This window comes from Lycium ferocissimum, chromosome 6 (assembly GCF_029784015.1).
Source record: "Lycium ferocissimum isolate CSIRO_LF1 chromosome 6, AGI_CSIRO_Lferr_CH_V1, whole genome shotgun sequence".
In the NCBI taxonomy this organism is placed as follows: Eukaryota; Viridiplantae; Streptophyta; class Magnoliopsida; order Solanales; family Solanaceae; genus Lycium; species Lycium ferocissimum.
The window spans coordinates 74087618-74152725 of NC_081347.1; the positions used below are offsets into that span (position 1 = coordinate 74087618).

Below are 65108 nucleotides of genomic sequence, written 5' to 3' on the forward strand. Positions count from 1 at the left end.
CCAATTATTTGAAATGTGGGCTTTTGATCCCTTTGCTTGTGAATATTCACAAATTTACCATAGTTATCAGTTGTTCCACCACTTAATTACCCATGTGTTATGTAATATGCATTATGTTAAGCTTGTACTGTTACTCCATATTTGACAACAGTATATTTCTAAAAATAGTTCAAATACAACATACTTCTTACATAAAGGACAAAAAAACAAACATTTCGATAGGTTAAATATGCTTCGTCAAATATCACAAGAACCCAAATCAAATTATACCTATAATCTAGGCACCATAAATTCTATTATCCCAAGAATAAACCAACCTGAGCAGCCTTGCAAAGGTTGTAATTCTATCTAAATATGGGCAAAAGCGTGTAAGTATTTTCTCCCAGTAGACATAAGGCGTAACTCTTAAGGAATGAAAATAGGGAAATCTTCAAAATATACAGCCCGACATAAATTATTCCGCCACATAGCCCAATATACAACATTTATACATAATGTATCAAGTATAATAGTGTATAAAAGATGTTTATACACAAATATGGGCTAAATCGGGTAACAAACTCAAAGTATGTGCTACGCGGCATAAATAATTTCAAAGTACGCGCTATGCGGCATAAATAATTTCAAAAATAGACATAGAGCGAAATTTTCCCATAAACAACGAACCTGAGCAGCCATATTTTCAGTTTATACAACATTATACCTGGGAAAGCATTATACATAATGTATCAACCTTGTATAACCGCATATAACAGTGTATAAAATGTGTTTACACACAAACATAAGTTAAATCAGGTAACAAAAAGTATATATTTTCAAAAATAGACATAAGAGTGTAATTTTTCCAACAAACCTGAGCAGCTTTGTAAGCTGAAAGAGTATTCTCAGCAGCTTCTTTCCTTTCAGCACCAGTTTTAAACTCAGCTAAATACCTAAAATAATCTCCCTTCATTTTCAAATAAAACACCTTCGAATCACCATTACCAGCCATACCAATCAATTTCGAATCAAGTAACTTAAGTATACCATTACAGATCGAAGTTAATTCAGTTTCGATCTGAGATCTGTACGTCTTAATTGACGCCACGTGTTCTTCGTTACCACGACTTTCCTCTTTCTGTTCGATTGATGAGATTATACGCCAAGATGCACGTCTTGCTCCGATCACGTTTTTGTAGGCGACGGAGAGAAGGTTGCGTTCTTCGACGGTGAGTTCGTCGTCGGTGGTGCTGCACGCGCCGACGACTTTCTCCATGAATTCTACCATTTCTTCGTAGCGTTCGGCTTGCTCGGCCAGTTTCGCCATGTAAACGTTTTCTTCGCGTGGGGACGCCATTGATGGTTAGAGAGAGAAAGTGAGAGAGTTTTAGAGAGAGAAAGTGAGAGAGTGTTGAATGAGCGGTTTTGGGGAGATTCGATTCTGAAATTTTTGGTTTTAGAGTAGTGTAAATTGGGAGATTTGGGCTTTGTGGGCCGGGCTGATAGTTAGGTTGGCCCCTTTTTATGGACTGGGGTGTTTGCTGCTCTCTTTGGTGTGCCTCATTTGGGCTTTGTGGGCAGGACTGATAGTTAGGTTGGCCCATTTTTATGGACTGGGGTGTTTGCTGTTTGCAGAATTGGCCTTCGCTGGGGGTGGTCTTTAATTTTATCCCTTAAAATGGTGGTCTTTAAATTTTGTCCTTGTGTCTGTGCCCATGCAAATTCTGCTTCATGACCAGATTTGCAAAAATTCTACCTTGCGATTTTTTTTTTTTTTTATTGAGCTGGGGTTTTAACCCATAAACTCGGAGTATTAGGTGAAGGACAAAACTTAAAGACCACCAATTTGAAGGACAAAAATTAAAGATCACCCCAAATGAAGGCCAATCCGCGCAAAAAATGGTATGCCTCATTTGGGCCTTTTAACTGGACTGGTAAAAAAAAAGAAAGGAAAATTACGCTCTATGTCTATTTATTTATTTTTAAAATATTTACGCCACCTAGCCAATACTTTTTTATATAGACACCTGATGTTCAGCATATTTGTGTATAAACACCTTTTACACACTTTATTCAAGATTGATAATGTTTTCCCCAGAGAGAAAGGTTTTTTTAGAGGAAGAAAGTTGTGAATGAGTAGACTTTGAGATTTTTATCCTTCCATTTTGGTTTTAGAGTCTTCAAATTGGGAGATTTGGGCTTTATGGGCAGGGCTGCTGGTTAGATTGGCCCATCTTTATGGACTGGGATGTTTGTTCTCTTGGGTTATTTGCAATACCGTTCGTATTTTGTGCTGGTCTTTTGTTTTAGGCTCTCAAAACTTCTTCTTTTTTTTTTTTGTTTTTTTGTGAAGTTTATATTATCACATCATGATAGTTCTCAAATTATGGCTCACGTCCTTATTGTCCTACTTTGTGCTAGTCTTTAATTTTTTTTCCCAAGGTAAATAACTTTTTGCGAGGCTTAAGTTTATATTTTCGCTTCATAGTATCCCAAAAGTTATGTTCCGCGCTTTTCAAGAATTTATGTCCCGCTAGGTAAAATTCGATTTTGAAGGTAAAAAATTAAGGACCAGGCGACCAGCCCATTTGCAGGGTTGGATGATTTCAATAATATACAATCCAACATAAAATATTATATTCATGTAGCCATATTAATTTACGTTTGCATGGAATTTTTTTTTTTGCAACAGTGTTTATACATGTTATATACAAACATAAGCTAAATCGGGTTGCAAGACTTGCAACAGTGTTTAATCTACCATTTCTTCAAGTGGGGAAGCCATTGATGGTTAGAGAGACAAAGAGTTTTAGAGAGAGAAAGTTGAGAATGTTGATTGAGCGGTTTTTGGGATTTTTGTCCTCCCATTTTGGTTTTAGAGTCTGCAAATTGAGGGATTTGGGCTTCATGGGCCGGGCTGATAGCTAGGTTGGCCCATATATATGGACGGGGGTGTTTATTGGGTCATTTGCACTTTTGACCCTATTTTGTGATGGTCTTTAATTTTTGTCCCTCAATGCAAATAACTTTTACACGGGGCATAAGTTTATATTTCCGCGACAAAATATCTCACAAGTTATGTCCCGTGTGCTTAAAAAACTTATGCTCATACTTTGTGTTAGTCTTTCATTTTTGTCTCTCAAGGTAAATAATTTGTTTGCGGGACATAAGTTTAAATTTTCGTATCATAATATCTCACAAGTTATGTCCCGCGCTCTCACTCCCTAAAGGATTTATGTCCCGTTATACATAAGTTCGGTTAAAAATTAAAGACCTGACCATTTGGAAGGTAAAAATTAAAGACCAGGCCTTTTGAAGGATAAAAGTGTAATTATATGGTTTGTTCTCTTTGTTGTGCCTTATTTGGGCCTTCTAATTGGACTGATAAAACTAGAACTAGTGAGCTTCACATCAAAGGTTACTACCCTATTCGCATTTTGAAGAAGGAATTATGGAGTTCTTGGTTGATAGGACTGGTATAAAGGATTTCAAATTTTTATTAACTTTGCCAACTTGTTTGAGACAGAGTCGTCGTTGTTGTTGTTGTTATTGTTGTTTACAGTGTATCGAAGCACTCGGTCGAGCTAAAGTAAATGCACCTAAAGAAAAGCTACTGGCGAGTGATTTTGCAAGACCCTAGACTAATGTCATATACATTACTAAAAAATGGGAAAAACAATAAATTTTTTAAATCTTTTTTTTTTTTTTAAGAAAACCTACGTACTTCCGTCGGTTATTTTTAGCGCAAAATTTTTTATTTTTTTTTCTAAAATAAAACGACGGGCTCTGTTGCTTTTTTAAATTTTTTTTATACAAAAATCAACGGACTCCATCGGTTTTTAGAGCGCAAAACTGCAGTTTAAGAGTATAAATTAAAACAATGGAAGTATTTGATCAAAGAATATGAGTGTCTAGTGGTAGGGTTGCTCAATGCCAGGGTACATGCCTGAGTTCAATCCTTGGTTGCTACATTTTATTAATTTATTTTGATTTTTTAAATTTTACATATCCGACTTTGGATAGTTTTTTAGTAGTGATATAACTTTCAGCTTATTGATTGGGCTACTTAAAATAAGCTTGGTCACGAACTTTTTGTTATAACGAGAGAGAAAACACATTATAAAGCTAAAATGCTAGATCCGTCTCAGAATTTTCACCTTCTTGGCTGGCTCAGGATTACGAGAGAATGATTCATTTGTTATAAAATAATAAAGTTACAAGAAGAATATTGCAGAGAATAGAGGAGATATCTGTTACACCTTGAGAATTTCCGTGTCGATTACGTCGTAAGCCAACTAATGTAAGTTCAGAGAGGCTATGATACCCCTATCAGGTTAAAGAAAGACTTTTGACAATCATTAAGCATGTACCCTAAAGGTTTCGAGGCTAAGATAATCGAAGGAAGTACTTTTCGTGAAAGTTTGTTGACTGGGCAGAGATACGGCCCAACATACGGACCGTTTGTCATGTTTGAGAGGCGTAAACCAACATCAGAGAGTTATGCAGAATTTTGGCCAACATATACGTACATACGGACCGTAAGTCAGACATACGGACCGTAAATATGACATACGAACCGTATGTCCACCGTAAGTCTTGTCGGTGGAAAAGGTTCCAAGTTACATATATTTGGCCCACTTCGTTTTTTTTTTTCATTTTTTCTTCACCAACAGACCCCAAACACTCCCAAAACCCTCTCCACACCTCTGAGCCTTCTCCACACTCCATTTACATAAATCCAAGGCAAATCAAAGATCAACATCATTAATCCAAGGAAATCAAGTGCAAGGAAGCTCTTTAGATTGCTAGAAGTCAAGAATTTCTTTAGAAGTGGAGCAGTGGTTTTCTCCAAGTGAAGCATTTCCATCTAAAACTCATTTCTACACAATCAAAGTGAGTTTTATGATCATTTCATGTTATTTAGAATATTGAAGGGTTGAAAGACTTGGATTATGGAAAAAGGTAGAAATGGGTTACAAATATAAGAATAGTGGTATTCTTGAATAAGTAGTTGACATGGATCATGATTCTTGAGGTATTATGAGTGAAATCTTGTTGTAAATGATACAAATGATGTTAAGGAGGTATCATATGAGAACAAATACGATGTTATGCCATAACTATGGTCATGAATCATTTTGGTAAGGAATTGTGGGAATTGAATAATGTCGAACTTGACAAAGTTATTGATTATGATATTATGAATGTTGTTATTGATGTTGGGAGTTGTTATAAGATATGGAGGAAGTTGTAGAAACAAAGGAGATGTTTGCCCAATTTTCGTTAGCTTTAGCTTAAGCCTATGTATGTTCTAATTATCTAATCTTAGTACGAATTCTCTCAAGGTAGAATCGTGAACCTTGGAGAAAAGCATTTAATTGATAAAGTTGGAGAGACGTAAAGGTATGTGAGGCTAGTCCCTTATTTTCTAAGGCATGATTCCTATGACATGACTTACTCTATTTTTCCATGACTTTCTTACATTCCGGAAACTATGAGCCTATGACTATTAAGAACTGATCATGAGATAAAGATAAGAGAGATACTATGAAAATGAAAACGATGACGATGAGTCTAAGTCTAGAGATTCCAAAGCTTGTGATATGATATCCTTACGAAGTTAATGATCTTTATACGCTTCTTTGATGTTATTCATTGTTGCTAGACCCACCTTACAATGTTAGTTCCTTCAAGATGAGATATGACGAATATGATCACTCCATAATGTGATCGGGGGGTTCTCGACCTTATGTCACCCCGATATAGTTATAGATTGTCTTTAAGCTCTAAAGTATGTTTTATGACAAATGTGTAATGATGATGAGTTATGGTGAGTTCATGATGATATGATTACACCGTGCCTAGATGGCCGGGCATGTCACCGCTAAGGCGGGCTGCATACGATTACACCGTGCCTAGACGGCGGGCATGTCATGGCCGGCGTGATTACATGTTTAGACCTGTGCGTCACCGCAAGACGGCCGCATACGATTACATCGAGCCTAGATGGTGGGCATGTCACCGCTAAGGCGGGCCGCATATGATTACACCGAGCCTGTAGGGCCGGTGCATGACACCACTAGCGGCGGCGTATGATGGTTACCCGAACGCGGTTAACGTGATGGTATATTTTATATGAATAACATGTGTTTTCCTTTAAAAGCTAAGTGTTATGCCTCCGCCTATGTCCATCATTTCTTTATTATGTTAGTATTATTCATGCCTTACGTACTCAATACACTTTTCATACTGACGTCCTTTTTCCTTTTGGACGCTGTGTTCATGCCCACAGGTAGACAGGGAGGTGGCTCAGATTTATAGGTGTTGATCAGGAGACTCACAGGAGCACTCCATTATTCTGGAGGTGCCGTTTTGATATATTATTTTGTGTACATATGTTTTGGGCATGACGGGGTCCTATCTCGTCTTTATGTCTAGTACTCTAGTAGAGGCTCGTAGATACGTACGTGTGGGTAGTAAATGTCCCATGATGACTACGTTGTATATTTGCATATTATTTTGATAGCCCGAGAGGCTCATATATATGAAATTAGATAGGTTAGTGGAAGTGATGATGATTTTCCCTATGACTAGAAGTGTGAGAATAATAAATGAATGCAGGATAAGTATGATGATTAGTAGAATGAGTGGTGCTCGGTATTTAGCTCCGGGTACTCGTCATGGCCCCCTAGCCGGGTCGTGACAATATCTTTATTTCTCTTGTTAGGGATGATTTTACAATGAAGAGAACCTCTCTATTTATAAGGAAAAAGTAGCTTGGTCTAAAAGTCACAAACTCTAAATTTTCTCCTAAAGATAGACATCCATAATAATAAGTAATATTTATAACACTCCCCCTTGGATGTCTATTTGATAGATAATGTGCCTCGTTAAAACCTTACGAGAAAAATCCCATTGGGAAAACCTTTCTAATAATACGCTATTTGGTTGCCTCATTAAAAACCTTACAAGGAAAAACCCAGTGGGACAAAAACCTTGAAAGGAAAAAAGAGTACAACGGTATTATCGCTCGAACAAATCTCTTGCACGTTAATATCACCATTCTTCTGGAGCTCGTGTGTGAAGAACAACTTTGGTGAAATATGCTTTGTCCTTTTATAAATCCACTCTTTAGTTGGGCTATGTATGATGCTGCATCTTCAGTCTTTGAATAGAGTTGTATTGTTGAAATCACTCCATGTGCATTCCCGACTTGTTTTATAAACAGATGCTGTCTTTATATGATTTGACTGTCACGTAGAACAACATCGTATGACTGTAACATAAAAATATGACACTTTAGGACCAAGAATTCTGCAAGTTTCTCATTTCAACTTCTTTCAGCAGAAAAGCTATTGCTTGTGAAAACTCTTCAAGAGTCCGAATAATATTCAAGTAATCAATTTACACTCATAAAGACATAAGGATAGTAGAGTCATATGTACCCTTAGTCAATGATACTCATTATGATAAAATCGCATGCACCTTGCTTGATTTAATCCATATAAGAATTATGAACAAATTTTTAGAACCTGTCTATGCTTCAGGCATTTAAAATTCTTCAAGAATTTTCATATAAATTTTGTCAAGTGACAATATCCATTAATATTTAAATGCGTGACATTTTTTGATTGTCTGGACTGCAGGTCCAATAAGCCTGAAGCTTACCAAAATGCGTCATTTCACTTGATAATAATGTCTATGTTAGCATGCTTTATAGACATAGCATTGAGATCCTCACAATCTTTTACAATATTGTGCTATGTTGTACCAAAGATATCATTGACAATATATCATTTGTATCGGTTCGCAATGTGACATAACTTATTGAGATCTCATCACTTTCATTATTTTAGGTACCTAAACCTCTCATGAGGTTTCATGAAGTGTTATTTCGTATGTTCTTCAAGAGCACATTACCTCCTTATTATGACCATTTTGATCGTTTTCTCCTCTCCCTTTTCAAGGATTATTTCATTTGGAACTAATTGATCTATCATGCTTCATGCATGTTGTATACTTTGTCCTTTAGGGACATTAATGTTAATAGGGGCATTTTGCAGCTAAAATATGAAATTAGTTTTGGATCAGCAAATGCTTCGAGCATTTAACTTGAATTATCTTTGAATGAGGATCATAGCATATTTATTAGCTGCTTATTCTCTCCCTCTTATGTTAGGAAAAACTAACATATATCCCATCTTATTTGGAGGAATCCATCTTTGTGCATCATGGTAGATTAATTAATCATATACCACACACAAAAAATTATTACATGGAAATATCTAGTTCATAACCCTGAACCAACTGTGCGGGGAGAATTTATCTTAATTTATTGATCTGAAGCATACAAGTGATGTTGTATAGAATAGATCATATCTCAGACCAACACATGAAGCTTTGTCCTCATAAGCAATGGTTTAGCTATGTAGTGGAGGCATGTAACGTCAACCAGCTTAGATATAAACCAACATTATCAAGATGGATTGTCTTGATTACATAATATGAAAAATTGTGCTCTTAACTCAATTATTCTGAACAAGTAATTTTATAAAGGTCAAACTGCACGTTGACAATAAAAGCACATGTGACTATCTCATTGATGCATCTATTTAAGATATCACATAACAGGTTAATGGGCCTATATTCACCTTTTATATTTTTTCAGAATTTAGGGAATTCAAGCCCAATATTAGCCAGTATAATCAGCTTACCATGAGAACAAGCAACAAAAATAAATTCTTGAAGAATCTTCTAATTCTTCAATATATGTCAAATACTCAATCGACACACATGATGGCCAAACCACTCATGCCGACTAATAAAATTATTTATACTAGTAAACTTCAAGTTTACCATGCCATGTGCCATTTGTTTTAGTAAACTTCTGGTTTACTATGACATGTTTTTCTTTTTGTACCAATAAACTTCTGGTTTACCGTGACATGTGATTTCATCATGCTTATATTTGTGTCGTACAATTTGGAGAATAAAGAGGGTAACCATTCACATACATATTTCTTACCACTATGATTTTGAAAATATTTAATCCTCCAATCATTTATAGCTTCAGTATGATAGCCATTTACTTTAGTAAACTTCGGATTTACTACAACTTGTGTTTCGATCATAACAACTTCGTATATTACAATCTACAACGAATTACATAACAGTATATAAGCTCTTGAGGAGCTTTTAATTTATTCTCCATAATCATATATTGTTTGGACACTACTAGTGTCATGATCTTCTAGATAAATAGTTATTCTGGAGCCCTTAATCATTCATTTTGTACTATCAAATATTGCTTAAATACTGCTGGTGTCATGGGATGAACAATAATTAAATGGACATGTAAAAATAATTGTAGAGTTCAAAGTTTGCTACTTCGGGAGCAGATTTATGAATTTACTACTTCGGGATTAAATCATAAAATATTTAGAATATTTTCTTTTTCAATTATTCTACCTCTGTTTGAGGTGAGGCGGGATATTTTCACAACCAAAAGCACGTCTGTATTTATAATCTTTATGAAATATTATCATATTCACTTCAGGGAATAGATATGTATTTGTAACATTTATCAAAAGTTCTTATTCTTCAAGAATGGAACACAATCATCTAAACATGCCTTAAGCATATCAAAGTATGATAGCTTAGAACCTCTTTTAAGATATTTCTACTTCAGGAGCAAATCAAGGCACACAAAAATATAGAGAATTTTTGTCTAACATGTCTTCCAGAGTAATCATAATAAACATGAGAAAATATTATCCCTTCTATTGATTAACAAAGACATGAAATATACTTACAACTTCTGGTGATTGTACACATATTATGAACTTTGTTGGAGTTCAAAAACAGTTATTATTAATGTTATCCACTCCATAATTTATCATTGAGATAGTCATATAATAGTGTTGAAAGCATATTAAAAGCATCAAAATATGACTACTACTTGAAACTAGGTTCGTCGAAAGTGGAGTATAAGTTATGGGAAGGATTTCATGGGTGTCGAATAATGAATAATTAGTAAGGTCTTGAGGATGAGTTATAATGTAACTTGATCGTTAAGGAAGTGTTACACCAAGTGTTGATAAGCATATTAAATCAAGAGTAAGGAAAAGGGCTCAATTTTTATTACATTACCTGTATACTCCATCTCTATCATAACATAACTTATAATTAGTAGCTACATACCTCATGAATGACTAAAAACATACCTAATCACATACAGTGAACCCTTTTTCTTCTTGATTTCCAGCCATGGATGGTACCGACTCCAATCCCAGAGATTTTCAAGTTCTTAGATGATGTTATATTAAATGGCCTCAAATTTATATCCGAGCGCTATATAAAGATGTTAGTATTAATGTGGAATAAACTCCAATAAAAAAACAGACTCGTGTTTATATACGTGTTATAAAATAATAAAGTTACAAGAAGAATGATTGATCGCTGTTATCTTCTTATCTTTATTTTATCTTCTTGTTCCCTTGTTATTTTATGAGATATCTGCCCGGTGCGACGGGGAGACGATTATATTCTACATACTCGGGCATGGCGGGGTCTGTCCCGTCTTCATGATTCCGTATTTCAAAGGTTACAGAGGCTCGTAGATACTCGTACGTGGGCGTATGTTACATGACTCTCGATGATTTACACCGTAAGCGATATTATATGTGTTCATGCGGAATGATAGTAGCACGATTATGGTCTCGTAGTCGGTGTCCGTCATGGCCCACTAGGTGGGTCGTGACATAAATCAAGAGTAAGGAAAAGGGCCCAAATTACATTACTTGTATACTCCATCTCTATTTATAGATTTCCAACGGATGGTACCGTCAGGCTTCCGAAGATGTTAGTATTAATGTGGAATAAACTCCAATAAAAAAACAGAGACTCGTGTTGATAACGTGTTATAAAATAATAAAGTTACAAGAAGAATATTGCAGATAATAGAGGAGATATCTTTATTTCTCTTGTTAGGGATGATTTTACAATGAAGAGAACCTCTCTATTTATAAAGAAAAAGTAACTTGGTCTCAAAGTCACAAACTCTAAATTTTCTCCTACAGATAGACATTCACAATAATAAATAATATTTATAACACATTGAACTTTATGCCAAATGTTTTCGCTTTTCAATAAGTGAAAGCTGTTTTCCATTCTGATCACTTGGAGCACCTTATGTTGTAAGCATTTCTAGACGGTGAAATCGTGATTTTGTCAGTTACATCCATCTTAATGTATCATTACTTATTAACTAATACGACTAAATAGATCTTTTAGTATTTAGTATTTAGATTTATCTTTTTGATTTTGCCGATTTCAGAGAACCAAGATTATTTTTTCGGAAACAGTACTAAGTCATGATTATATAGCTCAAATAATGAGAAATTTTTCAATTTTGAGATACTATTACTATCGCTTTCTTTCTACCGGGCCATACTATAACAAACATATAACAAAGTAAATGCATATAGAGTTAAACGAAGTGCTACCAAGTAGTAGTCTTCATTTTTTTCCTTGTGTTTCTCTTAATTTCTTGTTTTGGGAATGCACTAAAATCATACCACGTTGGTGGGAGCAATTTGTTTTTAGCTATTCCCAAATTGTAAAGCATGGAATGGGTGACAGGTGTTCACCATTCTCCAAAGTTTCAAAGTGTGATTGATGATTGATGATTGATGATTGATTGATGAACATGGTTAGGAAAATGACAATGTCTATGTCTTAATTAGATAAGGTTCCAATTACAAGAAAAGTGAGTGATTCATTCACAATGAATGAAGTTCAAGGGCTCAAAGTCAAAAGAACCAAACTTAGCAACAGGAGTAACTAATCAATTGTTCCTTCTCCATTTTGAAATGGAACTGCCAACACACATGAGCAATCATGCAGTATGAAACTTTCTCTTGCTTGTTATTTCTTTGATTGATTTTGTTATTTTTATTCCCTTTTGCTTATTTTTAAATTAAAAATATACCATACAGAATTTAGGACTCGTTTGGTTCAGAAGCATGCGGATTGAGATGACTAATGCAACTATGCAAGGGCTGGCATGGGCTGTAAGCCTGTAATGCAGGGATTATATATTTCTTATTGAAATGTTAATTTGTCGTATTACTATATATATATATATATATATATATATATATATATATATATATTATAAAATTTGAAATTGGTGTTTAGTTTTTACTATAGGACTGTAATTTTTGTCATTTTGGTTGTCAAAATTCATGTATTACTAATTTAGTATTTATAAGATCCAAATTGTAAAGCACTGAAATGTGTGACATGCGTTTACCATTCTACAAAGTTTCAAAGATTCATGTCTTTGCAAGACATAGACATTTGAAATGTGTGACATGTGTTTACCATTCTACAATGTTTTAAAGAATCATGTCTTTGCAAGACGTAGACATTCATGATAGATGACATAATTTAGGAGAGTGACAATGTCTCTGTCTTAGGGTGTGTTTGGTAACAAGGAAAGCATTTTCCGATTTTCTCATATTTGGTTGGTCAAATTTTTTGGAAAATGACTTTGCCTGATGAAAGTAGGGGAAACAAGTTACATAAGTAACATTCCACATTGATTGTCTCCTTCTCACCTTTCACCACCCCAACCCCATCCCCACATTCGTACCTCCCACCCCTATCTCACATAATGTTTGACGAACTATATACAATGCTCTTGGAACAATATTTTCTACTCACTTACCAAACACAAGGAAATAAGTAAGAAAATCACTTATTTTTCCACAATAAAATATTTTCCGTGAGAAAAGTTTCGTTTCGTACCCCGACCCCTAATGCGGATGCTTTTGCACTGTATCAAAACAATTAATATCCTTCATACCAATTTCCTTTCTCGGACCTGCTAATGCGGAATGCTTTGTGCACTGCGCTACAAAAAAAAAAAAAATCCTTCGTACCAAACACCCCCTAATTAGTTAAGGTTCCAACTACAAAGAAAACTGAGTCATTCATTCACAATGAATGAAGTTCAAAGGCTCAAAGTCGACAGATGGACGATAGTGAAGATCGTCCAAAAAAACCAAACTTAGCAATAAGAGCAACTAATTAATTTGTTTCTTCTCCATTTTGAATTGGAACTGCCAACAGACATGAGCAATCATGCAGTATGACACTTTCTCTTGCTTATTATTTGTTTGTTGATTTTGTCATCTTTTTCCTTTATGAACCAACAACAACAACAATGCAATCATTGACCTTGCTGACTTGTAAATTAAAAATATACAACCATATAATATAAGAAACAACAACAATGCAATCATTGACCTGCTGATTTGTAAATTAAAAATATACAACCATATAATATAAGTACCATATAAAATTTAGGAGTCGTTTGGTTCAAAAGCATGCAGGTTATGCGGAGATGAGAAATATGCAAGGGCGTGCATGGATTGAAATGTAGGGATTAATTCTTACTGAAAAGTTATTTGTCATAAAAAAAATTAGTGTATAATGTAAAATTTGAAATATGTGTTATTTTTTACTACTAGTAGTAGTGACCCGCGCGATGCGCGGACATATTAAATTATAATCTTGATCGTTTGAACATATTAGATCATATTAATTTAATAAAAATAAAATATTGTTTTTCAATGCGTTATACCCATGATAAAAACATTATAAAATTCAAGGAAATCAACCTTATAAATAAAATCACAGAATAACATTTCTATGAAACTCAAATATTATAATGATATAATTTATTATACAAACAACTCGAATATATAACATAATTAAAAAAAATAAGAATACATTATATTTAAGAGAATATATATTTAACAATCTCTCAAATTCAGTTATGAAAGACATATTAATTTGTTTTTCTAATTGAGTTTTTTGTAATGTTTCCTTATTCTTCTATTCCCTTCAATATTTTTACTTTTCTATAGAAGAAAATATCTTTTCTATCTTTATTAATGTAGAGATCCAGAGCAGAAAGTCAATATAGTTTTGTTAAAGTGATGCATATTACTGGAGAGTAGAAGAAGTTAAAGTTGAATCATTCAAATTATTTCTCTTCTCCAGTTAAACTATCTCCTCCCATATCTCCATTTTATATAGTCATGGAGTTTAAACAATTTAAGTTTTCTTTCTTTAACTTAAATAACAATTTTTTTTATGGTCCTTTATTGTTCAGTTAAGTATCACATCATGTTATGCTCCTTTTTGTTTTTCCTAACAGGTAACCATTTTTATAGTAGTGCAACCAAGAGTCATTTTTAATCGCTGATATTTCCATATGTGAAATTATCTTGTAAAAAAATATATTCAAATTTCAATAACTTGTTTCAACATATAAATATAATAAAAACTGGGATGTTGTGTGTGTTTTATTCTTTGTTTTTTGTTGTTATGTTGTTTTTTCTCAATATCAATAATGAGATAAAGAAATAAAGCAAATCTATCTCTTATGGATTTTTCTCTAAGAAAATAACGCACGCTGATCAAATTGTAATATTTCATTTTTGGCCAAAAATAAAAAAAAATAAAAACAGAAAAAGGAAGAGAAGAATCATATTAAAACTAAAGTAACAATTCAATCCAAAAAGAAAGTTTTTACTCGCACATTGGTCAAGCTTGTATATTAATCATCCTAATTCTCCAAAAGTCAAAGCACCTTCGAATGATATTGATGTTGAACAAGTGTTAAGAAGGTTCCATAAACTTTCGAGTGAAAAATAATAGAAAGAGTTGACTAGTTCCGCTAGTATAAATAGAAGAATTTCTTTACCAAACATAAAATTTGTTGCTTCCTGTGTAGTTGTTGTAGGCATTTTTCATTCCGTTCAATTTCATTCCTCTTAATCTTCCACATTTCATCCATGAGAAAACCATAGAAATCGTCAACCACAATAATCTTAGTCTCTATTTCTCTGAATCACCACTCCAAGCTTATTCCTCCAAACTTGTCGAAGAACTTTTCTATCCATTGAGTTGATTCATGGATCAAATTTGATTATTTCATTTTTTAATGTCATTATATTTCGTCCATTCTCCAAAAGTTAAATAAATCTTATAAATGAAAGAAGGCAAAAAATTATAAATTTTCGAGAAAAAAATAACGAAAAAAAATGATTACTTTATTATGGATGTTGGGAGTTGATGTGAAATATAGTATATAAACAAAGGAAAGAATTTATTTAAAGTATGTTTTCACGATTATATAGCTAAGGTAATGTAGGCTTACGATAGAATAAGCTAAACGACAAAGGTATTCATTTCCTTCTAAGGCATGAGTCCTATGGCATAATCTTCCATGAATGTTTTATCTCCAAGAAAGTTAAGAGTCCTCTCTCTTCCACAATGATCTCATGCTCTATCTATGGCCTATGCTATCTTACCAAACTTGATCGAAGAACTTTTCTTGCACACGCACCTTATCTTGTTCCGTTCACCATCTTCTAAGTCGAAATTGAATTAGACGTGTTGTTACAACATGAATCAACAATATATATAGTCATCCATCTTGTGATGTGTTTCACAAAATGGTCAAAAGAAAATAATGATGGTAAGTATATATGTTTCCACGAAAGACCTATGTACTCGAGGGAAACACAGAGAAGGATGCTTCCTCAATTGGTGACCTCGTATTTTAAGAAAAATATCACATTAAATAGCAATGCATCTAGAAGATCAAAGTTTCACAACTTAATACGATTATGAACTTATTTTCCTTTTGTAATGTTTGAGTTCGATCTTTTTCTTTTATGACTAAGATTAATTCATGTTTAAAAAACTCTCTTTGAGAAACTAATTGTTAATTTTTTTCTCAAAGGTAAAAGTAAAATTATGTAGTACGGAGTAGAACATTCTACAAAAAGGTTAATTTTTTTTTTAAATGATTACATAAAATAAAAAAAGGTAAAAAGAGAAAGATAAAGACTTGGGTTTGAACATATGTTTGTATGCTATTTGACGGGGTCTGTTTTCTTTTTCAAACAATTATGTAGAAACGTGAGATATTTCAAGATAACTATCATAATAGGTAGTAGTGAGCGATTCCTATACTCTCTCCATATTAGCTTAAATTCCTCTATTCGAGAGCTCGGTGTACAAAGAGTTTGAGGTCCCGAAATAATTTTCTTATATTCTCTCACATTATTTTTACCATTGTAATTTTTTTATAATTATATTTTTAAATTATCCAAAAAAAAATTATTCAAATTTCAATGCTTGTTTCAACATATAAATATAATAAAACTGGGATGTTGTGTGTGTTATTCTTTGTTTATTGTTGTTATCTTTTTCTCAATATCAATAATGAGATAAAGAAATAAAGCAAATCTATCTCTTATATATGATCAAATTGATATTTCATCTTTGCTCAAAAAAATAAAAAAAAATAAAAACTGAAAAAGGAAGAGTAATTTTAGACATTCAATGAAGTTTTTCTAAATTGGTCATGTATTGATGATACTGTATTTTTATTTTGAATTCTTTATCTCGTGAAGAATAATACAATAGATTTTCGTATAACTTATGCGTGATTTGATTATTATCATCTTTTTTTTTGGTCCATTCTCCAAAAGAAAAAAAGGAAGCAAAAAATAATATTTTATTACTACCAATTTCAAGTTTTATGTGGATGCTACCATCCATAGGTCACCTACGCGTTTAACACGTGTCATTGTTCTTAAATTATTTTTAAAATTTTAAGAAAAAGCTAAAAGGGGACCAAATCCAAAAGAGCGAGAGACAAGGTAGGACAGAAAAAGAGGTCAGTTTTCATCAATACCAAAATATCATGCATGATCAAAGTTTCTTTTCACTGGAACTTTCTCGATCTTTTTCTTTTATGACTAAGATTAATTCATGTTTAAAAAGTTGAGAAATAATTAGTTCAACCAAATAATGGTTTGTACAAAAACCTTTTTTTTTTTTAATTTAACAATTTATTTATATATTCAAACAATTATGTAGAAACGTGAGATATTTCAAGATAACTATCATAATATATCTATATTCTCTCCATATTAGCTTAAAATTCCTCTATTAATCAAGAGAAAGAGATATATTCTCTCCACATTATTTTTACCATTGTAATTTTTATATATATTTTTAAATTATAATTATTCTAGTGATGACACTTGTCATCCTATGGTTGTTTTGCCTCTCCTATAATATATAGATAGATGGGAGTGTAATTTTAGACATTATGATTGTCTAAATTCATGTATTGATGATACTTGTATTTTTATTTTGTATTCTATCTCGTGAAGAATAATACAATAAATTTTCGTATAACTTATGCGTGAATTGATTATATGAAAAAGAAAAATAGGAAGCAAATAATATTTTATTATTACCAATTTCAAGTTTTATGTGGATGCTACCATTTTTTTTAAACGTGTCATTATTCTTAAATAATTTTTAAAATTTTAATTTAAAAAAAATCCAAAAGAGCGAGTAACAAGGGAGTACAGAAAAAGAGGTCAGTTTTCATCAATACCAAAAATACATGCACTTGTCTTCCTTTTCAGCTTGGAAACAGTAGATTTCTCAAAATTAGTGGTGGAGACACTTTCAATAAATTAGTTCAACCAACAATGGTTTGTGGAAAAAATTAATTACACAATCTATTTATATATTAAAGGGCAAAGGTGCAAATATATCCCTCAACTTTAAAAAAAAAGTGTATATACTACAATTAAAAAAAATATACCATTTTGTTTGTGGCTTTTTTTTTTTAAAATCATATATTTACTCAAAAAAAATGTCACGTGGCTTTAAAAAAAGTCTACCCATTTTGTTTTAGTAAACATATTTTTTTAAAGCCTCATAGTTTTTTTTTTTTCTGGTGTGTCGGGTATGGTTCATTTAAAAAAATATCTCCGTGACTTTAAAAAATAAGTCTACCCATTTTTTTAAACGAATCAAATCCGACCCATCAGAAAAAAAATTACTATATGGCTTTAGAAAAGTATATCTACTCAAAAAAAAAAATGGGTAGACTTTTTTTTTTTTTTTTTTTTTAAAGTCATGTGACATTTTTTTAATTAAAAAAATAACCTAAATGATTTTTTTTAAAAACGCTCAGCGAAATGGGGTGAGATATTTGCACCTTGACAGGTATATTTACACCATTTTGTAACGGCAAGGATATATATACACCACTTTTGTAATGACGGGTATATCTGCTCTAAATTGCAAAGTTGAAGGGTAACCCTAATTGAAAAATAGAGCAAAGTACTAATTAATTCTGAGACTTTAGAACTCTTGCAAATACGAGCCCAATCATAATAGAGTTTATTTGCTTAAACAGTAATTTTGAAAATAGTTGAACAATGTCATTTTTTTTCTTTCGTATAAAAAAAGAGTTACTTATTTTTTTTTATATCCATTCAAAGGTCACTCAAATCGAAAAGTAGTACATCTGACCACTTTTTAATGACTTCGTATTGGGTCAGCTAGGAGGTTTTTAATTAAAATAGGTCGGGTTTAATATTTTCTATTTTTTTAACTAAAGAATCAGATGCCGCGTCATTACAATGTGACGAAGTATATCACTTTTTGATCTGAACGATTTTTGAGTGAAATGGTAAATAAGTGACTTTTTTAATATAAAAAAATGACTTTATTCACTTATTGACAAATTTAATTTATCGACCATTTAGGCAGTAACACATCAACACTGCTTATACAAAAGTTTAATGTATCTTAGGAGTTGTTTGTTAGCTATCTTAGAGGTAAGTTATACATATATTAAATTCTGGATAACTCATAAAAATAATATACAACTTTCTATTTGTTGAGTGACTCAGTGAGAAGAGAAAATGGGTCAATTATGAATGATTTGTTTAAACTTTTAACAAAAGGACAAATGTAGCATTTTCCTATGAATTTCTTTATACCTGCCTGTTTGCTTTTGTCTCTCCAATCGTTAACTTCATATTTGCAAAAATAATTGAGAATTTTGATGTTAATTTGCGTGACGGCAACGTCGTTTTCCCCTTGATGTGTTTGTCGTTTCAATGTGGTGGTCCAATAGTTTGGTCCAATAGTTTGAGAATTTTCATAAGAGGAAAAAAGAAAAGGAATACGAGAAACTAAAGGGTGTGCTTATTCAAAGAAAGAACATCAATTGACGAAAAATTCTTTACATGAAAGTTGAATACGATGTGTCCTTTTTCATTCATTTCATGGACACGTCATTCCTATGTGTAAATTTCACATTTAATAGGTGTAACATATAGGGTGTACTTCTTTTTGTTTTGTGCTCCGTAACTTTTTCTTAGTCAGGCTTGGGTGGAATAACAGATCGGTAAGCATTTGTGGGGAGAGGATTTACAACATGAATTCTGACAATGTAATTGGACTATCATGATCCGAACAAATCAACTTTTTTTTTTTTTGGAGATAAATATTTATCTGCTAGGCAAGAGAATAGCAAGAACCAAAATCTGTTTTGGTAGGAAACATCCTTCTATTACGATATTTCTAAATAAGTTCCTGGATAATAAGCTTAGACGTTTTTTTCTTATAAGATCGATATTAATGATAATGACGATATGGACGATACTTTGAGAACGTAAAATGTCTAATAAATCACTTTTAAGATAGAGTGATTAGTGGAAAATAATGCCGAATTTAAGGAATTGTCATCTTATAAAATCATACTTACAAAGAACTGTTAAATTCACATACATTGCACTTCAGGGCTGTTTAAATCAAAATTTCTAGAGGGAGAATCTGTGACTTTTCAGTTCTACGTACTTTTGCTTTTTTTTGCTTCTCTTTTTTTCTCCTCACTTTAAGAGCACTAGTAGTATTCTCATTTATCTTTTTACAACAAAAACCTTTAAAAGATGGTCTGTTTTAGAAAAAATACACTTATCACTAGCTTATTAATTGTGTACAGGTCTCCAAAGAGATGTATAATAACTAAGTTTTGATGTGCTCATACACTACAACAAAATATGTTTTTAGCGACAATTAATTTGCGGCAATAACTTAATTGCCGCTAATTATATTCTAGAATCAATTATTATCGTAATATCAAACTTTTTTAGCCCCTAATAATAAATGCGCTGCCCTTTATGATCTTGGATTAATGGCGATTAACCAATTCTTGATAAATATTTTGTGGAATAACTATCGCTAAAAGTTTAAAAATATATTCTTACGAAAGTTCTTATTTTGTTGTAGTTTCATTTTCACAATAATTTTTTCTTCAAATTCTATTGCTCTAGGCCTCTTTCTCTCATTCAGCCTATCAGGCTACTTATATTATTTCAATTTATTCATTAGCCTGTTGAGCCTAATCGATCCTCTCTTTACCTTAAAGAAAACTTTGGTCCACGTATAGATGTAAGGATTGAATTACACGTGCAGAAAAACATTAGAGAAAATACGTTTATCGGTCATCTATTGTGTAGAAAATTCCCAAAGAATTATACTCCTCCCAATAAAAAAATGTCACTTAATTTTTATTTTTTTGTTTAAAAAGAGTGTCTACTTACCAAATTAAGAAAAAATTAACCTTACTTTTTGCATTCACCCTTATTAAGTGTTAAATGGTCAAATCCCAGTACCTATTTAATTAGGGACAATTTAATCAAATTAACTATTTTTATGTAGGAATTAGTATTTTCTTAAGGGGTATGCCAATGACTATGTGGGCACTCTTTTATCCGGAAGGATTAATGTTCGAGTCCGCTTCTTGTAGTGAGGGAAGGAAGTAAAAGTCTTTTGAAATGGTGAAAATCTTCAAGCAAGGTATATATAAGTCATTAATTCTTGACAATTCCGAGTTAAAACTATTGGGTTAGTATGGACAAAATACTACTACCTCCATACTCTTCAGCTCTTGTCACGCATCCCAATGATCTGAAGTACATGAAAGAAAAAAATAATTACACTTAGGGATCGTTTGGTCGGTGAAATAAGGAATTATAATCTCGGAATAAATTGTTTCATATTTGATACGGAGTATAGTTTTAATTTGGGGATTAGTACTCCAAGATTGTTTATATTATAATTATAGTATTCTTTCTTTTTGGAACTTCCGGAGAAACTTGCTACCACACAAGAGATGTAAAGCGCACTAGGCGATAAGCTTTGACTGAGAAAGCTGCTGGTCAGAGGAATCGATCCCAGGTCTCCGATGTGAAAAATCACTCACCCAACTAGCTTAGTCAACCCTTACGGATTATAATATTATTTCTATTACCACATAATATTAAGATTAGGATTTTGGGATTATAAAACAACAAAATGCACATTTGTCCTTCTCTATAACTTTTCTCCCAAAGTTTTTATAATAGACAAGATTAAATTCGGGGAAGTTTATCCAACTTAAATCAAACACATATTTTATATTATGTCTCATATATCTTATGTTTAATCCTATAAACTAAAAATATACCAATAAAAGTATAACTACTAAATAATTTATTATTATCATCTTATAATAACTTGTTCCCCGGTCAAAGTCCCTTCATACTTTCTCTACTAAAATAATTGGGGTGGAGCTAGCTGATATAGGCTATGCGTCCACCAAACAGTATATGAGAGACCTGGTTATCTATCAGTTCCCTGAGACAATGTAGAAGTAAATAGACAAGATATTACCGTGGAAAACTCCTTGCTCAGGGGATTAAAAACCACGATCTACCTCGTAGGATTTCCAACTTCACTACACTGAGCAACTTCATATTATAACCTGTTGTAACCTAGGAATTAAACCTTTAATCCCTCACCCCTACAATAACCTTATTGTAAGCTACACGCTATGACTAACTCTAGTCACGCACTTAACTAAATTTGACGCTCTGGCCAACCACGGCCGATACACCTGACTCGGGGGACCATGGTACCACTCAATAGATTTAATAGGTAAGTCGCCTACAAACAACTACTAAGAATTTAAGCTACGGGCTACGGTGGCTTAGAGAAGAGTAGGTTTCCAAGTTAAAGGACATAAACAAAGCTCAAAACAAACCAAGAGACGCGACATCTTCGGGGCGGTGGATACGTGATTTCCTCGAGTTGTGTGCTCAACTTTGTTTTGAACACTTGGAGAATCTCGTGACGGCCGACCGCGCCTTTGTTGCATCTTGGCCCCTAGGTTTAAGTTTGGTATCATTAGAGTTCAGTGGAAACACCGAAGGTTTGAACGTTTTGCGAAAATCGGTTGATAGGCCTAGAGTGGGCGCCGATAACTCCTTAATCGGTTTGGAATTTGGGAAATTACCCCCAATGAATTTGTAGTATGTGGAAATACCTTTCTAACGATATAAAGACCAAGCCAATCAGAGATCGGAGCAAGGAGATATGATCGTCTCAATAGGCGCTAATAGTAAGGCACTTGAAATCCTATCGAATCGGAGATTGCCGATATGCCTGCCTTCCAGCCAACTTTCGTGAAAATCTGTTATGAATTTGGGAAAACTTCCTTGATAAAGGAAAGTTGATGGCCCTTTGAAATATCGCTTTCCAACGGTATATTATGGGTCTTTAACGGATCTGTGTGTAAGAAGTTATGTCCATTTTACCGAAAATCCGTGCAGAATCGACTCATGTCGCTATTTCAGGCGCGTGGCGGCGCGTGCGATAGTCCCGCATCGCGGGCCGATCGCGCAAGTCTGAGTATTGAGCTACAGAACATTGTGCGATGGTCCCGCATCACGGACCCATCGCGAATTGGGCATTTCGGGTCAAAAGGTCGGGTTTACGCGTTTTAAGTTATATTTAAGATTTGGGGTCTATTTCCCAAAGACCCCATTCACGAAAAAATTAACCTAAAGTCAAGAAGAACAAGTCCCAAGCCTCAAGAACCCTACAAGGTAAGTTTTATCATGATTCTAGGGTGAATTTAAGTCCTAATCCCTTTCTAACTTGAGTAAACTCTTCTAATCCATAGAGTTAGGATGGGAACATTTTGTTGGATGTGGAAACCCTAGAACCCGAATTGGAGGATGGACTTCAAAAAGATAATGTTTCTACTCTCTAATCATATAGTTGTGAATTGATGAGTTCTTGGGAGAATAGTAAATGGGTTTGATAAAGAGGATTATATAAACTATGCTAAAAGTTTTGATTGTTGACTTGAGATTGTTATAATGCCCGACTTGGAGAATGATGTTAATTACATCTAATCGAGATTGTGGAATCACCTAGAAGTAATAGAATGAGAATTGGGTGAAGAAACACCATTAATGGAGATTCGTGGAGCTTTATGCCCACTAAGTGTTTGATAAAATGCTTAGATGACCAAAGCATGAATATTATTCTTGTAATATAGAATCCCTTTGGCTTGTATTGATATAGATCAAAGTTGAAAGGGGCGACGAACATTGTATTTCGCTCAAAGTCTGGAATTAAGGTATGCGAGGCTAACTATCTACGTTTTGGAATGTTCATGATTCTCCTACGCCTCATTCTTCATACTTGTCGTTAATTTGACTGCGGGATACGAAATAGCCATAGTTTTATGATATGTTGTAGAATCGTTATCTTCTAGGGCTCTGCGTTCCTGTTGGATCAACTTGGTTGTCAATTTGCTATGAAGGATTTAATCTTTATGACTTATGTATTGTTACCACGTGAGTCTCGCGCAAGAAATTCCTCTCTCGAAACGTAAGTTTTCATTGATCAAAGATGTCTATTTCGTTGCGCAAGCCATTCTCTCATTGTTGACATATTAGGTCGGTCTCGGTGCCCTATTAATTAACCATAATTATACATATGTGATTTTGCCCGAGGTCACGAGACCATATTGTGTATACGTATACGGCCGAGGCCATATTGACCGCGGGACGATCATATGCTTGCGTCTAAGCGGATTGTACATGTTCGCTCTGGCACCTCGACGAGTTGCGTCCCCATCATCGATCATCGCCTTGTCTCCTACACCGATGATTGGGGTGGCGTCCAGGACACTCGTATTCTAACTCGGGGTATTGTGTATTTTGGGTGACAACTTGATTTCTTGGTCGTCAAAGCAACAACAACTCTTTCTCGGTCTAGTCTTTGACAGTATCGGGGTGTAGCTAATGTTGTCTCTCAAAGTCTTCCGATTGTCCTTTTATTAGAACTACATTGTCGGTTCGCAAAGCTATGTTGGTATATTGTGACAATGTGAGTACGACGGTAATCGACGACATCGGCCTATTTAGGAGTGCAAACGTATTGAGATGGACATTCATTTTGTGCATGAAAGGTTGCTTGGGGACAAGTTCGGTTCCGATTATCCCGAATCCCGATATCAGTTTTATATTTTCACTAAAGGTCTTCCTCGAGGTCCTTGAAGATTTTCGTGGCTTCGTTAAGTAAACCTCACGTCGGCCCAACGGGGTGTGATAGATATTAAATATTTTGTAATCTCTTATTTAGGTTAGAATATTTGGTTTAATATTTTGTACTTCTCATATTTTGATTGTAGATATTTTTGCATATGATATTTCGCTGAATGAGACTTTTAGTAAACTCGGAAAATGTTAGTTTTATTTTATAAATTAGTTTATGTTTTGATAACAAAGTTGAAAAACAAACTAAGAGACGTTGACATCTTAGTTTTTGGGATCGGTCCTTCGTGTTACTCAACTTTGTTTTGAACGGGCGAGAATTTCGTGACGGCTGCACTTTTAAAGTGATTCTAGGTTTTCCAAGTAATGCATAATAAGTTGTAACATGTTGTGTATATCTTTGGAGAGCTTGTGGGATGAGATAGAGACCACTCATTCTTAAAACACGGCGCGGCCACTTTGTACTAGTGCAAATGAAAGGCAACTTTACAAGCATCGTTGATCGTACGATGTACAGAGAGAACACATAGTTGACTAGGTCCCTCTGTGGTTCTCCAGCTGTTTGACAAATCATCAAAACATAGAATGTAACACAACTTATCACTAGCTCACCGGTTGCGGGTTCGATCGAACTCAGTAGCTGTGGTCCAAAACCTTATATTTGTATTAAAAAATCCATTGGACATATACAAATTATTAATTTAGAACCCAGTAACTTTAAAAAACTAAAATCCTAAATCCATAAATGTCAAATTCTGACTCCGCCTTTGAAAATAACAAGGATATATTGTCAAAAGTCAGGGGTCCTTAGATTTTACTGGTGGCCGGTGCGTTTGCAAGTCATCTTTAGGCACAGTACACTTATTTTCGAGAATTAAATATCTACCCAAAATTTGAAGATTTTATTGCATATAAATCTGCTAACTAAGATTTTTTAAGTAGCTATTTCTGGCCAGTAGCTTTAGGCACGGACAAACTAGTTGATCACACATACAAACTAACAAATATAACAAATGAAATTGCATGTAGACCCCACCAAGGTACCAAGTTGTAGTCTACTAGTCTTAATCTTTTTTTTTACAATTTTTCGCTTTTGACAACTAAATTATACAACCACGTTGAGGCATGCAACTTGTTTTAGCCGTGCTCTAGTTTCAAGCCATTGGATTGATGGTGCCCCCACTCATGGGCCTAATTAAATAAAACGAAAAGAATTCAATTGAATTTGTGCAAATAAAATATAAAATACACTTTTTTATATATGTATGAATGTGGCGGAGCCAGGATTTTTACTAAGGAGATTAAAAAATATAAAGAAGTAGACATATGAAGACGTTGCGGGGGTTCAACATCTAATATATATACATTAAAGATGATTTTAATCTTGGATATATAATGTAATTTTTCGCCGACCCCTTGCCCCTTATTGCCCCCGTATGTATCCAAAGAGTTTAATTATGTATATTGTCAAGGTACATAATTTTTTACACAAGACAATACCTACATATAAACCTCCTGAGCTTTCAATATCAAAGATTACCCGCTACAAAAAGTAATCTGGTGTGAAAATTTCTTACACTAAGCCTATATATATAACTTAAACTCATATATAAACTATTGAATCTGCATGATATACCAAAAACTTCTAGTGTAATGACAAAAACTTTCTATTTCACGTGGGGTATTCTTGCATTTTCCTTTAATTTCCTTATACTTTGAATTTTTTTGGCTCCACCACTGGTCCCACCATGCTATGGCCCTTACAAATAGAGGAAGCATGTCGATTGGAAGACCAAAAATCACAAAGAGAGTTCCATTCTTTCCAACTTAGCAAGATTTAAGACAGCTTCTTCAATTACAACTCTTCCTTTGACATAGCTCTTTGTCTTTACATCTTTCTAGACCTATATATACAAATATATTCAATCTTAGATTCTTAAGTAGAGACCCTTTTGTCTTTTTTCCTTTTTACCTTCTCATGCATGGTTATTTTGAGGTATTAATTTAAGCTGAAACATTATAGAAAATGGAAAGATATGAAATTCAGAAAGATATTGGTTCTGGGAATTTTGGTGTGGCTAAGCTTGTGAAAGATAAATGGACTGGTCAGCTTCTTGCTATCAAGTATATTGAAAGAGGCAAAAAGGTTTGATTTCTATGTCTATTTTTCTCTCATCCAATTCTTCCGAAGTCGAAACTAGGATTTTAAGTTTATGTATACTGAATTCTAGAAAATGCAGTTTACTGGATTCTTGATAAATTATTTATACATATTAAGTGGATTTTTAAACACAAATACAGTTCTGATCAAGTTTCTTTTGATCAGTTCTTCTAAACAAGTACATATAGGGATATATCAAATTCTTCATATTAGGCTATTACAGAGTTTTTTTTTTTTTTTTTTTTTTTTCATCTTGTTCATTGAAAAGATTCATCTTTTGTTACTTCTGTTAATTCCTTTGGGTTATAATTGCAGATTGATGAACATGTTCAAAGGGAAATCATGAATCACAGGTCTTTGAGGCATCCAAATATCATTAGATTTAAGGAGGTAAATGCATCATTCTAATTTTTTTTTCCATCAGGTAAATTTTTTAACGGGGAACATGGTCAGTGAGGATTCATATATCCGATTCCAACTTGTTTGGGACCGAGGCATAGTTGTTGTTGTTGTATTGCGTCATTCTATATAGAGAAATAGTAGCTGTCCAGTATTGGATGAAATTGTGCTTTTTGAGGTTTCATTTCAGAAAAATATGTATGTTAATTGTTCTAAAAATATGTGTGTTAATTGTTCTTAATACACTTTGTTTTTATGTCCAATTAGTTCCAATGATTGTATATTACGACAAATACATTTTATGAAATCTTAGGCATAATGATTTGCTAGTAGGTGAAGCAGGATGTTGGGTTCTGCTTATCTGAAAGTGAAGTTTCCTTTTTTGTCCGGTTAAAGTTGGATATTTCTCAAGATGGTCCCTTTGAATCAGATTCCATATGTACTGTATTTATTTCTTCCTCACAAAGTGAAAGTTGGAATTTGGAATCATACAATGAATAGATGTCCCTTTCTCTTTTTCTTCCACTAAGTGGGAATTTGGAATCATACGATGAATAGATATTTCTAACCAAATTGCACTTTTGTGGTCCATTCTTGATATTTGATGTTATCATTGATGTTTTAGCCTCCTTAATACCAATAGTTTAGAACCCGTGATGATCAGATTATGTTTTAAATACCCGAGTTAGTCAATGTTGGTTAAAATCCCGATTCTTGACTTTGTAAATGATTCCTTTTCTAATTCTCTACTACTAAGAGGGCTAAGACTATGGATAATTTGATCGAGATGCATAGATCGGACACTAAAAAGGTTTTCGTTATTGTGCAGGTATTTCTAACCCCAGTTCATCTAGCCATAGTGATGGAATATGCTTCTGGAGGGGAGCTTTTTGAACGAATATGCACTGCTGGAAGATTCAGTGAAGATGAGGTAACTCAAAATTTTAGAATTGTCTAAACTTTGAAATTCATGAATGATCTATATTTTCCATTGAACTTACAAATGGTCTAAATTTACCTTTTATGCTGCTGCCATTAGCCCAGAAGGGCAAATTGAGCCATTTTGATAATGGTGAGGGTAAAAACGAGACACTTTTATAACGGAGGGTTATAGTCATTGCAGAAAAAATTATCATGTAACAATAAGCCACCAAATTAGTTCCTCTTCTTGATGAAAATCTAGCGACAAAGGCTACTTTCTAATTTCATTCATCATGTAGCAGTTATTATCTCGAAATTTTATTAGATTTCTTGAACTTGTTGTTAGTTGATGTGATCTGTGCTATTTGTGGTTATTTTTCTTCAGGCAAGGTTTTTCTTTCAACAACTTATATCAGGAGTCAGTTACTGTCACTCAATGGTATACACAAAGGCCTATGCTAGTTCGTTTTGAATTGTTTTTTTCCAAGTACATTAATTTACTCTTCGATTATGAGCTTGTGATGTGAATTATTTTCTTGAATTGCAGCAAATCTGTCACAGAGATCTTAAACTTGAAAACACATTGTTAGACGGAAGCTCTACGCAATGTCTAAAAATATGCGATTTTGGCTATTCCAAGGCAGTGAAACAGAACCATATTCTATATTTTGATTTATTTCTTTCTTAATTCAGTTTCTGACTTGTGTTATTTCATTGTTTTAGTCAGCAGCATTGCATTCACAACCCAAATCTACAGTTGGAACTCCAGCCTATATCGCACCAGAAGTCTTATCAAGAAAAGAATATGATGGAAAGGTATGATAATTGACCTTTGACATATTATTTCAATTAACAAAGTAATCTGTTGACCTAATCTTCAAGATTTTGTATGTATTTTGATGTGAAGATAGCAGATGTTTGGTCTTGTGGGGTCACCTTATATGTGATGCTGGTTGGCGCATATCCGTTTGAAGATCCTGATGATCCAAGAAACTTCAAGAAAACAATAACTGTAAAGTTCTGCTTCATTTCTTTAAAATCATAGTTGACTTCTTGATCTGCCTTGTTAACATGTCTAAAACATATGCATTTTGTGACTGGATCTTTACACAAATAGCCGGCTATTTTTTGTTTAAGCTGTATAAATAGATTATGGACTGATTATACGCGGTTATAACATATTATACATGGATTATGCATATATTAAACATGTCAATTCTTCTTTTGTGACAGAGGATATTAAGCGTGCAGTACTCAATCCCTTATTACGTCCGAGTCTCCAAGGATTGTAATCATCTCTTATCACGAATATTCGTAGCTGATCCTGAGAAGGTTGGACTATAGTTCTTAATCGTTTCAATTTTGCACGCCGATCCTTTAGTTATCTTGTAAATAATATGCTAATCTTCGAATATTATGCTTGTAGAGGATAACGATCGAAGAAATAAAGAAGCATCCTTGGTTCTTAAAGAACCTGCCTAAAGAATTTATGGAAGGAGAAGAAGCTAGTTTAGCACAAAGTAATGGTGGAGACAAGCCATTACAAAGCATTGAAGAAGCATTGGCTATAATTCAAGAAGCAAGAAAACCAGCAGAAGGGTCAAAAGTTAGTGACTATTTTGTTAATAGCAGCATTAGCATGGAGCTTGATGATTTTGATACTGATGCTGATTTAGATGATGAAATTGACACAAGTGATGATTTTGTGTGTGCATTATGAGTGCTACTTTCTTGGCCATAAAATGAAAAAAATAATTGGTATTTAAATCTCTACTTGGCACTTGGGGCTATTCTATAGCAGAGAGTTGTACTTTTTTTGTGTTTTAAATTCATGTTTAGTTTCATAAATCTTCAATTTCATAGGAAGTTGAAGGTCTTTTTAAAGATATTATATTCAAATATAGTACATCATGTATGGCACTAAGGATTCCACACAGTTTTGTTTGTTTGTTTGCAATTGTAAATAAAAATTGTGCAACTAGTTTGTATGTAATTTAAATATAAGATCTTTGTCAAGTTTGATGATATTGTTAAATGCTTATATTAACTAACCCATAAAGAAGTCCTAGTATTGGATCTTGATTAGTACAAGGAACATAAAATAAGTAGCTTAATTGCTAACCATTTGTCATTGACGTGTAATTGGTTGAGTTTTCTTAATGTTGATCTTAATTGGTTGAGTTTTCTTAATGTTGATCTTAATTAATTTGTATTAGTCAATATCATTTGCTATGGAAGGATTAGCAAGCTGGCGAGACATGGACTTTTGGCTATTTTATGTTAGTGCCTTGTCATTTGGCACAATAACTACGAAAAAGGCTCAAATATGCCATCGAACTATCGGAAATGGCTCATTTATGCCATCGAACTATCGGAAATGGCTCATTTATGCCATCGAACTATCGGAAATGGTTCATTTATGCCACTCATTTATAGTTTGGCTAATTTATGTCATCGCCCGTTACCAAAATGACTCATCCATGCCATTTTTCATTAACGCCGGTTTTATAATACCAGATATGACACGTGGCCTCCAATTAGAGGTCTACGTCGTTTAATTAAACCAGCCCAATTTTAAATCCCAAATTAATAAAAAAAATCCGACCCATACACCCAACCCACCCACAACGGAGGCCACGTGTCATATCTGGTATTGTAAAACCGGTGTTAATGAAAAATGACATGGATGAATCATTTTGGTAATGGGCGATGGCATAAATGAGCCAAACTATTTATGAGTGGCATAAATGAGCCTTTTCTGATAGTTTAATGACATAAATGAGCCAAAATATTGATGAGTGGAATAAGCCATTTCTGATAGTTCGATGGCATGTTTGAGCCTTTTTCTATAATAACTATTCTCCCTGTCCTAATTTATGTGATGCACTTTCCTTTTTTAATCTGTTTAAAAAGAAATACATCTTTATATTTAAAAATAATCTAAATTGAAATTTTTATTCTATCCTTAATGAGATTATTTATAACCAGATAAATACCTATATTTTTTTCAGACCTTAGTCATAGTACATCACACATAAATTGTGCAAGAGCATCTATATATATAAATAATATTCTTCAAAATTTTAATATGTATATAGAATATGGACAGTGTTTGAAAATTATATAAAAGTAAACATTTACATGTGACAAGAAGTAAAGCTCTAAGATACCCACAACCTCATATCCTGATTCAGATGATTGATGATAATAAATTTTAATATGTATATAGAACATGGACTGTGTTTGAAAATTATATGAAAGTAAACATTTACATGTGACAAGAAGTAAAGCTTTAAGATACCCACAATTAGGGCAAACCGACAAACCGCACCGAACCGATAATTTGAATCAAACCGAGAAAAAAAATCGACTAGTGGTTTGGTTTGACTTGGTTTGGTTTTAAAAAGAAAAACCCGAACACTATTGGTTTGATTTAGTTTTAACTAAAAAAAGCCAAACCGAATCAAACCAACCCGACATTACATTTATAAAATTTCAAACATATTTTATACTTAAAAATATTTATTTATAAATGTTTCTTTAACTTTTTCATAGTTTTTTTGTCTTTTAACATATTATTTCAAGCTTGGAATTAGAATTTTGAATGTTTCAATAAGTTTTATAGCCCAATGTTATTAGTAACTCAAATAAAACTCAACAAAAATCAAATCAATACTAATGCTAACAAAAGTAATTCATATCTAACATTGGAATGACAATAATGTTGATATCTATTCTTAAGTTTTATATTAGTTTAGAAAGTGAAAATACATAACTTAATTTTATTTTTTCTTTAATATCTAATCATGTAATTAATACTTATTAGCCTTACTTATTTTAGCTTGACTTAGTACTTTTAGATTATGATCATCTTTTACATGCCTTATAAATTAGCCGTATTTAATGTAGCATGACTTAGTACTTTTAGATTATGATCATTTTATTTTATGCAATTTCATTAATTTTTTTCGTCGAATATTTTAGTACAATGTCATCTCTCATCTCACATTTTGTGTTATTTTCTTAATAAATATCTTAATTAGATAGTCGTATCTTACTAGGAATAAAGAAATATTTGAAGTACAAGTTATATGTTTTGTATGAAGACTTTACCGGAAAAAACCCGAGCAACCCAAAAAAACCGAGAAAATCCGAGGTTGAAAAACCCGATTTTTATTGGTTTGGTTTGATTTATAGATTTAAAAACCCGATGCAATTGGTTTGGTTTGATCTTTAAAAAACCCGAACCAATCCGATCCATGTACACCCTTACCCACAACCCCATATCCTGATTCAGATAAAAATCAGATGATGATTGATGATAATATGCCGACACTGCTTATGCAAAATCCTGCGTGATTTTCGCTTCTATTTGATTTTGCTGGGGCCTCAACAATTCATGGCCACTATATATCGATGTCATGATATGCCTAAAAGTTTCAAATCTCCGTTACAATAATTGTTTTACACTGTTGATTCTATATTCCTTTTTAGACATGAATTGAGATTGATAAGGATCTGGATAGACTATTTCCTAAATAATATTGGAGAAGACAAAGAAAATTATGATTGTTTCGTTGACCTTTACACCGCCCTACACGATATGGACTTGAATGAATATCAAATAGAGGTTGATAACAAAATTGTATTATTAATTAATTTAGAAGAAAAAAAACAATCATAATTTTTTAGAACATTCAATAATTTGTAGATGGTGTATCCACGCAATTGGTCATTGATCTTGTCCTTTGAAAAATGAGCAAATGGCACAAGAGATTATTGAAAGATTTGCACGCCATTGGTTTATGTGAAGTGAACACAATTTTAAAAATATTCAACAATTTGTACATGATGTTTTGCACGCCCCTTGTTCATTATTGATAGTTTTTAGTGTTTCTGGAAGATTTTAAAAATTGAATCAGCCTTCTATTTAGCTACATAAAATACAAAGACTAAACATGAACGATAATATACAATAGCTCAAACCAAAGTATTTGCATTTTCCATTTGGGGTATGAACAACGGCCATAAACATATATTTACAACAATGGTATGTAAGTTCTAACGTAATCCAGATGGTGTCTACCAGAAATTAATACATCTGTAGTAATGGCTCAAAAATCTATCTGTCATATATCTCCACACAAAAGAAGCCATCTTCTGTACATTCCAATTATCATTTTTGAACAGTAAAGAGAGACTACATATTCCAAATATGTACAATTAATATATATATATATATACAGTATCTCAGGTCACCTTTACTTCCAAACCTTAACAGCTCCATCTCTACCGCCTGATATCAGAAGTCTCTGATTTAATTTTACAGAAGCCAAAGAGAGAATACAATCACGGTGACACCCAGCGGAATCAACAGCAGCAGCTCCAAGGATTGCCTTTGCCGTTAATTTGGTGGCTAAAGGTCGCCTCTTTGCCTCCTTTTATGACAAGCAAACGCAAAATATTAACAACATACCCAGTGTAATCCCACAAGGGAAGTCTGGGGAGGGTGGGGTGTACGCAGACCTTACCCCTACCTTTTGTGGGGTGTACGCAGACCTTACCCCTACCTTTTGTGGGTAGAGAGGCTGTTTCCGATAGACCCTCGGCTCAAGAAAAACGATTTTCAGAAGAGTTTTGAAAATGCAAGAGTAAAAAAGCTATGATGAAAATAATGAAAACAGAAAAGTACTGACATCAAACATGGTAAAAATAACCAAAGTATACGAAACAAGTAGTAGTAATAAAACGGACGAATAAGATAATGCTAGCATAATAGTGATCCTGCTCAATTTATATGCTAACTCACATACCTGCACTATTTGTACGCCAAAGCTAGATTTTGTCTCATAAAAGTCATCATTAACAACCCCCTTTATAGATGGTCCGCAAACACAATAACTTCGTTCCGGGCTGAAATATGCAATATAGCCTTTTTGAGTTATATGGAAAAAGTGAGTGAATTTAGCATAGAGCTATAGAAACAGTCGCTTACCTGCAATGGTCCCAGCGACGTATTTTTAAATCAGTACCCCCTGTTAACAAATCACCACCAGGTAATGGAAGCAATGCCCGAATGCCAGCAAGGCGAGGAGGCGGATCACTCAATTCATCAAGTCGGTACTTTGAACCAGTATTTCTTCTCAGTTCTTGTTTAGGATTAGCCTTATTTGATGGCTTCGCTAAAGCCCAAGGTAGGTCAGAGTTCTCAGCCTCATTCTCATTGTTTGCTACCCTCAAAACCTGCAGAAAAAAAAAAAATCAAAATTGCAAAAGTTGGAAAAAGTCAAAAGAGTAGAGACATATTTTGTAACTCATAGCATGTCCCAAGAACACTGGTTCAGATTAAATAGATTACACAAGTCAAACATCCATATTTTATACAAGACCATCATAAACGTAATTGAATTTCAAATTCAACAGGTACATCCAAGACAAACAATGCTAGTCTAGCATGAATTATCCAACTTATCAAACATCTATCAGCTATCAGCTACCACTGAGAAATTAGGACGTGCTGACTAAAGACCTCATTGTCAAAACACTTTCAGTATACAAGGAAAGAAAGCTGGAAGGCGCAGAGAGAGAGACAGAGAGATTCAGACACTCTTTCCTTACAAGGATTTCAAACCCGTAGACACCATAGCTACTTCAAGTATATCTAAACTGGATACATCACATAAACCAAATAAAGGAAAATATCAAGTTATATAGACTGAAAAACTGACCACATAAAGACAAAGTTACCAACTAGTATTTGGAATTAAAAGCACTTAAGTCAAGCCTTCTTTTCTTAAGAACAATTCCACCTTACCTGGTGGCAGCTCCCACTCTCTGCATTCCAGAGAGAGACTTCATTACAACCTGCTGCAACATAAACAAGGGGCCTAGCCGCTACAGACACTGACGTACTAGGAGGAGGAACAAAAAGAGACATTCTCTCAATTGGGCAGGCAAGAGAATATTGCCATGTGTTAACTGGTATGCAGAACCTCAAATCCCAAAGTGTAAGTACACCTCTTGATGAACCTGATACAAACCAGTTTCCACAAGGCCCTGCAACTAGAGATGATATATAGCCCTCTTTCGGATAAACTTTGGTGTTCCAGGCATGTGAGCTTGTTCTTGTGTCCAACAGATGGAGCCCACAATTCTGGGTGCTGTACAAAATCATTTTTGAGGCACCACCATCTGAACAATAGTTCAAGAGGCTTGCAATGGCACCCTCTCCCACTTCATTCTTTTTCACATCAGCAATACCAGAATACTTCTCGACAACGTTACCGAGTCCTCGGGAGATATAATCAACAGAGAACATATGTATTGTTCCATCACATGCTCCAACAACAACTTGAGCAGAACCTTGGAGCACTGTAACGCATAAAGCTCGGCTTCCTTCTAAAGAATAAGTTAACCTTGACCTGAATGAGATATCCTTCTCCAGCTTTTTCGAATCCCAAACCTTAACAGTAGAATCGTCAGATGCGCTAACAAAAAAGCTGTTGTCCGCTGAAATGGATATATCATTAACAGCAGAACGGTGCTCTTGGAGGTGAGCAACCAAAACCCCACGAGGCCTCCATCCTGAATCAGTAATCATAGATGTTCTGGCAAAAGATGATAAATCAGTTCTATCTGTTGCGGTTGTGTTGTCTTCCATTGTTAGGGAACCCGTTTTAGATTTACCAGATGCAATGTCCTGAAACTTGTTATTCACATACGCTGTTTGATCAGCTTCCCTGTCTTCCACTTCATGTACAACTCTCCGCAACAGAGTGGAACTATTGCCAATGCTTATTGAACCTGACACAAGCTTAGGTGCTGGAACAGAATTTGCCAAGTTAAATGACTTGTTCACAGGATCCATCCAAGGCAAAGACGAAGATCCAAATCCAAATGAATTATATGGAAATGAGGAATCAGAAGCTGCTGCACCAGTGCCTAGTGATCTCTTGTTATCCTCCTTAAAATAGTACAAAGGAATTCCTTCAGGTGATTTATCAATAAAGCTGCTCATACCACTGACTTGTGGAGACACAAAGCCAGATAGCTGTAATTTTTCAGAGGGGAGGCGATCCCCGCTGTCCATTATGCTCGAAGGATCTTGTATTAAGCTTCCCACAGCTTTCACCTTGGTCTGACTATCATCACAATCAGTAAAATCAATTGGTTTTGTTAAATCACTAGCAGATTTATAGCCCGGGAAATCATGTTTCCTCCCAGGCCAGTATTTCAGTCGATCCAACTCACTGCTACTTCTGTCAAGTAAATCTGCAGTTTCCCATTGTTTTGACTGAGGTGGTGAATTGTACCATATCTTTCTTTGTCGCTCCAGCATATCTGAACTCTTTGCATTTTCCACAAGCTGACAGTACATTTCTTTTGAAACTGGTGGCTTCAGGCATGAGAAAAGGGCTTTCTCTGAAGCTAGAGATGCTGGCTGCCTGCGAAGGAAGGGCCTTATTACTGGGACAAGAAAAACATAAGAATCAACTGCTCCTAAGCTCTCACTGCTGGCGGCAATAAAGGTTACAGCTGACCTCCTTACCCATTGGCTAGGGTAGCACAACAAATGGAAAGAACGGTCTATCATCTCAAGTAGGACCCGCTTGCGCAGAAAGCCACTTTTACAGAGAATGGCCAAGCAATCTAGTGCATTGACGATTACGGCCTCAGTTGTATCAGTCAAAGCCTGCTCAATGTACGGTAAAAGATATTCTTCCACACTTCTTTGTCCAACAAAAAAACAGACATAAGTGATTTGCCCATAAAATACTGCCCTGAGCTGCTCATCTCTATCATTTAGAAAAGCAGGGAGAATGGGCAACAGGAAGTCATTACTTTGCCTCTGCCCAAAAAACCAACAAAGGTTACCAATATCTTGCAATAGTGCTCTCCTGATGTTTGGAGTTTGCTTTGGGCCCATCACGAGCTCTTGAATAACCTCCGCAACTGACTTCCTTAATTGAGCAAGTTGTGTATCACTGTTTAGACTCTGTGGCCGTACTGGTTGATCTGAGGTTGATATTGATGAATTCTGGGATGAATTTGTTTCATTTAGTACACCTGCCTCACTTAAGCTTATTGAGTGAATGAGAAAACCATAAGCAGTTAGTGCAAGCTTCGATATATTGCTGGCATAACAAATCCTAACACTCTCCTCTGGGTCATCAGGAAGCATGGAAAGCATAGGGAGAATATACTCAGGAAATATTTTGGCGTCACTTGGAGGAAAATCTCTAACTAAAGGAAGAACATCACATAAAGTTTCTAAGGCAGCACAACGAACAATTGCTGCTGGATCCGACAGCATTGCTATCACATGTGGAAGTACACGCTGCAACCGATCTTCATCATCAATGTACAAGGAGCAAGAGTTCAACAGTAATACAGCACTTCTCCTCATAAAAGGCAATTTGACATTACGTATGCAGGAACACAACAATGAGGCTATCAGCACCATTCCTTCACAGCTCATTACATCTTCAGGAAATGGTAAGAAAGGCATTCCAAAAGTGTCCGACTGATTATCATAGTCAGACATCAACACAGTCAAATCTTCCATGGTGATCTTTTTTAAGAAGGGATGGTGACTTCTCTTGAAAGAAATGGAGCTGACTGGGACCTGTTCACCTGGAGATCGGATGTGGCATTGTTTTTGCTTCTGCAAATATGCTGTCTTGGCTATATCATCAAGCACTGGCTTCACAACAGGACATTGATTATTTTGTTTCACATCCCTAAGCAAAGTGTTCACATTGCCAAGCAGATCAAAGCGATCATGAACTGAGGCCTTCTCTATCTCTTCTTTGTTGTTCAATGAGTCCTTCACTAAACTCAGATTTCCATTCATATTACTCTCCTGCAGTGTTTGACTGGCAGGAACTGAATGTCGACTCGCAGCCGGGGGGTTCCTGTCACCAGGCTTATCACTCATCATTTGTTTAAGGATCTCATGAAAAGAGGTCTGGCATATCAGAACCTACAAAAGAGATGTGGCTACTGAGTACAAATCTTGAAGCAGGTGACCAAAAGAGACAATAGATGTAAGCTTATGATCTTACCCTTGCATCGGAATTAAGGGGATTCAACAAGGAATAGAAATTATGAAGAAATGGTGAGAAGTAGCTCGGGAACACAACTCCTGCATAGTTCTGCAGATAGCTTTCAGCAGAACACCGTGACTCTGGGTCCAATTGAATCATATGAAGAATCATCTTCCGGATTCCTGAATCTGGAATCTACAATAAAGATATATGAATAAGCATTTATCAGAATAAATGCAAGAATTGACGAAGAGAACGCAAATAATTCTTAAGGAAACTTTTTTATTCATAACCTTAATCAACAATTAAGTCATGTTCCAGAATTCAACAGACTAAGGTGCTACAATAACACAAGAAATGTTTTAACAAGAAAAATGCTAAGCTAAGAAACTGGAAAGAAGACAAAAACAAAAAAGATACCTTTTCCAGAAGTTGACTGGGATCGTGTTGTCCTCTGCGATAAGCAAGCAGTTGAGATAATTCAAATAATGGCTGACCCTCGAGGAAAAGCTCAGCAATAACACACCTGGTGCAATGTATATAATGTTCAAATACTCAAATCCTTATTACACAACAATGACATGTGTGTTTCTTACTTTTATGGGGGATTGATGTTCAACAACATCCCTTGCGTGTATGATATTCTTCCCTTCCTATTAGATACAAAACTATCACAAGCCAATATAAGGGTAATTAATCTCTTTATTAAACAAGAATACACCATTTCCTCAATAGTGATATGTTTGTTTTTCTTCATTCAGCAGGTCCCAACCAAATACGCCTTGGTATAAAAAACTCTCTCCAGTCTATTTTAACTGATTCCGTTTGGCTATTAATAAGATCAAGAAGAAAGATTCAATTGGTTATTGTAGTGTGCAGTTGGAACAATAAATCATACAATAGTCAATTTTCCTTCTTGATAAAGTAAAACACTTTCAGTAGTTTTTTTTTTTGTTCGATGTGAAATCATTACAAAAAGTTAAAAAAAGGCAAACTCTTGAGCAAGCCATAACTTTCCTAAATCTTCCGATTGATGTACCTCATATCGAATAGCAATTAATCTCTTTGATTCTTATCAGTGGCCATCATGCTGACACCAGTGCTACCATGGTAAATGCCACAACACAAATAATGCTAGAGGGAGGACCACATAAAGAGTTGATATATAAACATTCTGGTAAAGTTCTAGTAGAAGTTTTAGTTCGGTACCTTAATAGTAAATTTAAAAGGAGAAAAAAAGAAACAGTAAAGTTTTGAGAGGCCATCCAAAATAATGACTCAAGAAAAAATCTCACCCGACAGCAAAGATGTCCATAGATGGCTTCAAAGGAGCATCTTGTGCAACGTGCATCTCACCTCCATGCTCATAAAATCTCTGAAAATTAGTGCCATTTATGCAAAAATTACTTTGACATCATGGTGCATAAAACAACGTATCTATTAAAGAAGGGGAGATGGTGTTGGACAACAAGGATGCCTCTAGAAGAAACATGCAGTTTTTCATTTGTCATTTTTTTCCCCTTTCAGCTAAGATACATGCAATTCTAGCATTGCTAATTCAAGCTTATTGATGTCTCCCAAAGTTCACTCTATGCCTACACTGAACAGCTCTCGAACACACTCATGACCAATAATTCCTTTTTCTTGTACACTTTGCACTAAGTTTCTACTAACAAAACTACTACTCGAAATCTCTTTACAGGTGTCCACTGAATATGAAGGTTAAGACTCGATTAGAATCACAAACAGACATATCTGACATAAGGCACAGTTTCTTCCATCCAAAGTGGGAAATAGTGAATAGGTCGCTGTGTTCGGACTGAAATTGGGCAGTGGAGCAAGTGGAAAACACCTCTGACTGCCCTCACCAGTCAAACATGCACAAGATATCTGTTTGACTTTGTTCAAAATTAGAAACTGGTGGAACTCACAGATATCAATGTACTTGATAATAGTACTTCAACTAAGCAAATTTAAATTCTGTTATGTGTAGCGTTCACTACTCGCAACAATCATAACTACAGAAGAGAGACTTAAGAATTCGAAATGCCGATGTGTAACTTGTTTGCATTAAATCACAATTTTTTCTGCCAACAAATAATTTGTAATAAAAAAGTAGTTAGTTTTACTCATAATAAACAACAAAAGGAAACAACTTATTCAAACCTCAGGTGCAAGATAGCATCGCCTTCGTCCACCGGTATCAAAGAAGAACGAGAAATCAGAAGGATCATCATGTGGAATATAAGTGGGTTTGAACGATGCAAAGTCCGCAAGATAAAGCCAGTTCCAAGATGTGACCAGCACATTCTCACACTTAATATCACCTGCAACCGAGTTCATGCCAGTCTTTAAAAAGAGAAAAAATAAAGGCCTGACCAAATTATAGGTTTTCCACCTCGCAAGTCATTTATTATTTCATATCATGAGTCATCTCACCATGACACACTCCATGTTCATGACTCTGCTTCACTGCATAAAGCAACTGCAAAAGTAGCAGTACATGATATGACTATTTGCAACTTGATCAACCAGAACTATAACAATGGATGACAGTAGAAGAAATACTACCTGGAAAGCAAGCCATTTCTTCTCAACAAGACAGAGGAAAGGTCGAGTACTAAGACGATCATGAAGATTGTTAAAGAAGTATTGTCTCAACAAATAAGCAGCTTTATCTGTTTCAAGCCAGAACTGCAACATTTGACGTGAAGCAAAGACTTAGTATTTAGATTCCTGTTAAACTAATATGCTGCTGATATAAGATCTTATGTCCACCTGCCAACATATTTTCAAAGTTCTCCCCAGAAAGAAAAAAAAGCAAATTCAAAGTCAATGTAGGTAAAACATTAGTGAAGAGTCTGCCAATTTTACTTTGTCTCAACAACTAAGCAGCTTTATCTATTTCAAGCCAACAACAACAGCAGCAGCATACCCAGTGCAGTCCCACAAGTGGATTCCGGGGAGGGTAGGATGTAAGCAGACCTTACCCCTACCTTTGTGGGGTAGAGAGGCTGTTTCCGATAGACCATCCGATGGAAAGAAAAGAAAAGGATTTGAAGCATAGTATCCAGAAAAATATGCCAACAAAATAGCAATATAAAGCAAATGAAGCAACAAATAGCAATACACCCTACCTTTGTGAAGGGTAAGAGAGCCAACATATTTTCAAAGCTGTTTCCAATAGACCATCCGATGGAAAGAAAAGAAAAGGATTTGAAGTTTCCGATAGTATCCAGAAAAATATGCATAGTATCCAGAACAAAATAACAAAAATATAAAGCAAATGAAGCAAAAATAGCAATACACATTGAAGAAAAGATATAAGATCTTATGTCCACCTGCCAACATATTTTCAAAGTTCTCCCCAGAAAGAAAAAAACAAATTCAAACTAGGTAAAACATTAGTGAAACTACTAATAAGCAGGCCAACAACAACAGATAGTATTAGTAAAACACATTGAAGAAAAGAAACTACAAAAATATGCAAAATAGATTACAAATGAAGCAACAAATAGCAATACACATTGAAGAAAAGAAACTACGCGTTTACTAACTAATACTACTAATAAGGAAGATTAGTAATACACATTGAAGAAAAGAAACTACACAATCACTAATTAAAACTACTGAAGAAAAGAAACTACGCGATTACTAACTCCACACCTTCCTATCCTCCACACCTTCCTATCTGTTTCAAGCCAGAACTGCAATATTTTTACATCAAGCAAAGACTCAATATTTAGATTCCTGCAAAACTAATATCTTGGAAATTTTTCAAGAATATACAGCCCAACATAAAATATTACGCCATGTAGCCTAATATACAATATTATACATGCGGAAAAGCATTATACATAATGTATGAAACTTGTATAAAAGGTGTTTATACACAATTATGAGCTAAACAGGGTAACAAACTCAAAATATGACCTACTGCGTGTAAATATAGCGTAATTTTATCAAAAAAAAGTCAAATTTAAAGTCAATCAAGCAAAAATTAAGTAAAAAAGTCAGCCAATTTCACTTAACCTGGAAAGGCCAAACATGTGGATGATCTAATGAGGTAAATATATCACGAATTTTCGCAACACGATGTCCGTACTCCGTTTTTACCATCTTATTCCCCATTTTATATTCTCCTTTTTTGATGACTTTTGAAACTTGAAAACAAATACTACTTTTTTTTTTCTTTTCAAATTTCACAATTCTTATATCCAAACGCATCCTGTTAAACTAATACAGTACACCACATGCCAAGTTTAGCCAAACATTGTATTCATCAAAACAATATACCAATACAATACAATACAATACAGTATAAACAAAAATCAAATGAGTAAATCAGACAAAAATTAAATGAAAAGTCGGTAAATTTTACTTGAAACAAAACAATACAGTACGATATAATACGATACATTATGTAACAACCAATCAAATTGAAAGTAAATCAGGCAAAAATTAAGTAAAAAGTCATCAAATTTTACTAAACCTGGAAAGGCCAAACATGTGGATGATCAAGCGAGGTAAATATATCACGAATTTTCGCTAAACGATGTTCGTACTCCCTTAAATCAATGAAATCACCTCTTTTAAAATAAACCTTAACAAGCACAAGTCCTTCATCATGTTTACACAAAATTGATTTCAAAAAACGACCTCGTCCTAATACTTCTTTCAGCACTAAATTATATGATGAAGGCAAATCGTGTAGGTAATACTCCATCGCTGATGCTTGTGTCGTTTTTGCAATCTTATTCCCCATTTTTGAGATGATTTTAGCACTCACTGTTTTAGAAACTTCTAGAAGCTCACAAGCTCTAAGGATCCACCGGAAAGTGTGGAGGCGAACACGAAGATGGAGTAAAAATTTGGGGTTGCGTGTCGCCGGAGTTCATCTGAGAGCAAAATAAGGACGAATTTAGATATTCGTGCGAAAAGACGAAAATATCCATATCTTTATTTTGCTGTCAGGCTTATTTTAGAAGATTACGAAATTAAAATTAGTAGTAGTCGAGGTCATTGCTTTATTTACTCTGCTTTTTTTGGTTCAATTACGTATTATTTTTGTCATTACATTGTTTTTTTTTTTTCTTGTTATTTTCAGTGATGCGAATTGGTTTGGATCGATTTTTGCTTAAAATTAAAATAAAATCGATTTAGTCGGTTTTTAAATTATTAAAATTAAACTAAAACTAAATATTATATGTATTTATCCGTTTGATTTGGTTGTTAGATTTGTAATCATATACTCCCTCTGTCCCATAATAAGTGTTACCTTAGCCAAAAACACGCATATTAAGAAACCAATTATGAAGTGTAAAGTTTATCAAATTACTCTTATGTAAAAAAAATATTTTTTCTTTTTGATGATTAGAGCACGTACGAGTAGTTCATCTTTTGACATTGGGAATTCAACCATCATCATTTGCCATTTCTTGTCCAAGGGCAAAGATGGAAAAAACTAATCAATATATATATTGGTATCACAGGTGACACTTATTATGGGATAAAAAATTGATTAAGGTGACATTTATTATGAGACGGAGGGAGTATATAACTTTTTTTTGCATACTATTATTTCTTGACATTATACAAACAAATAAAGTGAGATTTTTTAAAAAAGTTTAGGTAAATGTAACATGATTTCATTAAAATATACTCAAAACATGGCAAATATATTAAACTATGCAATCTCTTAATTAGAATTGGAGCTTCCAATGTCAATGTACATGATAATTCTCAGCACCAGATTGGAGCTTCCATTTGCTGATGCTTGTGTCGCTTTTGCAATATTATTCCCCCCGGTGAAATGACAGAAATATTCATATCTTTAATTTTATTTTAGAAAATTAAAAATGGAAACACTGCTAACCTATTAAACATAAATCTCATTTGTTGAGTGGAATTTATCATTTGGTACTATAAACCCCGAATAGTTGGTAGATGGGGTAGGAGCTAAGTTATTTATGTATTAAATCTTGTATAAGTAATGTAACATGTTTGGTAGCATTTTTTTATTATGTATAAAATTTAATGTACCTAATACATGTTTGGTTTCTAATTTAAAATCCACATAACTAATATATATATATTACTATTATATATAAGAGGGAATGTGAGGACTTTTGTAGTCCTCACAATAATTTCCCAATTTTTTAAAAACTTTTTATTAATTACTTTTATGTCCTAATTTTATTTATTTAAGTCAATTTTTTTTATTTTTTGTTTTTAAAGTCTACTTTTCAAAATTTTATCGAGCACGGGACTTTTTTAGTCCTTACAATAATTTTCAAATTTTTTTTAAAACTTTTTAATTAATTACTTTTAGGTCCTAATCTTATTTATTTATGTCAATTTTTTTGTTTTTTGTTTTTTAAAGTCTACTTTTCAAAATCGATTAACCACCTACCTCATTTTTCACGTTCTTTGATTTTCGATTGGTGCTCGATATCCGCATTTGAGCCCAATTAATCCAGATAATTCGCTCGCATCGCGCTTTGTTATTCGGGGAGCGCTTCCTCCAAAGATTTTTTTCCATATCCATGTTCGAACTCCTAATCCTCGATTAAGGAAGGGGCGCATCCGTACAGCACACAAGTTAAATTATGTATTTGTCTTAAAAGTTCATTAACTATGTATAGATGATTTATTTAGAACTAAATAACTTTAGAAAATTAGGATACATAAGTTATAATGTCAAATTCTGGTTCCAAATTTGATTTGAATTAAATAATTTCATCAAAATGGAAGTTAAAATATTAAAGGAGTGGAATGAAAATTTTGCTTTTATATAACTATCCACTTTAGGACTACTGATGGGTATATGGTTGTTGTTGTTGTTGTTATACACTTATACTAACACAAATTATATTCTTTAGTTAAAATATACGCTTTTATATCTTGAGTTTGGCCAACTTGCTCACATAACTAGTATATATATATATATATATATATATATATATATTGAAAAAACATGAATATCAAAATTTGAAATGTTGAACAAATTCCTTTAAAAGTGAAAATACTTATTTTAAAGAGTTGAGGTACTCCGCAAAGCTTTTTAGCCTTTTTAGGATAGAAAAAAGTGTTATCAAGTAGCAGCAAAAGTTATTTTTCAAAAGTTAAAAAAGGTAACTTCTCCCTAAAACACATTTAAAAACACAAATTGCTACTCTTACTATTGACGAAAGTGTTATTCAAATTGATTAATCAAACACAAACTAATATTTTTTAAATGCACTTTTGATGAAACAAAAGCACTTTCAAAATAAGTATATTTTTCGTAGCTTGGCCAAACAGACTACTAGTCGTCAAAATCACATTTTGCTCCTCGTTAAAAAAAAAAAATTTGGCCTCAAGAATTCAAACCACACATTTAGATCAATTGCAGTCCAAGAAAATTGAATATGAAATGATAAAAGCGGAAAACATCCAAACACTGTACTACAAAGGTTGAAGAAGCTATAGAAGAATGAAAAGAACAAGAAAAACCTAAACCAATGCTCTAAGGCAAAAGCTTATGGCTTACCTTCAAATTATATTGAAAGATTATGTTATGAAGCTTAACAAAAACATATTATAACTCGCCTCACTCCACACAGAGAACAATATAATCATTTCCTTTCACAGAAACATCACAAAAACAACATGAATTTACAACCAAATACATGAGATTTTCAAGAATTCCTATCAGTAAAACTTTGAAACATTAATACTCATTAAAATTGTCACCTAAGTAAAAGAAACGCCGAATCCCGATATCTCAAGATCTACAACATGCTTTCTTTTCTGGGATAACTTGTCCAGGACCAGGTACAAGAATCTTCTTCCCAGCTAAAGATGCCGGGTTCCCGTTGGACTGATTCTCATCTGCAGCAAGATTCTTCTTGTTTACGATGTTGAATATCTCTGTCAACACAGTCGAGAATGCATCCTCCACATTTGTCGCTTCCAATGCAGAAGTCTCTAAGAAGAATAATCCTTCCTTCTGGGCAAATTCTTTAGCATCCTCGGTAGGGACAGCTCGTTGGTCTTCGAGATCTGTTTTGTTTCCGATCAGAATGATCACGATATTCCTATCGGCATGTGCACGCAACTCTTCCAGCCACCGGGGTATGTGATCAAATGTTTGGCGTTTCGTTATGTCATAAACCAACATAGCTCCCACAGCTCCTCTGTAGTATGCACTTGTGACAGCTCTATATCTAAAAATGACAAGGAAATGATGAAATCAGTTACAAAATTGTTAAGTTTCTACTTCATTTATCGAGTCTAAAAGCAGTCTTAGACAAGGAAAAGTGTTAAATTTGGAAATAAAGCTAATCAAATCCCTATTGCAATATCAGTCCGACGGGAACATCAACACTTGGCAACAGGTATTTATAAAAGCTGGTGAGAATCCAGAAGGGCATACTTAAGTACTAAACACCAATAGACCACTTGGCAGTGCTACTAACTCCAACAGACTATTTGGCAGTGCACTTGTATAATAGTAATTTGATAGTAGCATAGTAATTCGAATAAATACGGCATATGATCGATAACAACATAATATATTGCACATTAAGAAGTAGGAAGCAACTAGCAGCCAGAAAAGCCATATTTTATCCCAATCTCAAGTGGCATTGATGTTTTAGAATGTTCCCATTCATCCCCCATAATATTGACCAACTCCAATTTGAAGATGCATCTCAATGTGGCCTTTACGCCCAAAACTTGGGGTCTTATATACAATAGAGGAACCTGTCATATAGGGGTACTTTTAAGAAGACTTAACAAAAAGCAGCAGATGGAAGCTCGCAAAGAGAACTGATATCTCCTCCAAAGTTAGGGTTGACAAATGTGGATACTAGCGTAAACTCATAATGTGGCTACTTGGTGCAAGGGATAGATGCACCACCAAAGCGAAGAATTCAAGCTGCACAAGTGAGCCATACATAGAACTCCAGAAATGAGATTTTCCTATCCATGTTCATCTTGAAATGAAGCAGTTTGTTATAGGACTTCTAAATGAAGCTGTTGGTCTGGTCAATTGAAAAATTTGATGACTAATTAGGACATGCAACACGCAAGAACTTGAACAGTGCCAAGTTCAACTTAACACTAAGGTCTTTTAGTGAAGTACACGAGAGCGTTGTAAAACGAGTTAAAAGAAGGAGAAGATCAAGGATAGGCACGGAAGGTCAACATCGTTTTCAACCTGAGATTGACGAGGATACAGTACTAGCAAAGTAATTGAAGATGGTTGGACCGATACTGGATCATGATAAAAATTGATAAGACTTTATTTATTTCAAAACTGGGTGGCCAGCAGACACAATATGAAGAACAAGTTAGAGAGATGCAAAGAAGGATTATCTTTTTGATATTGAGAGAGAATCAAAACTTTATCTAATACTAATCAAGTAGCTACCATATAAATCTAGGGATGCTCTATCAATCTTATCTCAGTTTCCTCTTTGGTCCTAGCTTAGATGCCAGATGACCTTAGTAGTTCCCATCAAGACTCGTGATAACATAAACTATATAAGGAGCGATTTGATGCATTCCTCTTCAGCTAAACGGGTGACAGGGGTCAGTTTGTAATCTAGATTTTCGACGGGATACTACAAACATTTACAATCTATCCATTTAATCTATGATGAAGCAACTTGAAATCTAGACTAAATCTTTATCACCTGTCCACTTTACCACCAAAAAGAGCAGCTGAACCTATAGCTTTCTTGTCCAATGATATGACACTTGAACAATTATACTTCACAGCTACTTACAGATTCATCAATACACATTTCTCGATAGGTAACTTCAGAAAGGTTGAGTGACAAAAAGACAAATTTTTCACATGATAGTGAATAGAAAAACAACCTAATAGTTCAAGGAATATGAGTGGATTAAGAGCTATCTGGTTACCATCAAACTGGATGGAATCAAAAAACAGTAAAGGGAATCCATCAACCTAACATACAATATCCAGGACAGATACCTTCCGTATTCAAAACTATATCAAACTACTGCTAGACAAGAGAACACATTTGACAAACAAAGAGCAACAAATAGAAGGTTGGCTCTTCATGTGTTGAAATTCAACTATCAATACCAAGATATTTTCGACTCCGGCCTATACTAAATTTTGCATACGGTGCATAATCTTGAAGAATGTACAAAAGTTACCAAGTGAAAAGGAAAACTAGGACCGAGCCTACCCAACTCAGTCAGTTCAACTGATTTGACAAAAAATTAAGCCCGAGTCTACTCAACTTGGTCAAATACTTATTGTTGAGTTAAAATGATATTTTACCGTACGTTTCTACTCAAGACACGTGGATGTTCTACTCAAGACACATGGCTATTCAATTTTGAATCAATTCTAAAAGATCAAAATTCTGTTGCATTTACATTTATGTAAAATATAATTAAGTTATGGCAATTGACAATCAAATTTAGAAAAATTAGATATTTATGATATATAGTAGTCAAAAAAAAATGTTATGATGTTTTATGTGTATCTTCTTTCTATAATACATAGATGAGTGACGCTTGCATTTTGGACTTGACTAACTCTTTGCTTTAGTTCACTTTTTCTCATTTGAGTGTGAGATTTAAGAAGACGCAAATTTCCTAATTTATCCAAGATCCCAAGTAACATCACAATTAATTCTTAAGTGACAGCCACTCTCTGAACAAACAGACTAAATTATCAAAAGATGTTTTAGGGATCATTTAAGATAAACGGGAAAGGGCCAAAAATTAACCTTCAACTATAAGAAATAGACCACTTTTACCTCTGTCATCTTTTGGTATCAAAATTACCCTCGTCGTTAGTAAAGTGAAGCACTTATACCCTTCAAAACTAACAGCTGCCATGTCAGCTTAAAAACTCACAATAAATAATTGTCTTTTTCTGATTTGGAAGGAAATAAAATCCACCTCTACCACTATATTATGTTCAAATTTATGCCCAAAAGTTTGATCTTCTACTCCTAATTCCTTCCATACAAGGGGTTCAAGTTATATGCACTGCAGTGTAATCAATTTTAACTTCATCATCATCATAATTTAACCTATTATAGCAGTTTACTTATCATTTATTCTAGATTACCAATCAATACGTTTAAATAGAGTTAACTGAAATTAAGTCACTTTTAAGTAACCTAATTGTGCAAATCCTTAGTTCATCGAACTTAAGCTCATGCAAAAGGAGGAGAAATTGTAACACAACAAGAATCAAAGAGTACCGGGATAAGTTATCCTTACCAGATGGTGGAATAATAGTATCGGAATTACTTATTCCTGGATAAAACAATGAGAATGACAAAAATACCCCTGACGTCCCTCAAACACTTTTTCTATTAAATAAGGTGGAGGGTTTTTTTTTTTTTAAACAAACTTCTTCTTAAAACTTACAATGCTTACTTTTAATACAACAAACTAAATAGTTAATAAGTAGCAGGACAACTAATCCCAACATTACTAATCCCAACATAACTTGTCTTCAAACCAACAACCCGTTAATTCTCAAGTGACAAATACTCTCTTTCATCCAAATAGACTAAATTATAAAAAGAAGTTTTCGGGATCATTTAAGATACTACAACAACAACAACAACCTAATGTAATCCCACTTGTCTGGGAGGGTAGGATGTACACAGACCTTACCTCTACCTTTGTGGGGTAGAGAGGCTGTTTCCAATAGAACCCCAGCTCAAAAGAAACGTAGCCAATGCAGGATTGCAAGAAAATAGCACAACAAAATATTAAGATAGAAATTAAATGGAGCAACACATAGTAATAAACACATAAGGATAATACTCAACGCGATACCTAGTTACTACTACTAAGAAAAGAAGAAGAGGAGACGGCAAAACTAGCCCCCCACCTCTCTCACCAACAGCGCGACAAAACACAACTACCTACTAACCTTCTATCATAATCCTCGGTCATGTCCTTAGACAGTTGAAGCTGTGCCATGTCCTGTCTAATCACCTCCCCCAGTTCTTATTCGGCCTACCTCTACCTCTCCTAGGTCCTGCGACCGCCAATCTCTCACATCTCCTAACTGGTGCATCCTCACTCCTCCTCTTCACATCATTTCTGGCTCCGCCACTAACCATATTCAAACTTATGCTCAAAAGTTTGATCTTCTACTACTAACCCCTCCTAACTGAAATTAAGTAGCTTTTAAGTAACCTAATTATGTAAAAGATTCAGTTCATCGAACTTAAACTCATGCAAAACAAGGAGAAATGGAGTTTGCTATAACACAACAAAAATAATAGATTTACCGTTCTTGACCAGCAGTATCCCAGATCTGAGCTTTAACAGACTTATGTTGTATAACAAGTGTTCTTGTCTGGAATTCAACACCAATAGTAGCCTTAGAATCAAGACTAAATTCATTACGAGAAAATCGAGCTAGTATTTGAGACTTGCCTACAGCTGAATCACCAATTAACACAACCTTAAACACATAATCTACCTTTTGACTCGCATCTCCATATCCACTACTCGCCATTTATTAATTTACCAGAAGAAAAAAAAACCCTGTCTATAATCAAGAATGGAAGAGAGAGACAGTGGAAATAGAGGAGAAGTAGATCTTTGACTAGTCTTGCTGGGATCTTATTACTGTCTGAAAATGGGTTTACATATTTATCCATGGACCGCTGTCTTTATTTGCTAACAATAAAATATTTAAAAAGAAAATTACGTATGTATAAGCTGAAATTAAGGCAAATATTTATTTAGACAGTATTTACAATACATTGTTATAGTTTCAATAAAATATAAAGGGTAAACGTGCAAATATACCTCTCGACTTTATGATTAAAAAGATATATACTTATTACAAAAGTGGATATATATATATCACTGTCGTTATAAAATAATGTAAACATATCATTCTTTATTCAAAATGATGCAATTATACCTTTTTCGACCTTTTTTAAAATCATTTGGGTTATTATTTAATTAAAAAAATATCATGTAAATTTTAAAAAAAGTCTATCCATTATTTTGAGTAGACATACTTTTTTAAAGGGAAAGGCGTTGTGTGTACCAAACTAATCCCACGTTTAATCATTTGTTTGAGCTTAATTCCACCGAGTCCTGGCCGGCTCAAATTAATGCCAAAAAAGGGGTCAAGGCCCAAAATAAATAAACTTACCCATAATTTTTCAATCTTAGATTAAAAGGTATGTATGGATGGAGCACGGTGCCCTTTTTTTAATTTTTTTTAAAAAGAGACTTTTTGTGGTGACTAAGTCGCCACAAAAACGTCGCCACTAAAGGACTGCTACAACATATATGACATATGCTAGAATTAATCATACATTTATTATACATAAATTATACTTTAATTATACATTTATTATACACATATTATACAATAATGATATGATTTTTTTTTTTTTACATATATACAATATTATTACATATTATATACCACAATGATATGGTTTATAATATATTTTTTATACGTATGATACACTTTCTATACAAGACTGACACATTTATATATCATACGTATGTTGGAATTATATATACACTTTTTATACAAGAATGATACAGTTTATATATATATGATACAGTTTATATATATATGAACATTTTATATATATATACAATAGGAATACATATTATATACATATATAATACAATTTCTATACATATAATATATTTTATATACATATATAGCAGGAATACGTATTTCTTTTCTTCTATCTATCTTCCATTATAGAAATGACAGTTGGATGGGATGAACAAGGCAAAATGGGACGAACAAGGGCAAAAGGATAATTATAATTGTTTGTCAAGGGTATTTCCGGTAATTTAATCTTACATTACAGCCCTTTCATTCTCCTCATTTTCTTGACCTTCCATTTCCACTTTCATTTTCTCATATATTTTTCGGCACGCTCCACTCTTCATTTTTCCATATACTGTACCTTACTGCTAAAACTTGCCCTTGGAAGATTAGGTCGTGACAATATCGATGAACATACTTTCATGGTCTTTTATATCTAAATCTAAATGCTATAAGAGTGGTTTATAGTTAGTGATAGTTTCTTTCCTAATGGCTGTATTTTTACTTTTTTTCCCAGTCATTTAATTCTTAGTTTACTTGACATGATACAGATAAATCTAAGGGGCTTGATGATATGCCTGAAAGAAAATTGATGATTATTTTGGTAATTGAAACGTTTTAGGTTTCAACTGGACATCACATCATACAAGATATACAGATGATAAACTTCAACAAGAATAGATTTTCATGGTTTAAGCTAATGAAATTAATCTCTACCGATGGTTTCCCAGTCTATACTATTAAAATTAGAACTACAAAAGAAATGGTATCTTATGTTTTGGTCTTCTGAATTTGCTTTGGAAAATTGCTTATTATATTTCCACGCCGCTAAATATGTTATGTGCATGTATTGATGTTCAGTACAGTTCATCCTTGACGTATACAATGATCAGTGGCTTACTTTCATCCACTACACCCCTAAAAATTCTTCATTTACATTCTCATGTTTCCCATAAGTACTAATAGTTAACATGAGTTAGAAAGGACTTCAATGTCAAACAGAAAATTAAGAAATGTTGGAGATTTTGGGTGTTTTTTTCTTCTTCAACTTGGCATAATTGATCTGCAAGAGATTCTTAGCAGCTATGTTACTCGGACTCTTCAAAAATGAATGGGCGTGTGTGTGGATCCTCCAAAAGTAGCATTTTGAAGGATCCGACACGAATGTATCATTTTGAATTCGAAAGAATATAGACAGACTTGAGAGTATAATAATCTGTTCTAATTGTTTAGTTTCCATCCAGCATGGATGGTTTTGCAACCAGATATTATCATACATTTGTGATCCATTTAATTGGAATATAGTGGTCGCGGACTAGCAACGACAAATGATGGATGTTGACTTTCTACAATATAGTACATACTGAAATTATTTTAAAAAAAAATCTCGTAAGTCTTTTGATTAGCTACAGATATATAATGTACTCCTATCATTTCATGATTTTTCAGATTGCAACAAAAATGGCACAGAGATTGGGTATACATGCGCATGACTCTTTGAGACCGACGATGGACGTGTAAGCTGCAAGTTGTTGATAAATGTAAAGCACAAGAAAGTAAAGAAAATTGACAATATCCTGAACTTTATCTTTCAGTATGAGCAGTACCTTCATATTTGGGTAGATAATTAAACCATTTATTTTCGTTACACGTGACTTAAATATATTTGTACTGAACTTTTTGCTGACTGCATTCTGTTAATAAAAAATTAACTAACTCATCAAAAAAGAAAACTAAGTCTCTTCTCTTTTCTTCAAGGAGCTTATTGTTCTTTTAGTTTTTATTCTTTCGGTAAGTAAATGAGAAAAGCTTATTGTTGTCTATTATGTTTTTCTTTCTTAAATTCCTCGCTATCTTGGTTCCCTGAGAGGAATTCCTCAACTTTTCAACCATTGTCATGCTTCGTTGGTTTTCTTCTAGCTTAACTGGAGATTTGCTTCATATTTTATGAACACAAATGTTATGTTGCTCAGGTTGTTTAATGTATAGGTGACTTCTTAAAATGTTTTTAGTTGCCTAAATTTATATATGTTCCAGTTCAAGAACTTCTTATCAAATATTGACTTGACAAATAACGTATAGGCAGAACATGCAAGATATCATCTTTCTCAATGGGCGAGGAAATGAAGTCATATGCAAATAATTTTGCATACAATACTTTTTGCATATACAACTAGATCCAACTTCCACAACACCATCTGGATAGTTGCGTCAGGTCAGGACACTTAAAGTAGATAGGACCTACTTTTACCTTCAATATGTTTAGTTGTTTTCTCTGTTTGTACTTATTAGTACATTCATTTTTGGATAAGAAAAAATTTCACCTGAATAGAATCATGATTTGTAGGTCGAAGGATCTTAACTTTCGAAGAAGCTCGGGGGTGTTGAGTTAGCTGTACTTGGTAACCATTTGATGGAAAGCAGATCTATTTTTATCTGGGAGAAATAGTACTGAGCAAAACTATAAATCTTAATTTCTAGCTAGCCTAGTCATCTCTGTCATTTCGAGGTAGTAAGATCAACCTTTTTTGATTTCACATCTAATGTAATGCTGAAAAGAAAGCTCTCTTCCTAAAATCTGAATTTGATTGTTTTCTTGCTTTGCACGGTGCTTTTATTCATCTGTACATCTGTGCATTCTCTATCGAATGCATTTTTAGTGCAACAATTTGCTTACGTGTGGCTTTCATTTAAGCAAGATTCAAATACTTGTAGTGGATGAACTTATCTTCATTTTCTTATTTGTTAAAAGGTTTCAGCGGGAAGAAGTTCAGATTGTAGCTCGCTTTTGAGTTTGCAACATATACATCTTTTGATAGCCACCATGTGCATGGAAGAAGAATAACTCAAAGTATAGCTTGTTACCATTTCCCATTTACGGGCCATGTGGTGATTTTTTTTTTTTTTTTTTTGGGGACATGTATAGGAGTTGGACGAGGATATATTGCAAGAGGGTCATGTGATGATACAGTACAATATACAGGACTCTGGACTCAAAGTTCACTCTACATAAATCTTGAACATTTGGAGCAAGCTTGAAAATAAATGGAGAGGTCAGTTACTTAAATTTCAATTGCTTAATTCTCCATTTCGTTCCAAGTCGTCTATGCTGATTTCATCGTTCTCAATAGCTAAGTTACTCGGACTCTCCTAAAATGTCATTGGGTGCGCATCGGATCCTTCAAAAATAGTGTATTTTTGGAAGATCCAACACCTGCATAACAACACTTTTAAGAGTCCGAGTGAAAAACTATTAATTTTTTGTGTTCTTTTAAATAGTTTCTTATTGGATGTATACATGCATGTTGGTGATAGTATCAATTTGTACATAGCCTAGGGTTGGAAATAGATGCCAAATTCAATTTTTGGGTAATCAATATTAGTTCTTCTTTCCCAGATGAATTTTTGTATTTATTGTCTCCTTAACTGTAGTAAGCTAAAATTGATTTTTTAGATCATGAAATCTGTGAAGAAAATATTTACAGTAATGAATTTTACACGTCTTTAAAGTTCATGAGATGGTGGTTTCGTAGTAGTTGTGTTTTCAGAGCTTATTTTCCCGTGTAACCTTTGACGGATCTCTGTGTTCATGTCCATGTGAATGTAATGTATATATATAGTGTCTCAATTGTATTTCGTGGTAGTGGAAATTACTGTGAAATATGATCATTACATATTTAGTAATTTGATGTAAAAGAGGTCACATATTTCTTACCCTTGTGCCAAAAGCAAATCACTACAGAAAAGTTTATACTTTTAGCCACATTATGTAATATAGAGATCATATTTTTGGCAAAGAAGAGAAAGAAAAAGAATAAGATGATGATGATGCCAGCTAGGAATAGAAGTTGATATATTAACGATTCACCTTTCAAGTGGCCATATCAAATTTCTGATTGGTTCTCTCAGCGATTATCTTTGTCTTTTCATAACTCCACGGTAAGTGGGGAAAGATGAGAATATTTTCTTGCTAAATAGTTTATTAGAGTTGATTGACGAGAGCCTCATTCCTAAGGAAGTCTCAGATGTTCCGAGATGTAAGGGCTTCAAATAAATTGGTTGTATTTCTATGACTATAGACTCAGAGTAGCTATTGAACATGAGTTTTGTTTCTTTTAGTTGCATAATAGCATTGACAGTGCATATATCTAAGAGAGAATACAAGTATCCGCTTTGAGATTTTCATAAAATTTAATATATTCAATGAACGTAACAGGTACCTTATATGCAAAAACAACACTAATAGTAGTCTAATATGGTGTTCAATTTACAATAATAGTCCCAATAGCCTCTGAGTTGTTTTCATTTCCAGAAATTTGGTATTGTTTCAATTTCATGTGCTAGAAAATCGGAAAATCCTTTAGGTGCTATATCTTCTGAGGTCTCCTGGATGGATTTCTGTTTGATAATGACGTAGCAGACTAGCAGTTACATACTGCATCTCACTGGTGTCCTAATTTATTGACTCATTTTCCTGGTTATGGCTGCTGTATGGTACATGCACCTGTTCACTAAATGTCTTGTGCCAGAGGATCCTTTTTGCTATCTCAGAATTCAAATCATTGAGGTATCTTTAAAAAGCCTGACCAACTTCATGCGCGAATATTCTAAAGGAGAGCAAATAGATCAATACTTCTTTTCTTATGAGTTCAAATTTCGGATTATTTCGACCCATTTCCATTGTTGAAATGATTTGTTTGAGAATTGTTGTGATTAGCATGGTATGTTGGTGAATTTTGGGAGGATGCTGTTTTCCTATTGACGATGTTAGATTTTGTTGATTCCTTTCTGCCTAGGTTTTTTTAAATTACCAGTTTCAGAGCTTATTTCATGTTAACATTTCTTAAATACATGATACTATCAGGAATATAAGTTTTAAGGCACAAGACACTGTGATCTTGGAGCCGAGCGTGGAAGTGAAAGTTCGCAAGATTTGGGCTGTCTAGGGTCCCATGTATTGCTGCTGGAAATTTTGTTCTTTTCTTTTTTATTCTCTGCCGCATATATACGAAGAGGTGCAATTCCAATTGAATATGCAACTAGCACTTTGCAGCTGACTCCTATGCAGCTGCACGTTTCTAGCTTTTAGTGAATAAGACATAGTTATGATGGAATTAGTGAATAAGACACTCCACAAACATCATTATAACTATAGTGAATTAGTGGATACCTTAATCTCTTATTTTCTTATCTTAAAACTATATTTGCGCAAGATTTTGTTTTCCTATGATGTAATGTTTGATGTTATCCTTAATCTATTGGATCCGAAACTCTTGATTGCTTAGTGATATTAACGGGAAAAGAGTGTCTGGAGACTGGAATATGGATGGGATGGGATAAACTTTTCCTAAAGGCAATGGGTTGTATATTTTTTATGGCGTTATTTTTTATCTAAGTGTAGTTATTCACTGCATAGGCAAATCAAAGCTCGAATTTTTTACACCAACTTAATGTTGGGCTGCTTCATCTAGTATATACACATATGATACAGTTTCTATACATCAAAGCTTTTTCAGTCATGCAATGGCGTCTTTATATGAAATCTTTGCCATTTTCGTAACCTGCAATTCACAAAAAACAACGACAATCATATGTGTCCTTTCGTACGTGCTCCCTTATGGCTGTTGGTTTTTTATCTTTTGCACTTGTTCGTATATTTTACTCATTCTTCCTTTTGTTTATTTTATACTATTTTTATTTGCATTCTGCATCTTATTTAAAATTTAGAGCAACATGGCTCTAGATATTACTTTTGGTTTGTCATTTGCCAGTTTTGATCTTTGATGAGGTAAACGTTTTCCTGTAAAAGTAATCTGTATCAAATAAAATTGGAGAAGAAAGTGGAAGAGGAAAGAGGAGGAGAAGATGGAGAAGAAGGTGGAAGAGGAAGAAGAAAAATGGAGAAGGCAGAAAAAGATGGGAAAGTGGCTAGCAATTTTACCGGGAGTTATTTTAGTGGCTATAACTTGGATTTGTACAAAGTTGGGCCATTGGGTGGGATAAGTTTGGGCCGACCGGCCATTTGTGTCCTTTCCCCTTTTTTAAAGTCACATAGTAATTTTTTGGAAAATTTACCTCCTATAACTACCTCTAAGACTTATTTATTAGTAATAGCTACCTTTATTTTTAATTATATTTGGTAGCTTAATTATTTATCAAATTACCATCTATAGCTTGTTTTTGTAACTGCAGTGTATTTCCCTAAAAATAAAGGTATCTCTCTCCTACTTACCCACAATCTTTTTTTTTCAAATATTTTTCTCTCACCTATCAAATCTTTTTTCTCCTCACCCTCTTTCTCTCTCTCCGTTCCATCTCTAATCCTTTAAATTGATTTTCTTTCCCTACCAAATTTATTTTCTCTCTCACCCCTCTTCTCTCTCTCTTTGTTCCATCACCTACCCCTAGATCTTATTTTCTCTTACAAATCGAAGAATCCTACGGTAGTAGCGGCAGGCCCGAATATGGTCGACGACGAAGTGAAGCCATGGTCGACGTTTGGGTATTGCTTTTACGTGGAGAAAAAAGAGTTCTCGTGGGAAATGGCTAAAATGGGATACGCGAAAGCTTTAATGGAAACAACATGGAAGTTGTAAAAAGATGAAGTTGATATAAGGAAAATGAGTGGCTTACAAGAAAAGCAATGGTAATAAAATGGGAAAAAGAAAAAAAAAGTTTTATTTTTGATTGAATCTTGTTGAAGAATACACTATGGTTTTGCAAGAGAAATGGAGAAAGACGAGCAATGAGCACGACTACCGGTGGTAGTGAAGCCATGGTTGACGAAGAGTGAAAAAAGAGCTCTAACAACGGGGAAGGACGACAGTGAAGTTTATTAACTAGTCCAATTGAAAGTCTTTATCTCGATAACGTTCTTTTTGTAGCAATGCGAGATGACTCGCTTCTTTCCCATTAGAACACCATTGATGAGAGTTGTGGAGCTTCATGCCTATCAAGTGTTTGATAAAATGTTTTAGTATATTTCGTGTATTTCGTGTATTAAGAACGGTATATTTAATTTTTCGTATATTTCGGTGTATTTCAGATATTATTTATTTATATTTCAATGTATTTATCTTTTTTGTTGTAAATATAGTGAATGTTCCAAATATAGAGCCTATTTTTACTACACTTTGTTTTCACGACTTTTGTATTTATCACCGTATTTCAATGTATTTACGCATTTTGTATTTCTAATTTATGAAACAATTTCGATATATTTCATTGTATTCCATTGTCTATACGCATACTACAACTTTATATTTCTTAAACAATTAACCATATTTCATTATATTTCGATGTATATTTTCGTATTTGGAAGTTTTTGGATCTTTAGTGATTTTTGAATTCAAAAAGTTTTGATTGTGATAAAAGTTGAGAGAGATTTGTGAGCTTTATGGAAGAATAAGCGTTTTGCGTGATTTATGGGAAGTTTTAAATTGAATCCCATAATTTTTTTAATAAAAAGCATTCCCATAAATAGAAATTTCGATTTTACTCTTCATGATTTGTGTGAAATATGGTTGATTTAATTTGCTTACTATTTAAAAAGGAAAAGAATATTATGTTCCAAAATATAGCTTATATTTTTCTCTTAGAATTTTTTTAAAAATATGTTCAAAAATAGAGCCTAAATTTACTCTAACGTGTTTTGTTTCTCTTATATTTCATTATATTTCCGTATTTCCAAAATGCGAAATACATAACGAAACAAGAAAAATTATTAGCCTACGAATCAGAATTGACTTCAACTATAACTAGTTAGGTTGCTATTAAAAGGTAGTTATTTGTGTAAGTTTCACTAATTTTTTTCTCTAGTAGGCCGGGTTTGGTTCGTTTAAAAAAGTGGGTAGACTTATTTTTTTAATGTCACGGAGATATTTTTTTAAACGAACTAAATCCGACACACTAGAAAAAAGAATTACCATGTGGGTTTAGAAAAATATATCTACTAAAATAAAAATAAAAAAATAGGTAGACTTTTTTTTAAAGTCACATGACATTTTTTAAATTAAATAATAACCTAAATGATTTTTTTTTAAAACTTCAGTCAACGAACAGGATATATTTGCACCATTTTGTAACGGCATGGGTATATATACAACACTTTTGTAATGAGAGGTATATTTGCTCTGAATCGTAAAGTTGAGGGGTATATTTGCACCTTTGCCCAAATATAAAATGTAGCTATATTTTGAATTTTGTAGGAAAAACACACAGTATGCATTGATACAGCTCTTTCGCGCGATTCCAGCTGATACATTAATTATTTGTTGATACAATTGATACCCGCAATTTCAAATACAAGTGATTTAGTAAATACATAAATTGTAGCTATATTTTGTAATTATGCTCTAAACTATAACTATTCATGAAATATTCTTGCTTATTCTCCCCTTTCATTTTTAAAATGACTCTTTCTTTCTTTTAAAAATAAAATAAAAATAGAATACTTGTACCTTTTTAACTTAAAAAAAACTTTGCTTAAACTTCTTAATATTACCCTTGATTGTCATACTTTATAGCAATAAGACATCATGGTATACAATTTTTATTTTTTTTTTAAATTTTATGTCTAGGCGTGTACATTCACATGAGATAAAATAGTAGTTGAATGCAAAGGAACTAGAGAAAATGCTGGATTTCTTTTATTTATTTACATTTTGATTTGATGTCAGACTTGAAGATGTGCTAGAGAGTATCCAAATTCCAAAATTAAGGAAAGAAAATCTTTCCTCAATAATCAAAACTATCGAAAGGAGATCGAAAATGCACTAAAATCAGAAAGCCAAAATATATTCTAATTATTCATATTTAGGACGAAGTTAATTTCATGAAATTCATTATTATAGAGTCGATTGTGGTATTCGTTTTACTATGTAGGCGTTTGGTATACCAAAAACAAATTCACTTTTTGGAATTTTGAAGTTGGAGTTGGAGTTTGAGTTGTGTTGCCAATTAGTTTTGGTGAAATGTAGTTGTAAAAAAATGAAAATTTTTGAAAAATAATTTTTTTGAGCTTTTAATATTCGAATACAACTTGAGTTGTATTCTAATATTTATACTATACGCCCAAAAGTGAAAAAAGTGAAAAAAAAATTCCTAAAAAAACAATAATTTTTATGGCCAAACGCACCTAAGTATAATCATACAAATATTGAAGTAATTTTTTACTCACAAAAAAAATAAAAAAAAATTAAAGTACAATCAAGAAGCATAGAGCTGAATCACCAATTGACACAACCTTAAACACATAATCTATCTTCTGACTCGCATCTCCATATCCGCTACTCGCCATTTAATTAATTTACCAGCAAAAAAAAAAAAAAAAACCCGTCTATAATCAAGAATGGAAGAGAGAGAAAGAGGAAATAGAGGAGACGTACATCTTTGCTAGTCTTGCTGGGCTTTTACTGTCTGAAAACGGGTTTACATATTTTTTCATTGGACCGCTGTCTTTATTGGCTAACAATGAAATATTTAAAAAAGAAAAGAATACTCCCTCAATCTCAAAATACTTATCATGTTTATTAAAAATAATTATCTCAAAATATCTGTCATTTTATTTAATCAAGATAATATTTAGTAGTTTTTCTCCATTTTAACTTTGTATTAATTAGTCTTATTTAAGAGGTTCTCATCATTGATGGAGTAAATATTTAAGTTAAATAGCTCTTTTAGTCCCTGCGTTATTGCATAATTCCTATTTTAGTCCTTGTGGTATCGGACTAAGCTTATTTGACCTCCAATTAATCAATTTGTGTGCTTTTAATCCTTGCACTAACGAACCCAAACAAAATAACGGACTGTTACATATATTAAGAAGGCCAATTCGTGGATATGATTGTTTTGTTCCCTCCTCTGCTTACTTATTCTACTTTGAATATCCTATTGTAATTTTCTTCCCATCTTCTGCTTTAGCATCGCTGTAATCCTTGATAACTAGAACCAAAATTTGAGATGCATGTCCAGAGGATTTGCTCTGTACCTTTTTGTGAAAATTCTTCACCGAGGCTAGGTCTTTCAATTTTAATATTTTTTTATTTAGCTTCCTATTCTTCCTATTATCTGGTCATGTGTTGAAATCTTCGTTGGATATAATGCTTACATAAAAAAACGAGAATCTTTTTTATTAACTTGATATCTGATGCCTAAATTGGTTTATACTTCCGTGACTTTGTGTTTTTTATCAATATGATTTCTTGTTACTCCATGGTTAATTGCTCTATCTGTTTCGTCTAAGCCTTCCGCTCAGAAGTGCTTAAGAAAACTTCGCTAAATCAGATATAAAAAACATGGGTTCAATTTTTTAGTGCGATATTGAGAGACAAAATCGAGGTCGATCCCACTTTTGAGAAAGTTTTCAATTAACCATATTCATAAGAAGTCAGAATGCACTAATTATGTGACAAAGGTTACTTCCTTTTTGCCTTCAAGACTCTTTGTTTCCCGATTTAACATATGGGAAAAGAACTTCCAGTCACAAAAGATTAACTTATCTCCGTAAAATGTAAATCTAACGCTGCAATTTCATCATGCCTGTTAAAAAAATCATAAGACTAATTTGAATTTGGCACGATATTACTTATGGAAATGCTAAATGATATTGTTTACCAGACCTTTTCGGATTTGTAAAGAGATTTTTTAGAACTTAGTTGTACTATATAATCCCTACCAAAGATTAACATGCAGTTTTAAACTTGTTTTGGAGCTTAGTAGTAATCTGACTTAACGAGTAGCTACTTAAGATGAAGTGTTCCTACAGTCATTCTTTTAAGTGATATTTTCTACGATGTATGTTTGTTGTGCTCAAATTATTGTAACTGTTGATTAACCAAGATATAAAGTTATCTGTTAGGGTTAAAAAGGACAGACTTTATTTACGTCCTTCGAGATTACTCTGTTTGAAAAGGTTTATGTGGCGTAAAACTTCCAACTTATGGCAGTATGAAGCTATCTCCCTGATTTGGAATGTTGAGCTTGTAAGGTGATGAGATTGTATACGTATAGCACCATTCCCCTGTCATGGCTGTGTCTTTGCAGGATAATTTATATGCATATACTGAACTACTTTTCTCTTTTGAAAACAGAATAACATTTTCCTAAGTTGCAAGCTTGATAAAATAGAAAAAGGTTTTTCCAACACATTGACAAGTTGGATACTATGTCGGAATTGCTTGTAGTTGATTTATGAGCTAAAAGTGCTTTGACTTTTTTTAATCTGTTGATTCATGCACTTCTTCTAACACTGCTAAGATATCCATTAACCAACATCAACTGCTGTTACGTGTCACACTATTTTTTTAATCCTTGTATTTTCGGAAGTGATCAGGCATTACGATAACTTGATTTTAAGTAACGATTACTATTTTGTATTAATATATTCATCTTTTAATGCCAACTTCTTTTTTAGAAATCTTTTAATTTCTCTGTGGAAAGAAGGATTGGTGAAGTACAGAAAATGGTAGTATATCTGTATTCTCTAAATGTTGAGATTGCAGGCTATATTTCATGACAAATAATATACTTCTTTCGGTTGGAATTTTGTTGAATATATGATGTCAAGAGTGGATGTTGGAATGGGAATGCACTAACTTACGGATTCCCCTTTCCAAGATCCAATTCCCCTTCTTTCGCCAATCTTATTTTCCCACCACTTCAATAAGCCAGAGCCAATATTTTCTGCTTTCCTGACAATGGCCTGGTTTTAAAGTCCATCCACGACTGCCTTCATGTCGACCTCAGGTGCGTTAGTTTTGAAATATTACTTCCAATTGTATGTTATATATTTGACAATCCGTAGTCATCCTAGAGTGTTATGTGTTTTCTATAGAACACACTGTGCAGCAAAATCCTTCTTTTTAATATATCCATAGCTTTGGAAATGCATCTGCCGAGGTTGCTTGGTGAGCGTTAATTGCGCCCTGCAACAGCTACCTTAACAATGGTTAATCGTTATAGAAAGAAAAAGCATCATTAAACGGATTTCTTGCCCATGCAAATAGAACAAAATTATGCTGCTATATGTTCCCCTCATAGTGCTTCTACGAGCTAAATCCTTGAGGTAGATTTTAATCTCAATTATACACAGAAACACAAAATAACAAGTAGTTTAAGGAAATAAAACAATACATGAACACACTTCCTCATTTTTCTTTTCCAGCTTTCATTCTCATATTGGATGTAATATCTTCTCTGTAGATATTTGTCTCCTCTTATCATTTAATTAAATTAGCATCCTTTTATGACTTTGTAGGAGCACTTCTTCCTGGAGAAATAGCAGCAACCGGTATTGCAATGCATTGATATGCAAAAAGATCTGGTTCTTTTAACATTTTATATATGAAAAAAAGATCAACAAACAAACTCGTGAGAAACATTTCCTAGTACTTGATTTGGCATGTTATCAACTTCTTATTCCGCTTCACAGTTCGAACTACTACTTGGTCCTCATCTCGATATACCATGAAACATAAAAATAGATAATGGTGTACCTTTTCCAAATCTATTTAAGTAGCCATGGTGAAACCGATTTGTGCCATCTTCTAGTTGTTATTGCATTGATATACAATGGTGATGATGAGTGTATGCTAATGGATTTTTGGCCCTTTAAAAACTTTTTTTTTTTTTTTTTTTTAGTTTATGTAAAGTCTTTTATAAGAGATCTTCATTTTTTATACATAAGAGATCTGCAAAAAATAAATAAGAGATTTGAAAAAGACATTTTTTTTAAAATTAAAATTGTAAGAGTCCAAGAGATCTCATTTTCTCATTATTTTGGTAACCTTTGTTCTTTTATAGATTTATCACTAAATACTGACTTTATTTAGGGACATTAAATAGGAGAAAGGGAAAAGAACCAAGATATTTATAGATTTTTTGCCCCATATGGTATATAATTTGAAAGTTAGATGATCCCTTCTCCTATTTCTCTTCTTCAATTTGCCTCTCATATCTCGTAAATGCTTCTGCAAAACTCTCTTTTCTGATGTTTAACTTCGGAAGGATCCACATGATAAAATACAGGAAGAATTGCATGCCCTTTTGCCCTCTTATGTTAAGAATTTTCACAAGTTCATCAATGCACCATGTTGAAGTAGCATAGACGTTCTTCCAGATGATACTTATTGAACTCCTCAAATGTATGATTGCGTTCTCTAATTCTGTCTTAATATTTTCCCCTCTCTCAATCTCACTGTCATCTTTAAACGTGCGCCACTTTGCGCCTACAAAAGCTACATAAAGACTGTGAGTAAAGAGTATTGTGGGTGTCTTAAACTCGAGAATACATGATAAATGCATGGAGAAACGAAAAGAGGGGAGGATGTTTGTAGTCTTTTAGAATCCAGCAGATCAAGTTGACCAATTCTCTGAGTGCGGAATAGTAGTTACACAATTACACAATGCTTTAAAAATCAATGTATGAAATAACAGCAAGAAAATGCAAATTAGTGAAAGCTAATTAGGCTAGTTCAAATTAATAAGTTGATTCCTTATTGAATTAGTAGTGAATATTTAAACTTTGGCAGGAGAGAAATGAGGAAAAGGGAATTTGTAGTCTGAGTTGAGGCTTAGTTTAATTTACTAATTGATGTATATGCTAATTCTTGACTTGAGAAGGAATTAAATGGAAGACTACTTTCTGAATTAACTTAAGAACAGAGTACCTTTTATTAGGGAAAATAACACTCTATGGCATTTTGCGTAAAGTATTTCCCCGAAATGGC

General features: G+C 33.6%; 3 protein-coding genes, 1 long non-coding RNA gene and 1 pseudogene across 6 annotated transcripts in view; 2 read left to right on the plus strand and 3 right to left on the minus strand.

The window, feature by feature from the left end:
- The window catches only part of LOC132060426 (14-3-3-like protein A), a 2407-nt gene extending 1071 nt beyond the window's left edge, over positions 1-1336 (minus strand). Inside the window, exon 1 of the mRNA XM_059453470.1 lies at positions 854-1336. Coding sequence (XP_059309453.1) covers positions 854-1336 — 483 coding nt within the window. The remainder of the gene's footprint in view (positions 1-853) is intronic.
- A 24702-nt stretch (positions 1337-26038) lies between these two features.
- LOC132060427 (serine/threonine-protein kinase SAPK2-like) lies at positions 26039-29766 on the plus strand (annotated as a pseudogene).
- Positions 29767-32703: 2937 nt separating this feature from the next.
- LOC132060428 (serine/threonine-protein kinase VPS15) lies at positions 32704-42776 on the minus strand. 2 transcript variants are annotated; one of them, XM_059453471.1, is made up of 11 exons: positions 42289-42776; positions 40368-40490; positions 40236-40281; positions 39963-40123; positions 39092-39171; positions 38217-38322; positions 37815-37991; positions 34565-37732; positions 33746-33993; positions 33564-33663; positions 32704-33188 (listed from the first exon to the last, which is right to left on the minus strand). In XM_059453471.1, exons 1-11 carry the CDS (start codon positions 42559-42561, stop codon positions 33012-33014), a joined length of 4659 nt encoding a protein of 1552 aa, XP_059309454.1. In that variant the 5' UTR covers positions 42562-42776; the 3' UTR covers positions 32704-33011. The 2 variants fall into 2 exon arrangements, with proteins under 2 accessions (XP_059309454.1, XP_059309455.1); XM_059453472.1 differs by lacking the exon at positions 42289-42776 and adding an exon at positions 41829-41936.
- A 2623-nt stretch (positions 42777-45399) lies between these two features.
- Positions 45400-60713, minus strand: LOC132060430 (ras-related protein Rab11D). Of its 2 annotated transcripts, XM_059453474.1 has the most exons (3): positions 60626-60713; positions 50081-50256; positions 45400-46003 (listed from the first exon to the last, which is right to left on the minus strand). In XM_059453474.1, the coding sequence occupies exons 1-3, from the start codon at positions 60677-60679 to the stop codon at positions 45562-45564; spliced, it is 672 nt and encodes a 223-aa protein (XP_059309457.1). In that variant the 5' UTR covers positions 60680-60713; the 3' UTR covers positions 45400-45561. The 2 variants fall into 2 exon arrangements, with proteins under 2 accessions (XP_059309457.1, XP_059309456.1); XM_059453473.1 differs by lacking the exon at positions 60626-60713 and having other exon boundaries at positions 50081-50424.
- LOC132060431 (uncharacterized) lies at positions 52717-56673 on the plus strand. Its single transcript, XR_009415935.1, has 4 exons — positions 52717-52937; positions 53464-53596; positions 53729-54434; positions 56246-56673. It is a non-coding gene; the product is annotated as an uncharacterized LOC132060431 (long non-coding RNA).
- Positions 60714-65108: the final 4395 nt, after the last annotated feature.

Bases quoted from the DNA above. Each gene is read 5' to 3' on its own strand.
- LOC132060430 (XM_059453474.1), bottom strand. From the start codon at position 60,679: ATGGCGAGTAGCGGATATGGAGATGCGAGTCAGAAGATAGATTATGTG. The intron at 50,257-60,625 runs GTTGTGTCAATT...TATGTGTTTAAG, and splicing joins AGATAGATTATGTGTTTAAG to GTTGTGTTAATTGGTGATTC. The intron at 46,004-50,080 runs GTAAATCTATTA...TGTCATTTTTAG, and splicing joins GATACTGCTGGTCAAGAACG to ATATAGAGCTGTCACAAGTG.
- LOC132060428 (XM_059453471.1), bottom strand. From the start codon at position 42,561: ATGGGGAATAAGATTGCAAAAACGACACAAGCATCAGCGATGGAGTAT. The intron at 40,282-40,367 runs GTAGTATTTCTT...CTACTTTTGCAG, and splicing joins AGAAATGGCTTGCTTTCCAG to TTGCTTTATGCAGTGAAGCA. The intron at 38,323-39,091 runs GTGAGATTTTTT...ACATTGCACCAG, and splicing joins ATGGACATCTTTGCTGTCGG to GTGTGTTATTGCTGAGCTTT.